General features: G+C 40.7%; 4 protein-coding genes across 4 annotated transcripts in view; 1 reads left to right on the top strand and 3 right to left on the bottom strand.

The window, feature by feature from the left end:
- LOC117497939 overlaps positions 1–5,818 on the bottom strand; it is an 8,515-nt gene extending 2,697 nt beyond the window's left edge. Inside the window, exons 1-2 of the mRNA XM_034149973.1 lie at positions 5,656–5,818; positions 685–4,134 (exon numbers count right to left, since the gene is read on the bottom strand). Coding sequence (XP_034005864.1) covers positions 685–4,134; positions 5,656–5,818 — 3,613 coding nt within the window. The remainder of the gene's footprint in view (positions 1–684; positions 4,135–5,655) is intronic.
- A 31,885-nt stretch (positions 5,819–37,703) lies between these two features.
- Positions 37,704–43,382, bottom strand: LOC117498129 (carbonic anhydrase 1). Its single transcript, XM_034150218.1, has 7 exons — positions 43,151–43,382; positions 42,724–42,921; positions 40,836–40,954; positions 40,457–40,549; positions 40,284–40,346; positions 40,040–40,195; positions 37,704–39,126 (listed from the first exon to the last, which is right to left on the bottom strand). Exons 1-7 carry the CDS (start codon positions 43,182–43,184, stop codon positions 39,007–39,009), a joined length of 783 nt encoding a protein of 260 aa, XP_034006109.1. The 5' UTR covers positions 43,185–43,382; the 3' UTR covers positions 37,704–39,006.
- Positions 43,383–44,711: 1,329 nt separating this feature from the next.
- rad51b (RAD51 paralog B) lies at positions 44,712–46,433 on the bottom strand. The gene has a single exon (XM_034150205.1). It carries the CDS (start codon positions 46,222–46,224, stop codon positions 45,160–45,162), a length of 1,065 nt encoding a protein of 354 aa, XP_034006096.1. The 5' UTR covers positions 46,225–46,433; the 3' UTR covers positions 44,712–45,159.
- Positions 46,434–46,738: 305 nt separating this feature from the next.
- Positions 46,739–49,137, top strand: rbis (ribosomal biogenesis factor). Its single transcript, XM_034149962.1, has 4 exons — positions 46,739–46,744; positions 48,487–48,603; positions 48,700–48,816; positions 48,907–49,137. Exons 1-4 carry the CDS (start codon positions 46,739–46,741, stop codon positions 48,973–48,975), a joined length of 309 nt encoding a protein of 102 aa, XP_034005853.1. The 3' UTR covers positions 48,976–49,137.
- The last annotated feature ends 22,952 nt before the right edge of the window (positions 49,138–72,089 follow it).

Genomic DNA, 72,089 nt, shown 5'->3' with positions numbered 1-72,089 from the left:
CCTTTTGCAAACTTTATGTTCTTTCTTGCTCTAGCCTTGCCAGTTACATTGTACATAACACATATATTATCATTATGCTAACTGGTTGTTCGTGTTAGACGATGTAGCTTTTTCATTTCTGAGTTATTGCTATATGTAAATAAGCCTGTTTGTAAATAATCCTCAGAGAAACAAAGAAAAAACACAATTTATGACATTTTGTGCTGTGGTTATTTTTTTTAAATTGCATTTATTCACAGTTCAGTTTGAAATGCTGTAGTGACTTGTATTGAACCACTTAAATATTTATAATTAATGCTACTGAAAAGATGCTATTAATTTTATATCTCACATGCAGTTCACTGTAAAGCTACTTGGTGAAGGTGTTGGTTCATAAAACATGAACAGTTTTAAGAAAGAAAAAAACAGACCAGTTCTGAGAACACAAATTCCTGGTAAAGTAGTAGATGTTCAGGTTGATAAATAATATTTTCCACACTGAAGATTATGGAGGTATTGATCAGTCTTCTCATATTTTTAAGCCTCGATTTCTCCTTTCCCCCCCCCCTCTAACATCACCAGAAGTCATCATTTAAGGGGTCATTTCTTGAAAAAAAATTTCGGGGGGGAAACCCCCCGGACCCCCCGGGTAGGTCACTTACGGTACGTCAAGAGCCCCACCAAAAAAAAAACACCGGCCGCCACTGTCTGTATCATAAGAGATGGGAACCAGAGGCCTGGCGTTCATGATGGCCATAACTTCAGCCATCAAAGTGGCCAGGACTTCATGGGTCAGTTTATCCTTATTCTTCAACAGCAGTGCATCAAGGACCCGTCGAGCCACACCAATCATCCTCTCCCAAGCTCCACCCATATGTGAGGAATGAGGTGCGTTAAATATCCATGTACAACCATGGTCTTGCAGATAGTCCTTGATCTCAGGATCGTCCGTGTTTATCTGAAGCTCTCTGCATGCTCCAATAAAGTTTGTGCCTCTGTCTGACCTGAGGTGTTTGACAGGTCCACGAATCGACAGGAAGCGCCTCAAGGCATTAATGAAACTTGAGGTGGACATGGTTTCAATAACCTCCAAGTGAACAGCTCTCATACTGAGACATGTGAAAATGACTGCCCATCTTTTACTCTCAGCAGCACCACCTCTTGTGCGACGAGTTATCACACTCCATGGACCAAAGACATCAAGCCCTACATGTGTAAAAGGTGGATCCATGGACAGTCTGTCAGCAGGCAGATCGGACATTTTCTGAACCTCAAACTTGCCTCTCAACTTCCTGCAGATGACACATTTGAATATTATACTCGAAATGAGCCTCTTCCCTCCTACTATCCAGACACCGGCAGTGCGCAGTGCGCCCTCTGTTAAATGGCGACCTTGGTGAGCTGCTTGATCATGATAGTGTCGGACTAAGAGAGTGGCAACATGATGACTGGCTGGCAGGATGAGTGGATGTTTCTCTTGGTCTTCCAATTGGGCTTTATGGATGCGACCCCCAACTCTCAGCAATCCATCCTTGTCAAGAAATGGGTCCAGTTTCACAAGAGAGCTGTGGCTATGAACATTAATGCCCTGAGTTGCGCAGTCCACCTCGTTCTTGTAAACATCCTGCTGCACTGCCTTCAAGATGATTGTTTTGGCCTGAGAGAGCTCTGAGGTGTGTGACTGTTTGCAGTGATGCCATCCATTGCACTCTACAGTGTGAGACTTGCTGGAATAGGACTTGGCTACATGAATGAGTGTTGCCATACCTCTTACTAGAGCCTTCCAAGTAGAGAAATGTTTGAACCGTTGTGATTCGAGACTCTGCTCTGTGACCTTGGTTGCAAGAGAGATAACTTGAGGATACATTTCTTTATCAGTCTCTGGTTGCACAAGTTCAAATGATTCAGTCTTATTTTCTTGCTCTGTATCTGTCTGACGGAGAAATTGAGGGCCAAAGAACCAACTGGATGACATCAGACAAGCTGCTGGTATTGGCCTTGTTCCGTGGTCAGCAGGGTTCACTTCAGTTTTCACATAGAGCCACTGTTCTGGGTTAGTACTGTTCCTTATGCGAGCTACTCTGTTAGCTACGTAGGTGTAGAACCGCCTTGAATTGTTGTAGATGTAGCCAAGAACAACGCGACTGTCCGTGAAGAACCTGACTGCCTTCAACTCCAAGTCAATCTCAGACTTGATTAGTTCTGCCAGTTCAACCGCCAACACTGCCCCACACAGCTCCAGGCGAGGTATGGTGTGCAATGGGTAAGGTGCTAGCTTTGATTTGCTCATCACAAAGCCTACATGCCATTTCCCATCAGAGTCAAGAACACGTAGGTATGCTACGGCAGCAATTGCCCTTGTAGAAGCGTCTGAGAAAACACAAAGTTCTGTTCGTTTGCAAGATGACATTGAGACCGGGGTATATGGTCTTGGTACTTGAATCTGTTCCAGCTCAGTTAAGGAGTCAGTCCAAGCTTTCCACTGAGCTTCCTTCTCTGGTGGGAGTGGGACGTCCCACTCGTACTGCTCTGAAGAAAGTTCTCTTACCAAAGCCTTGCCCAGGGGATCAAAGAGACTGTTCACAGTGGACAGTATGCCTCGACGAGTGAACGGTTTAATGTCCTGTGAAACTTTAAAGGTGAAACTGTCATTATTGAGTTCCCAGCTTATGCCCAGACTCCGTTGGAGAGGCAAAGGGTCGGCTCCCAAATCCAGATCTTTAAAGTCGCTTGTTCGTTCTTCAAGAGGAAAGGCCTCCATGACCCTGGCACTGTTTGAAGCTATTTTGCGAAGCCTCAAATTGGACTCAGCCAGTAGGCTCTTGGTTCGCTGTAGCAGATCAATGGCTTCATCTTCTTTTGACACTGAAATTAGTCCATCATCGACATAAAAGTTCCTGAATACAAACTCCTTTGAGTCTGTGCCATGTTCAGTTTCCCCTTGCTCTGCAGCCTTTCTCAGCCCGTATGTTGCTACTGCTGGTGATGGACTGTTCCCAAACACGTGCACTGTCATCCAGTAGTCAACAATCTCGTTATCTGGGTCGTTGTCTCTGTGCCACACAAACCGCAGGAAGTTGCGATGGTCCTGTGTGACCTTGAAACAATAGAACATCTGTTCTACGTCAGCTGTGACAGCTATTTGCTCCCTTCTGAATCTCAGTAGGACCCCAATTAGAGTGTTGTTGAGGTTGGGTCCACTGAGGAGAACGTCGTTCAATGACACTCCTTTGTACTGAGAGCTGGAATCAAAAACCACTCTTATTTTCCCTGGTTTTTGCGGGTGGTAAATACCGAATGTAGGCAAATACCAGCACTCTTGTCCATGCTGCAGTTGTGGAGCTGGCTCGGCTTGGTGGTTGTCAATGACCTTCTGCATGAAGTCAAATAAATGCTCTTTCATGTCTGGTCTCCTTCTGAATGAGCGCTGGAGAGAGGAAAGACGCTGCAAGGCATGTTCCCTGTTATTAGGAAGGGGCTTGCGGGGGAAGCGAAAGGGCAGTGGTGCCACCCAGTGGTTTTCATCATCCATATACACCTCGTTTTCCATGATTCGGAGAAAGACCTTGTCATCCACAGACAGGGCTGGTTTGTCGTCATCAGGTGTTTTTCGAAACACACTTTCTCCTATACAATCTAAACTTCCATTAAGGACGTTTTCCAGGCTGTGAGATGGGGCTGGAAGATGATGCTTGGCTGGACCATTTAACCTTTCCTTCACCTGAATGCTGTTCGTGCACGGCTTAAGAAAGGATGGGCGTCCATTTTGAAGGACATGGGTCTTGTAGACGTTGACATTGTTTGAATTGTGAGTCCCATCCAGGCATATTTCTCCAACTATGACCCAGCCAAGGTCAAGGCGCTGGGCGTAGGGGGAGTTGTGAGGCCCGTTACACTGTTCACGCACCTTATGTAGACGCAGAATGTCTCTTCCGAGCAGAAGGAGAATAGGAGCATTGGTGTCGAGGGGAGGAATCTTGTCAGTCACTTGCCTGAGGTGTGGAAAATACTGTGTGATCTCCGGAGTGGGAATCTCTGACCTGTCGTCAGGCAAGTTGTTACATTCCAACAGAGGAGGGAGTGCTGCTTTAGTTTTCCCATCAAGTGACTCCACTATAATGTTGCATGCTTTTCTTCCTGCTGTCTCCACTTTGCCTGAGCATGTTGTTAGAGTATAGGGAGATGCATTGCCATTCAAGCCAAACAGATCGAAGAATTGTGATTTTGCTAACGACCGATTACTTTGATCATCCAGCACTGCATACACTCTGTGTGACTTGTTGGGATAATCAGCCTGGTATACATTCACCAAGCAGATTTTCGAGCATGATCTGGGCTTGGGAGCACCACAGCAGATTTCTGTACACATGGAAGTTACTTCAGGTGGCCTTTGTCCTCCAGACTCACCGCTTTGCTCATTCTCAGGTCTGAACATACCAAACGACCAAGGAGCTGGACCAGGATGCATGGCTGAGGTATGTTTGTCACTTTCGCACTCCTTGCATTTAAGTGTTGCCTCGCAATCTTTGGCAATATGCTTTGTGGATTCACAACATCAAAAGCAGATGGATTTCTCCTTTAAATAGGTTATTCTCTCATCAAGGTGTCTTCCTCGAAACCAACGGCATTTTGACAGTGGATGAGGCTTGTTATGCACTGGGCATTGTTTGTCTGGCTCTTCTGTCTTGATAGCTGAGCTAGACTGTGAGGCAGAAGCAGTCACTTCAGTTTTCCTAACTGAAACAGCTGTTCTCGGAGTGTATTTAGGTGTTCTATCCACTCTAATGTCACTTTGGGAAGAGGAGAGACTGAATGTAAAACTTGGATCATTTCTGATCTTTGCCTGGGCACATACACATTTCACAAAGAAGCTGAAAGGTGGGAAAGGCACAAGATAATCTTCCTTATACCTGGAGCCTTGCGTTACCCAGCGCTCTCGTAGGCTGTAAGGAAGCTTTTCCACTATTGGATTAACACCTCTTGCAGTGTCCAAATATGCTAGGCCAGGCAGTAATCCACCAGGTTTAGCGGCATCTATCTCCAGTAGCAAGTCACCTAGCTCTCTGAGCTGGTGGATGTCTTTGTTTGAGGTGGTTGGAAATGTCTCTATTCGTTTTAGAAGGGCATTTTCGATCACCTCTGGGCATCCATAACATTCCTCTAAGCGCTGCCATATCATATTGACACCTGCTGTGGGGTTATGAACGTGCACTGACCTTATCCGCTTTGCATGTGCTGCTGACTCCGGTCTGACAAGGAGGTTGAGCTCTTCGTGGTCAGACAGATACAGCTCCCTTGTAACTGCTTGGAATTATGATTTCCATGCCCAGTAATTTTCTGGACGATCATCAAAGGCAAGGAGCCCAGAACTCACCATCTCTTTTCTCACGAGATACTGAGCAAGATCAGGAGTATGAGGAGTTGGAGCTGAGTAGTTATTTGGAACGAATGCTGGAGAGACAGGAAGCGATGCATAGTGTAGGTCCTCAGTGGGGTTTTGCTCATCTGCACCCTTGTGTGGCCAATTAATGCCCTGCTGTCCGTTGTTGTGAGAAGTGAGTTTCTGTGTTTCCACGTCTTGAAACTGTTGGTGAGTGTTTTGTAAAAATGAATGTTTATCAATGTATTCTGTTGTGCGTCTTGCTGGATCCTCCTGAGCTAAATCCTGTAACTCACCAAGATGTCCTTCTTCCAAATCTGCTGCAGCTGCTTCAAATATGGCTGCCTCTTTAGATGCGGCCACAGCTTTACTTTCCAGCTTCAAAACATAAAGGTTTGCCTCCACCTCTGCTTTCTGCCTCATCATGGCTGCCTCCACCTCTGCTTTCTGCCTCATCATGGCTGCCTCCCTTTCTGCGAAGGATACCTTTATCCTTTATACTATATATACTATACTATATATTTTGCTTTAATAAAAAATGTTGATCACAAAAAAAAGGGTTATTTTGCGATTTGGCAAATCTGAGTCTGCTGTTGACTCGTGCATGAGGACGAGTCTGCTGGATCTCTGGATCTGCTGCTATATACGGCTCCGAGTCCGCACGAGTCTGCTCTGCTGTGTGTTGCACAGTGAGTCAGGATTTGCGAATGTGAGTCTGCTGTTGACTCGTGCATGACGACGAGTCTGCTGGATCTCTGGATCTGCTGCTATATGGTTACGGCTCCGAGTCCGCACGAGTCTGCTCTGCTGTGTGTTGCACAGTGAGTCAGGATTTGCGAATGTGAGTCTGCTGTTGACTCGTGCATGACGACGAGTCTGCTGGATCTCTGGATCTGCTGCTATATGGTTACGGCTCCGAGTCCGCACGAGTCTGATCCGCTGTGTGTTGCAGCGAGTCAGGATTTGCGAATCTGCGAATCTGCGAGTCTGCTGTTGACTCGTGCATAATATAGCGCGGGTGCTGGAGGAGGGGCTATGCTCGTGCACATGACGAGTATGGATCGCTGGATCTGCTATGCTATTACGGTTAGGAGCCGTCGGCTCCTCTGAGTCCCCACGAGTCTACAGGAAGTTTCACTGATCCGCGTCCCCTCCCCTGAGCCAAACGATAACTTCTGGCAGGCAGCTATCCTGTATACTTGCTAAAGGGTAGGTAGATGGACTGGGGTACGTTGTAATGTGATTTTACATGTTATAAAGAGAGTAGCGAGTGACGCAATTTATAGTTTTAATTTGTACGTCACACCAAGTGTGGGACTCAAGGACTCGGGTTAATGGAGAGGGGAGACTCGTCACGACCAGCTCATTTCTAGGATCCGGGTTAATGATCCGGATGAATCAGGACTCGCCCATCTCTAGTGTTAAGGAGTCGTGGTGGAGTCACGCATTCTGGTGAGACCAGGTTGCAACCAGCACATAGAGCGAAATGAGGCATGGCTAAAATGCATGATCTGTTTGGTATTTTGAAAACAGAAACGTATAAATATACCTTATATAGGTATGGCCCTATATATCATTTAAATATAGCATGATAGGTCCACTTTAATGTATATTGGTTTTCTAAAAATGTTTATGGAAATCACAAGTGATTTGGTGGGAGTGTAACTGTCTTCACTCTCTGTTGTTTATTTTGTTCAACGTTGTATTTTTGGTTCCTACCTTTTATGTGCAACATTAATAGAGGCGGAACTAATCTGCGGTGTTTTGTGTTACACCTGTTTGTTTAATCGTCGCACTTGATAGAACTGCAGAGCAACGCAGAATGTAAAGAAAATGTAAGGAAACTAAGGGAAAAATGCAGTTAAAGATATCAGCCCCTCTAGATGACAAGCAGCCTACGAGGTACGTTTTTGTGCTGGTTGTTTGTCTAAATGTGTGTGGTTGAGCTGCAGGTTATATGTATGTATGTATGCTATGCGCTAGCTTTTGCTACATGCTATTGTTAGCTTGTGCTACATGCTGTGTGGGATATGTGTGCCGTTTATTGTTTTATTTAGCGGCATTAACAGTGATGACATGCATTTATTCCATATTTATTTATTGTTGACCTTTCATATATTTTTTGTCTTACAACCCAGTTCTCACGGGTTGGAATAGGTCCCACAAAATAAACCCCGTATTTAAATCAAGACCTCAGCCTCGTGTCATTACTGGAGGGAGCTACAACCTTATAACAATATCTTTCCAAGGTCACGTCCCTCACCCCTCCCCTAACACACACACACACACACACACACACACACACACACACACACACACACACACACACACACACACACACACACACACACACACACACACACACACACACACACACACACACACACACACACACACACACACACACACACACACACACACACACACACACAGTGGGACTCGATAAACATCTCCCAGAGTCCTCAGCTCCTGTCTCACCTTTTCTGTACATACCTACTGATTCGTCCATCTCTCACATTCTGTTTAGTCTGGTTCTTTCTACACCCCCCGTCATGCTGCTGTATTTAGTTTCCTCACCCTCGTAGCCTCCCTCACCTCTTTGAGTGGTTACATAACACATAATCAGGGCCATTCATTGGCTCAAACCATTCCTCTTTACTTCTCCAGGTGTTCCTGCCTGTGTACATGACATAAGCTGCTGCTCATAACCAATTGCCCCTTGCGGGATTAATAAAGATGTTGGTTGATTGATTGATTGATTGATCCAATCTCACACTTGTCATAGCTTTTCAACTGCTGCACCATTTCTCTTGAGATACCAATCTCTACCTTCAAAATGTGAAACTGTGTCTTGTTACAGCAGATGACAGACTCCTTCATCTCACCATTGACGGAAACACGTTGTAGCATTTAGCTCTGCCAAACCAGTTTCCTTCAAACAAGCGAGAGGTTTTTCTCACCGATTTTCTTTTTTCTCTTGAGAAATCTGAACAGATGCTAAATCTGGAAGGTCATGTAGAGTTTGTCCTGTTTGATGTTATCCAGAGATGATTTATCGTTCTTTTTCTCCCTTGTGTATCCAAACTATGCAATGTTTCTTTGAAAAATACAAAGTTTATGTAACATCAACAATAACTCATATAATTGTTGCATAAAACCAACAAATGTAATTTGCTTCTTCATGAGTCTGTAGGTTTAGTTTGATCAGATTTGATTGGCAGCAATACTCATCATCATGATTTAAATGTTGCTAAATCCTGATTGGTGCACAGAAATATATGACATCACTCAGTACAACCCATTTTAATGTAGAGTGTAGAACAAAAGAAAATACAGAAAATCTCTTCTGAAATCAATGAAAACAGTTTGAAACGTGCTATTTTTGGATAGGATCCTGATAACGTGCTCACATAAGAAATAATGTGATTATAGTAAACAGCTGATGTGTTCTGAGGCCTGTACTACGAAGCTGGTTCAACCTAACCTGGATATGTTTGAGTTAGCCGGTTGGCCCAATCCAAAACATACGCGCTCTGGCTAAACTGTACTACGACGCTGGTTATCAAGTGGATCGCTCAAGCCAGCCGTGTCCTATCTAGTTAGGTGCGCGTTCACATGAAAGGGGTGGTATTTGGAGCATTCGACCAATCTCAAACACGGACAAGCGTACTGACAGCGCAGCGTCATACTTCCTGAATGAAAAGTGAACTTTAATATTAGTCAAATATGAAGAAGTTAAACTTTAAACATCCATGACTTAAACACTTTATCCAGGATAAAAGCCACATAGCTGCACCTGCAAGGTGAATACAGCTGGTAAAAGAAAAAGTGTTTGAATGCGTACATTAACAGGTTTATGAAATCACTGCCCCGTCCAAGACACGAGTGGATCTGACTTTAATTAGGAGAATTTGACTCGAGTGTTTCATCAACTTAATGTGTTGCTTAAAATAATACTTCTGCATACAGTATGTGACACTGTGAGTGTTGCACGGCCAGATACGGCTCAGCTGACTCAGATAAGGAAATATATGATACATTATGATGTGATATGATATGAATGATAATGGGACACATCGACGTCTGCACTCACAGTGCCGCGGACTGAACTTAATGTTACTCTGATCCGGTTACTTATGTCGTGGCAGATATTTAAGTAAGCTTTCTTAACGCTAATATTATAATAGTCAGATTGCTCTGAAGATGGGAGGGGATATTCTATTAATTTTCCCGTTCACACAGTCAGTTGATTTTGGCCGGCCGTCTTTCCTGCAACGGCAGTTTTTCTGTATTTCCTCTATCCTGTAATATGAATTGATCGCTTTAAACTCCGCACACGGAGCTCTGATTGGTCAGCAGGCAGTGCTTTCACTGAGTTGATCTCTTAGCCTGCCACCTAACCTGCTCCGGAGCAGGTTTGCCGCTCAGCATAAGTTACCATGGAAATCTAGCCTGCTAAAAAGAGAACCAGCGTCGTAGGACCGGAAAGCCAGAGATTTCCCTGAAGTTAGCCGGCTAAGCGAAAATCCAGCTTCGTAGTACAGGCCTCTGGTGTTTCATTTTTGAAAAACACCAGAAGTACTAACAGAATCAGTAAGCTCTCTGCAGACACCCACCTTTCACGTCCGTCCTTTTATATCTACCTTTTCATCTTGGCCGTTTCATCTCGGTGGCAGCATGAATCATCACAGCTACACCTCTGTGTCACTTTGTCCCAGAAAAGTGGGTGCCAAAGAACTTCATCAGTGTCAAGGGTGTGTTTCAACACCAACCTGATTCCATTAATGACTTCTGGCTCTGTTCATTAAAGAGATCATTTGAGATTGTCGCAAGATGGCAGTATGGCGAACATGTTGCCCTTTGAGGGTGAACAGACTGTCATTAAGGCCTCGCCATGAGCCCCAGGAAACAGGCATGCAGAGCTATTTATAGAGCTGTCTCAAGGAGTCAATAGTGTAGTGTAAATGTGCCCCTCGGGGGGGAAAGGGATGGCCTGTTTTAATGGCTGCTTTACATTTATAGCAGCACGACATCCAGTATCACATTTCATTTTAAAAGTCTGCGAGTATAATAATAAACTAATGTAATAGGTATGAACATGAGAAATTGTATTTATTGAGTGGAGAAAAAAAGAGAAAAATATGTGTTTTTTTTTTAGAATCTTGAAATTGGGTTCGCTTAAAATATGTAATTAAGACTTCTACTGGTGATTTAGGAATTGCTAAAATTGGAATGTCCACTTAAGAGGCCCCTGTGCTTATTTAACAGTGTCATTTTTACAATTATACAACCGCTTCCATCTATTCCCTTGTTTAGGCTTCATAACAAACTGGCTTGCCCCTGCCATTGCCCTCCATCTTTGATCTGCTCAAACGGCAAGTAGGTCAGGGAGCACTGGGAGCGTTTGAAATGCCAATAGGTTTGCACTATTTCGTTTCCTAACAGGGCACACAAACACCAATCTCAGCATTTCAGTAAATGCATTTCTTATGTTGTGTTTCTCCACTTTTTGGTTACCTTGTCTCGTCTCAATATGTGTATTATTACAATGGCTATGCAGCTGATAAGGGACAATAAATTGTAGAGACTGACCTCCTGATTCATAAAATAAACTCTCAGACAGGATATTTTTATTAAATAAGTATTTATGTACCTATAGTAACTGCCCTGAATATAATGCAGGCTCTAGGATGTCCTTTTACAATGTCCTTTACATGCATTACAGTAATTTCAGCAGAAAACATTTTATTTTTGTACCATCAGTGACTTCTGTTGGGCTCTTTACTTGTCGTTTGATGTTTCTACAGTGGGAAAACAACAGTATGCACATGAGCTGAGCCTGTACTATCTTTACATGTCCTCTACCCTTGACACATTTATTTCCCCTGTCATCCTAAATGTCACCTTTGCCAAATACTCTTAACAGGAGCGGCCACCTCATTATGCCTTCAGAGTGTAATGCATTATTTTACACAAGCAAACATAATATATCAACCAGTAAAGATGTACTTTAACAATATTCTTTATTTGTATTGCTAGAGAATGTCTCGTATAACCTTTGGAGCTGGATCTAGTGTCAGATTTTCTCTCTCACTCGAGACATATCAGGTGCAGCTCCCTGTATGAACTGAATCCAGTACTGAGTGCAAAGAGATCAACAGAAGTCTGTCACATTTCAGCAGTCGAGCAACTGGTGTCGGCCGCAGCAAAATGTTCTGAATGACTCCTCTGATCTCTGTGATGCAACCATGAGCGTGCCGGGATTCCCCGTACAGTGTAGGCCACAGATCCCTGTAAACTTTGCACTATGTATATAAACAATAAATATATCAATGAATGAAGGGTGAAATAGTTTTTATCACAGGGCTGTCAGAAACATAAAAATACGCTACTTAACACAACTTGTACACAAACCAAATAATGTATTTAACTGAAAAAGGGTTTATATTGTATGAGTAATTTGTATACTTTTTCTGTGTGTTTTGCCTGGTTTGGTTCTGCATTGCGTATAGAAACAATAAGACATGCAACTCATACAACCTCAAATTATTATGATAGTTATTGTGGGTTTTTTCAGCAATGTAAAATGTTTGCATTATTTTTAACAAAAGCAAATGATAATGGTGTATCCTCTAAAATGTGCACATGATCCTTGAAGACCAATGTTAATGTTAACAAAAGGTAGTAAATGACACTAATGTAACTTATTTTTAAATTATATGTTTTTTATGTTGCTCTCTATTATTTTATTTCTTTGAATAATCAATCAATCAATCAATCAATCAATGTTTATTTATATAGCCCAATATCACAAATGTTACATTTGTCTCAGTGGACTTCACAGTTTGTACAGAATATCAGTATGACAATACGACACCCTCTGTCCTTAGACCCTCACATCGTACAAGGAAAAACTTCCAGAGAAAAAACCCACAGTTTAAAGGGGAAAATGGGAGAAACCTCAGGGAGAGCAACAGAGGAGGGATCCCTCTCCCAGGACGGACAGACGTGCAATAGATGCCTGTGTAAATCGAAGAGATAATACATTTTACAGCATAGGTAGACCAAATGTTTGGAAATGCATGTGTCTATAATAAGAAGATGAATCCACGAGGATGTCAACAATCCTGTGGGAGCCATCAGGGAAGTAGTATGATGAGAATCAGGCAGGACCACAGTGATAGGTTCAGCCACGACTCGAAGTCCAGGACTCAAATCCAGAACTCAGGATAGAGGATCCAGGACATAGGATCCAGGACTCAGGACTAAGGATCCAGGACTCCGGATCCAGGACACATGATTCAGGATCCAGGACACAGGACCCCGGCGTAGATAGACACCAAGAATAATGAGAAATGAGTGTAGTCTATAATTCAGACATTTGGAAACAGGTTAAACTTTTTTTATATAGCGCAATAAATGGAAATCTGTATTCAATCCAGATGATAAGAAGAGTCTTGGTTGATTGTGGCAATATATTAAAAACAATGGCTGGCGTCAAAGAAACTTCTAGGTGACACTAGAGATGAATGTGTTAGTTGTGAGGAAAATGGTTAAAGAAGTCAACTCTGACTGTCTGTGCACAGAGGCCCACAATTGAATTGCTCGACTTCTCTTTATAATACTGTTTTAATGCTTTCTATATTTTTTGGTGATTGGCATGGTTCATATGTAATATTCAGAATTAAGGACAGACAACAACCTTCATCTTTTTCAGGAAGTATTGGAAGTCATGTTAACGAGAAAAGAGGCACAAGCTACTGGCTTCCTGGTTATTTTGCAAACCTCCAGTCAGTTGCGAATGATCAAATGAAGACATAATACAAATACAAATTGGACAGAATACTCTTTAAACCAGCAAATATGGCATGGTGAAAACTGTATAAGAACAAATTCCCAACTTCACTTCCTCCTTGGAGCAGCTTAACTATCTTTGAGATAATTATGCTTTTATCAGCCTTAATGTAATAAACATTTTAATAAGACATTTATGCCCTAGTTGATTGTTTGGTCCATTGTTCCCACACATCATGCTCTGGTGATTTGACATTTATAGCTCATAACTCATTAAAGACATGTAGAACAGTTTACTATATTGTGAGGGCTAATATATCGTCAGCATCTAATGATTTACCTTTCTTATCGCCCTGAAATTAACAATCATTAATTCAGCTCCAATGTGTTTCTGAGTCTTATCTCATACTAATCCGGCTCCACAGGGAAGTAACAGCTGCAAGTTTTGACTCTGTGAAGACTGACAAATGCACTAATGTACGCCTATACTCATGTCTAATCAAAAGGCACTTTGATGCTGACCAGAACATCCTAATAAACAAATGTATTATCTGTTGGTTTGGATGATTTTGCATAGGCTGGAAGTACTGAGGCTATATGGTATGCTAATGAATAAAACCAAGATTCATCCTTGATCCATCTGTGCCCTCAGTCTGTCTATTTCTGTGTCTTTGGTTTGCTTTGATATCACACCTTATCTAACAATGTCTCCTATGCATTTGATCAATATGGGATTGAACAATTTAACACAACAACAAAGATCATTTACTCGTCTTGTTGTATAACACTGCATTCGACTCAACTTTTTTCATAGATGTACCATACAAAGACAGAAAACACAATGTGATCACTCCAATTTATACTGCTTGCACACGTTTTGTAATATGGAGGAAACAAATGCTTTACCAAAGCTTTTATCTCCTTGCAAAGTTAATATGGCTAACGTGTTAGCAAAAAGTTGCCTATTCACACATACAGCAGTCATGGAGCAACATTACAATTAATTGGCAGTCTTGTTTCTGGCCACCTGGCAAATGCAAGATCAATATTAATTCTCATGAAGCACTGTTTCGATGCACTAAAATAGCCCACGTAGGGGAGAGTGGGGTAAGATGAGCCAGTGGGTAAGTTTACCCACCCCCTTTATCTAGGCAACTGTGCACATTTGTTGTCATGTGACCGTAAATTCAGATGAACCCCATCAACCCGCCAAGAAAGTACAAGAGAAAAACTGAGGAGATGGAGAGAGCAGCCACTAACCCTAACCCTAACCCAAGGGAGACAAATCCATCAGAGCAGTGGCAAAAGACAGGAAAATGTACAGGTCAACCCTGCGTAGATACATACAAAGCGAGGAGGAAAAGGAAGTGAAAACAGTAAGGTACAGTGGAACAGCAGAAGCAAAGAGGGTCTTCACACAGGAAATAGAAGGAGCTTGCACACCATATAAAAAAAACTGGCCGACCAGTTCCATGGCCTTACTGCAAAGAAAGGAGTGAACTGGCTTTTGAATTAGCAGACAGAAACAACATTCCTGTACCAAACAACTCAGATTTAAACTTAGAAAAGTCAATTGGTCTATTGACCCCTAGATGGCTCAATTTACACCTTGACGAGGATCAACTTACCCCTTAGATGGAGCAAGTTAAGCCACTAGAAAAACATTTTTCATGGCCCTTTGATTGACAGAAAACATCCCAACGGAAAAGTTGTTGTTGTCATTTGACTTCTATTTAATTTTTCTTTGCTTAGAGAACAACATAAAAAGACCACTGTTCGTGTCTGGTGTGAAACCAGAGGTCAACTTTGATTTATTTGTAACAACTTATTTTCTTTTTTCCCCCAAACCATCATCTTTTCCTTGCAGGCACACTGATCCCTCGTGTTGCTGGACATTGGTAAGAAAATGACAATAATGAACAACCTTTTTTTTCGTCGCATATCATAAGAACTATTGTAAAAGAATAGATACATTACATTAAAACGTTCATACAGTTAATCATACATTACTGAAGCTGCTTGGTACAACATTGTACAGTACAGATAGCGTCAGTACATTTTGTACGGCTCAGTTGTTTTATGTGCAGATTTCTTCATGTACTGTACACTTAGTTTGCTTATTCACCTGCTACATTTTAGACTGTCCAAAGTAATTACTAGTTTAAACAAAATTACACAGAAACAAGTACATCCTGTGCCAGGAAGAGGTAATTTTGCAGTCGCCTACACACAAACAGAGAGACATGCAGGCCCCAAAACACCCAAGATACCAATCTGACGGCAGGGATTGGATGGAAGAGTGGCTTGAAAAACATTGGACATGGGGAATTATAATGTTCAGCGCCCTCCCACAACAGCAAATGGCTCTGACCCCGCTGTCCTCCCGCTGAGCCCGTAGGCTTCCCTGACAGACACACTCCAAAAATACTCAAACTGAGAACAGATGATTTGGAGCAACTGGATTGGGGACACTGTTTTATGTAATCAGAGACGGTTACGTTACGGATATAAATCTGGTATAAAGTACAAATCTGTGTAACTCTGTGTGGACTGCATTTTCCCTTTTCAAACCAAAGCAATGACAGATATTTATTAGTCTTGGATATTAAGCTTAAAAACTCATAGTGTGTGGTGAAACTGTGCACCGTATTGGCTACGCATTTCTTCCACGAGGCACTGGAATGATGAGAATGGTCTGGTAAATGTTTAAGTTGAGAGTTTTGCTTTCTTTAGGGTTCTCATGTGTATAGTTGAGGTGAAATGTCAGGATTTGCAGAGGAAACACAGGAAGGTAATGCCTTTACACATCTGGTCCGTGTATGTTCACTGACAGCCAGTTAACTTGATTAATAATGATGGTGGTCTGCACAAAACCTTTCCATAGGGGAGGTCAATTTTCAAAATGAAATTCCAATGAACTCCTGGACACAGATAGGATTTCTTCAGTTTTTACTGAGAGGGATTACATTATGTAAGACTTCACATAATCACAATTTGTATTTAAATAGATTTCAGCACTCATCAAGTGGATTAACAAAGGTTCACAGGCTCAACAGAGCCATACAACATGAGTTACAGTAACAACAAACTATATTTGCATCAAAACATCACATCAGTGTTACTAACAATACTGTATGTTATATTGATTATAATCAGTCTTAAAATTTAAAAAAAGCATCGTTGTCAAAAGAGATTTCATTTGATGTTTATTTCAGCAGGAACACACATAACAACCAAGAGACACTAAAAACACAACACAGTCTCCATCACACTAACAATAATAATGCGTATATTTATTTGTATAATTTTACTAGATATACGCAAGGACATTGAAACACTGTCTGAATGCAGCACTGTCTGTTGCCTGCAAAAACCTGGACATTTGTGTCACGGCCCAAACTGTGTCCCTGTGTGTCCCTGTTTGTTCCCCTGTGTGTGTGGAGGGGGTGTGGTTTCCCTTGCAGGCAGCAGCCTGATTGCACTCACCTGGCCGACCGGCTCAGCTGTCCCTCATCAATCCAATCAAGACACAGCATATCTACTCCAGTCTCCCAGCAACTCACTGCCAGATTGTTTTCTACACCAGTGGTATTGCATCCTCCTGGCTGCTCAATTCAGTTATCCTGTCTGCGTGTTATTCTGTACTTTTTTGTAATTAGTTTCTCCTTGTGCTTCCAGTGCGATCCCTCAGCCATCGGCCACCAGAGCTTCCAGCCAACCTGCCTGCTTCTTCCTTCACCATACCTGCCTGCCCTGTTCTCAGTCCAGCCTGAACTGCCTACCTCCACTCCGGACCTCCATAGTCTCCAAACCTGCCTGAGTCTCCGAACAATAAACCATTTAAACATCTTCAGTCATTGCCTGCGCCTGGGTTCTGTTTAAAACATAATCCTAACAATTTGCCAATATTTCTGCACTGCACTGACTTCACTACTACGCGTTATGTTAAACATTGCAGCATGTATGCCACAAAAGTATGTACAACTGCTGCCACCTGTACAGAGTAGATAAATCATCACACACACGCTATACTGTACACACCACATGTAAGTACTGTATACATATAATGTCTTCCCACAGCTGCTCTGTAGTCTTCAAATATTAGACACCCTGCGTGCAAAAGACAAGGGATGACTACCATGAATAGTCTCAAATATCCCTCAGTTTTACCATGCAAAGCACGTCTCCTGTGCACAATTTGTCATTGTCAAAAGAGAGAAGTGGTCCAAGGAGCTCTTTGCTATTCACCGGACACATTCACAAAAAAATGAGCCGCAGAGCCGGGGGGGGGAGAGAAAACTGGGCTTTCAAAGGAAAACTGAACCAGAGCACATGGCTGAGGGAGGAACTCGAAGGGTTCATATGCATCTGAATGAGCGAGAGACTAGCCGGGTTTAGGCTGTGAGCCTTGACGCCTCTTTTCAGACCGGCAGAAAAGAACGGTCCAGCCATGGACTATTGATATTCCATTCATGTCCCTGGGTGCTTGTCCCTGAGGGGATTTTCAGCTCTCAGCAGATGCTTCACACACAGCATCACCAAGGAAGCTATTGTATAAACACATGGAGGTTCATCGGTCATCCCCAGCAAAAAAGCAGGCCCCATTCAAGGAGATTTCCCCAACACAAATAATATTTCTACATTTTCTCATCATTGGTGGGCAAACCCTAACCCTAACCCTAACCCTAACCCATGCACAATGCTTAACTGTGATGGAAAACATATCTAGGATAATGGCTTTTTTTCATTTAATTTCACTATTCATGGAGGATAAAAGGAGCTAGGAATACGTTTAATTTGACTTGTGAGACTTACGTTTCTCTTGCTCCCTGAAATGAACTTGGAAAATGACTTTGGTCGTCTTTTGATTGAAAATGTAACAACAGCCAAAGTTAGTTTTAACAAGCTTGAGTAAATAAGCCAAATAAACGTCATAAAGTAAAACAATGGCTACATTTTTACAGTCAAAAAATCCTTATTTGCAGAGATTATCTTGTAAAAAATCAAATATAACACTGCTCCAGTTAAACTGCTTGTTTTTTTACAAGAAATAACCATTACTCATGAAGAAATGCATATTATTTATGTTTCTTTGAACTACAATAGGGTGAGCTTTGAGGGTTTTAGCAAACAATGGACGCTAGTAAGTATGCAAATATGCAAATGGTTTATTCATGTAGCTCATTATTTAAATATTACACATCTCAAGGCAAAATGAGTGAATCCCACCTAATTCTGTTGAATTCAGTCTGTTGAAGATGTGGGTAGAATCCTAAAATCCATTTGCTGGTTCAGCCCACTCACACCCCCCAATAGGAGATGAGCAGGTGGCAGGTGGTGGAGATGTAAAGCTTTAATCATTATGCCGTACAGCATGCAAAGAAAAAGGCTATAGATCTATACTAGCCTAATCTTATTACTTTAAACTGCAAATTGAGGGGAAATTGGGGGGATTGTGTGTCACTGCAGGACGCCTCTGTGCTTTCAGGAAGCACACAATAGAGAGCTGGCCTTGTTTCTGGGCCTCCGATTTATAGGGGGCACAACTATGTTATTTGAGGGGAGACTTGGCACACGCGGTGTCTATACTGAATCCCCCACACCTGTTATTTCTGGCTTCCAGCTACCCATCTCCTCCTGGTTTACTGGCAAGAAGTTCTATAAGAGCCAAACAAAACTGTGTCTGTGTGCTTGTGCTGGTTCTTTGGGGACTAAATGAAGGAGGAATAGCAACATAGTGCGGTCTTGTTCATTGCAGAGCCTTATTTATTTTAAGTGGACATAAGGTACACTGTTTCATATAAATGCTCTTCCTGAGGTGAGGTGGGATGCATCTGTCAGGAAGACCATCTGTTAAATATATTAAGTGTCCATGCCTTTTCAACAAAAGGCTGTTTTCAATTAAATCTACTTGTTCCACTTGTGTGTATTTACTTTTTCTGATTCCATTTGTGTTATTATCCTACACATTGTTTTTTATGTAAGATTTAAAAGAGTCTTCAGTATGATGGTTGAACATACATTGGTCACCATATGGTGCATGCATTTTTAAAAGACTACTGATGAGTTATGGCTTGGAGAAATGAACAAAAGGGGAGAACACTGATGACTGCAGGGCATCAGATGGATGTTCATCCTAGAAAATGGTGGATGATCTCATTTGGTTTGAATTCAATCCCTATATTAAAATGCAGCATTAACATGCATGTATCATCAGCCATGTTATGATACTGGTACAATGATCTTATGAATATAAAGCATGTTAATCATAGAAATGTGCGAACTGCAGAACGTCTCTTTAAAAAAATCTATACTGTAAGTAATAAAATAAACGTTATTTAATAATGACATTGTCAAAAGTGTATCAATGTCCCATGTTTCCTTCCCTTTTTTTCCATAACTCCCAAACATGATATAGCCTTTGTTCCCTTTTTGAATTCCTATTTCATGCTCTTTGTCTCCTCACTGCTGATTTCTAAACCAAACTGCTCACATCAGTCAGTTACTCTTTTAGGTTTAGTGCTAGCAGTTTTGGGTTAATTGACATTAGCATGATGTGGCAAAATAATTTTTTGGAAAGGACACAATTAATGCTTCAAACTCAGTTGTGATCGAAGGCAGTAAAACCTAAACCCGTTTCACCTTATCTGTTATAGATGCAAACAGTAAAAAGAGATTGTTTCTTTTGCCGAGACTTCCCTGGAATACTTCAAAAATGATATTATTTTATTCATATTTGGACCTCCCCACAATGGTTTGCTGCCAGTTGATAGCATCAGTAGGCAGATTTGACTCACAATAAAGATACAAAATAGCAGGCAAGTTCATGAGTTACACAGTCAAAAAGAGCTTCCTTATTTTTGGTCCATTTGTAGTCTATTTTTGGTATTTCTGCGTTTATTTTTAGTTGTATTGCATGTCTATGCGTTTGTTTTGCTATATTTGTCATTTCTCATATTTTTAAAGATGTTTGAGGTTTCTATGTAGTCATTGTGTTTGTCTTTGTGTGTTTAGAAAAAGATCAGCATCATTGGACAAATACAAATACAAATATGAACCTGAAAATAAGATGTTCTTCAATATAATAATCCATGCTTCATTGTCAACATCTGCTGGTTACATAAACAACAATGCACTTTGTGTTATGTAAGTCACCCCAAGCTATTAGCCTACAAAAGATCTGGTAAACTCACTGCTCTTTAATTCCACAACTCCAGTGACATAACTTGAGGAAATATTCTGCAAATAATAGCTACTACAGAAATCGTAACTCTACAAACCGATTCATACCATTTCAACATGTTTTCCCATCTGATCAGTGAATAATGTTTCTAATCTAATTTGCTTGCTGAAAGGATTGAGGCGCTTCATCTCTAAAGTCAGAGGTGAAAATGTAAATCTTATTAAAACTGTCTGCAGCAGATATTTAATGGTCAGTGAACACGCACACTCACGGAAATACAGGCAGTGAGTGTGACCAATCACAGTGAGACTTTGGATTAAAGCTGTTGAGTGCTATATTGAGATAATGAGGTCTAATTCTAAGGAAGGATCTAAAGAGCGACCTTGACACATAACAGAGTGAGACGGCAGTGAAGGAGTGCTGTGATAGATCAGGTCAGATTCCCAAGAAGCATAACTGAGCCTCAGGTGCAAACCACCCCTGAATTAACACCATTAAATCTGCCATAAATGCAGACCTTTGTTCATTCATAATCATCTTAAGGTTTGAGCAGAAGCAGGAATTCTGGTGTAATCCCTTTTACCCTGAAAACAGAGTATTGTTGTGACTCAAAATATTAACCTCTGAAACAATGATTTAGCTCGTAGGGGTAAGCAAGTTCACCCTTATTTATTGGATATTCATTATTTATTTGTTGTGCACCTTTATTTGCACGCTGTAGGAAACTATATTTTAACTAATTTGGATTTGAAACGAAAAAAAAGATTTGAGTTACTTGTGGATATAAAGCATTGTACCGTAAACAGACATGACCGCCAAAAATGACATAACACATAACAGAAAAAGAAATGCTAAAGGTCAAACCGAAATAACTGACCTTTTACTCTTTGTGGCAAATAAACGTTGAATCACAATCTGCTTGGTCTCACAAACACAGACAATTCCATCAGATATTTCAGATGAACACCATCTTTTATTTGGTCCACGCCCTATACAAACATGTGTCTCTGCATCCTGTGTGAACCCATAAACTCAAATGGCCACTCCATGCACTGTGTGATGTACAAACAGATACCTGAGTTATCATTACCCATGACATACCTGTTCCCTCGTCTCTGTCTGTATTTGTACATCAGCTTCATGTGGGTTTCAAACAGAGCGTGTCTGGTTGCATAAGGATGCTGGTCGATGCCCCCGCCATGCTCCCTCCCCGGCGCTCACTGGGGAGGAAGTGTGATGGCAATCAGTCTGTTTTTACTTCAAGGCATTTCTGTTTGCTATACCAACATGGAGTCAGTATCTCGAGCAGGGCAGATAAGATGGCGTCCTCAAAGATTTAGATCATAGAAATGTCCTGCAAAGTAAGTCCAATATTAACATCCTATATGAAAGCTCATAAAAGGACAATTTTAAGCTGAATTATTAGCTGAGGACCCCGGAGCGGTGTGTGTCAAAGCATTTCATAACGCACATTCAAACACTGAATTCAGGTCAGCAGACTTGTGCAGCGGATTTGGGGAATGGCATCTCACATGAGGCACAGCGATAGAAAACAGCACCCAACCCAACCGGTTTCCTGATGCCTATGTGTTTGACAGTCTGATAATAAACTGCAATCCACATTATCTGCAAAGATATCAGAACAAGAGCAGCAGAGAGGAATCTCTGCTACAACATTTGAGATAAAGGCGTTTTCAAGCAATCCCTTTTTTTATCAAATGTGTTTTTTATGGAACATAAGGAGTAGTAGCCTCATAAAATCATAGCTTGATAATTGAGAAAGTTTGTTATTCAGCACACTATAATAAAACAAAAGAAACGTAGAAATAGAACAGAAAGTTCTCGCAACCTAATTGCAAGATCTTAAAAAGATACGGTACCCTTTGAGGTTTGACATGACTAATCAGGGGTTGGGGTTTCTCATGTATCCTGACATTTCCTTCCTCATACAACATATGAAAGGAAGTTTGTTGTGAAGCTTTTGATTACATTGTTACATGTGTGCATTGCTACAGTAACTGGCTCATTACTACACCTCCTTTACATTGGACATAGCCCGTTCTGGGGTCAATTCCATTGCATAAAGTTATATTTGCATGTGATCAGATGTTTTCAGGGTTAGATCAGCTGAGTATAGAATGATAAGCTAAAATTGATATGACCAAGCATGGTTTATTGTTTTCAGTTTCCTGTTTTCAGTTTCCTATTTTCTAGCTAGCATTGCTCTATAGCACCACTAGTGGTCATACGTTCCACAAATCCTGTTCAAACCTGTAGTTTAACCTTTTCTTGCATGAATGAAACATGTCCGTTTGATGTTATCGTCACGTGTTGCTAGTATGGTTGAAATATTAGCATTGGAAGCAAACTGTTAATGATCTTTTATAAAAAACAAAAAAATAAACTTTTACACATGAATTATGGATGATTGAATATAATCCCCCAAAAACATTTGTGGAGAAATATACTGGATGGGGAGGAGAGATTCTGTCCATAAACAGCTTTATCTTCCTCTCTCTTCCCGCCTCCTGTTACGCCTCCCATCCACTCACACATACACACAAACATATTCGCTTCAACATCCCACAGATTTACAGCTTTGAGGTCTTCATCGTGTCCAGCGATTTGTCAGATAAACACAGTAGCTGTCATTTCATATTCTGTTGTACAGCCGCTGCCTGCGGGCGAGGGACTGTGCGAGCTGACACTTCAGTTGTGTTCAGATTTTGCTACACTGCACAGGCACGCTGTAGTATCTCTTTTAGAGCATACCCTCAGCCACTGTTATTGTCACAATGCAAGCTTTAAATCAGGAAGGGTTTACATATGTTCATCCGTTATTCATAGTGTGCATACTGACACTGAAGTACATTTGTGCTCAAAATAACATTTTGGCTGCCCTGTGTTTTTCACATAAGCCGTTCATTTGATTAACCTTGCACTTGCCACACTGGAAGATACACAGGATTGTTTTGTGCGTTATGAACACTGTGTAGACTGTAGAGTATTGAGAGGGAAACCATATTAACTGTTACACCACCGAAAGGCCTGCTAGCAACTTTACATTTAATAATAAATGCAGAAAGAGAGACGGGAGAGGTTAAACATCTACTGAATCGAAGCTAGTTCACACAATCTGTTTATTTTCTGTTTTATTTTGAAGTGTTCACCCCCTGACTAATTTATGTATCTGCTTCCTGTCTCTGTGTTTTCTCTCCTGTCTGATTATCTGATTCTGTTCACCTGGTGCCTTTGTGTTTTCCCTCCCCTCCCCAGCTGTGTCTTGTCTTCTTGATTGGCCTTGTATGTATTTAAGTTCTGTTTTTCTGTTGGTGTTTGTGCGGTCTTTGTGTTTCATATGGAGATAGAGGCCTTGTGTGTATGGCTTATATCCAGTCACCTTGAATAAAGGTCATTTTTCGGTTGACACCTTTGTCTGTCTGCACTTGGGTCCAACCTTTGCTGCTAAACCCTCAAAGAAAATAAACAGATCGTGACACATGTGTGTATTGCTACAGATTAAGTGTGTTGGAGCTTTTATTCGTATAATGCAATTTTCTTCAGAAAAGGAAGTTTGGCTTGTCATGAAGTGTAGATCTCCATTTTTGAAGGTATAAAGTTCAGATTGAAAGTTGAAAATATTTGACAAGTTTTAAATTCCTTCTGCTTTGGAAGATGTGTTTAAAACTTGATTACAGATAACAAATTGAGTTTTTTCTTTCTTAGATGTGTGTTATCTTGCAAAACAACACTGCAGAAATGTTGGGAAATCAGACATACATTTAAAAAAATATCATTTACATCTCGTCAAAAAGAACGTACAATATGTTATCAGAGTAACTGTATGTTATCAGAGAGACAACACATGGTGCCAGAAGTCTGGAGCAGACAAAATACAGCCACGCCCAGATACGCATCAGATGCAATGTTTTTGATAAATGAAAACAGTTTTGAAAACAAAGTGACAGTTGCTCAACTAAAGAAGATAATATCCAAACATATGACCAGAGCTCTCTCTGTCTCTAATGTTACATATTAACTCTGTCAGCAGTATCTACAAGGGTAAACTCGTAAATCATTAACCATTACATACCTACACAGAAGCAGTGAGATGTCAGTGATATACAGTATGAACATAAAAGTAATAACTATCAAATTTGACACAATAGACAAAGTATAGTTGATGAGCACATTTTTGGAGCTAATTTTGTTGTTTGGATAACGAAATATCTGCAAATGCAACATCAGCTCAAGTTAATTTAAAGATATTTCTCAAGTATAGTATTCAGATAGCTACTTCCCTTCTTGTCCATAACCTAATGTTTGATTATGACAGTTTAACAACTTTTCATTTCAGCTTCCTAAGCAAAACCCATACAATAAACTGATGGATTTTCAAGTTCTCTAAGCAGGACAGTATATCGTTCAACATTTAGTAGTTAGTCCCTCCTCATGAAGCGTGGGAAAGACACTCAAAGTCGGTTTCGGTGCATTACAGGAACTGTATCTCTCTTTGCCACTGTGCCCACATCCCTAAGAACAAGTACCCAGCTTCCTCAGAGGTTTCAGTTTGTGTGATGCTGATGACCACAATGGATCTGCAGCTGTCTGATGATTCTGAGAAGAGGTAGCAGATGAAGAAGGGCATGGTTCACGGTACTAAAGTGGACCAACCCTTTTTACCTAAACTAATTGTCTTTAAAGTAATACAAAAATACATTTGCCTGATACTTTAACAGTGTTGGTATATCTGAAAAGAGTCAGTATCTTTATATTATCTTATGAAACATGATGGAAATATTGTGGTTTTGCTTGAATGCTAATAAAATCACACTGACTTGGAGCAGGAGACCAGACACATTGACTTTTTTTTTATATTCAACCCAAACCACAACCTTTGCCTAACCTTTACCAAGGGCTCCAGTAGCTTCAAACCTACAACACATGAGATGCCGCTCTTTGATGTCAAAGTCCTGTGCTTTGTACACCCGACAATCCACCCACAACCTTATCTCTAGGACTTCTGTACGTTAAAAGGATGTCCCATATACGCAATAATAAAACAAAACGTTGATAGTTAACATAATCCATGCTTAACAGGTTATTAAGCACAAAATGATTTTAAGACAGTGTTGAAATTCTGCAATCACTGTTAATTGGGTATACATCATAATCCAGATTGTTAATTAAAACTCTCTTAAAAGGAAGCAAATGGTCATATATTGTCCAACTGTTTGTCTTTGGAGTATCATATTTTCCAAAAACAAACAGTTCCTTTTGGTGTAGAGCCAGAATGCTGCCATACAGTAGCTCCTCGACAAGTCATTACTCATGGCTACATTTGGGGATGCATTGAGGATTTGAACATGTTAGACACTATGAAATGTGCTTCATGTGTGTGATGTAAATCAGCTGGGACATTCAGAATCTCTGCAATCTTAAACCTGTTTGAAAGCATGAGGAGCCACGGCTGTTGCACTTTATCACTTCATCACCACATGGTGCAGAGGCTCTCAGTGATGCTATTTAGGCTATCTTTATCTTTCAAAGGCGTTATCTTTCTATAGGCTTCTGTTCTCTTAAAGGTATTTCCTTCCCTGGCGCCAGGCAAGTGTTCTTTTGAAATGAAAAGAACTCTTTTGAAATACCAACAGTTGTTGTGGTGTTTTGTTGATAGGGGGGATTGGTCACAGAGTTGTGTGATACGGGCTGAAGTGCTTACAGTTTTATTGCGCTATCTTTGTGTATTTCCAAGGAGAACAATGTGCAATGTTTCAGCACAAAATGAAATGTTTTATAGAAATCTGATACCTTTTTAGTGAGCAAAGAACTCCCGGATATAAAACTAAAAAGGGAAATTCTGTCTTCTTTGCATTTTCCAGTCCTTTTATTTACATTTATAAAAAATGTTGTACGGTAACAAACTGAATGCAATATCCATTTAATAAAAATTTGGTTCGATTTGGGTTACACAATTGACGTATACTGTCCATAGTAGAACATTTAGTATTTAAAAATAAAGCATGTTTCTTTTATTTTAAGAAAACTGGGAGAAAATATTTGTATTGAAACAAACACTAAACAAATAGGTCATTATATTTAATCCTGCTGGCAGTCACATACTCTTTAAATCAAATGCTGCCAAATAATTTACAAAGAGGAAAGATGAATACAAAAAAGATTACGTTAATCTCTTGATAGCCCGTGCAATTCAACAGAGTTAGACCAACATTAGATCTTTAATACATAATCTAAAACAAACACAAATACCTACGTCGGTCATTGTCTGGCCACTTAAATGTAATGACTATCATGCAAAGAAAGATCAGGCCACTCATTCTTAAAATAAAAATCAAACATTATCAAAGCTGTGACATCATCAAGGACCTATTACAGAGATTAAACTATGTACACTGAGCATATTTCTTAAATGAACAGCTGAAAAGTAAATCTCGTGACCACGTTGCTTCACAGGCACTACATTAAGGTGGTAACGTGAGAGACTTGACCTCCTGCAGCTTTTCAGGAAACCCTACTCCCATGGGTAATGCTAGCCAGCATACCACTGAGAGAGCACAGACCATGAACTTAAATCCGGCCCATGAGTGGATTAATTTGACTGTGGCTAGGAGCTATGAAAGGGGCAAATCATTGGATAGCAGCGGTGACATGAAGAAGAAGAAGACAAGATTTGTCTTTGTTCGGGTGAATGAAAAAAGGGAACAAAGGAAGGAGTGAGAAAGTGACTGTTGCTATCTATTCAGGCGAAACATGTCTCCACCTCGAAAAGTTTGTGTGTGAGAAAAAGTGGGGGAAAAAGAGAGAGAGAGAGTTAGAGAGAGTCAAACCAACAATTAAACGGACAAAGAAGTGGCTGGAACTGGTACAGGTTTGGCTCACTCTCACTGAGCAAAGAGCCAGGCTGATAGGCACATTGAATAGCCTCATTCTTCTTATCAGTGTGGCCAGCAGGAGGAGGAGGAGGAGGAGGAGGTGAGGTTCTCTGTAGGTGACCTAGATAAGGTTCTCCTCGATCTGTACAGGGCAAGAGGGGCGGCCTCCAAAGGCTTCCCACCCCTCCTCTATCATCAGCCGCTTGTTTTGTTATCAGTAGAAAATGTATGCAAATCAGGAGATATCAGCGTGAGGGACCCCACTCCAAACAGCACATGGTCGATACTGTGTTATGTCATACAGTATGGCTTTGGCATGGACTGTGTTGGCTCAAACTCAACTACTATGCACTCTGATTAAGGGGTTATAGTAAGGACATTCATGCCAACAATGACATTGTTATCCTAACATGAACCCTACTGTATATACAAACACACAACTCAACCTTGCTCTCGTCCAGAGATGGCAAAAGTACACATATCCTTTACTCAAGTAGATGTACAGATACTCATGTTTAAAAATACTCTGGTAGAAGTACTGACTAAACTTCTTTAGTCAAGTAAAAGTAAAGAAGTATGGGCTTTGAAATGTACCCATAACTACCAGCTGTTTTAAAGAGTAACTGACCTCCCTTTATATTAATAGAACAATAATGTAATTGTTAGCCTAATGAATGTTTCGATGCTGAACAACGGCTAAATGACAACGTTTTCATTGGTCGCTCTTCTTTAGAGAAGACCAGGAAATTATGGATATACGGATCGTGTTCAAATCAATAGGCAGGCACTGACTCTAAATAATAATGATCACGCCACCAAACACAGATTAAAACTAAAGTAACAAACCTGTTATGAAAATGGAAGAAGTAGAAAGTACAGGTATTTGTGTTAAAAATGTAAGAAGTCAAAGTAAAAACTCGTCAGAAAAATAAGTAGTGGAGTAAAGTACTGATACCAGAAAAATGTACTTAAGTACAGTAATGAAGTATTTGTACTCCACTACTTCCCACCTCTGCTCTCGTCTCATGACAATATTTTGAGTTTTTTGTCCTTTTTGTCTTTGATCTTAGAATAAATACTTGTAAACATAAAACACAATGACAACTTGAAATCCAGAAATTAGGCCACACGACAAGGAAAGTGTTTCATGCTAAGGGTTGTCGATAATAAACTGGACCCTACTTGGAATGCTGAAGTCTTCAAATCCTCATATGTCTAATGTGTATACTAGGCACACAACTGTATATGTCTAGAAACAAACATCCTGGAATGTAATCAAACATTAAGCAGAACTCTGGTCAACAATAGCGAGGTATACACCACTGCAATTGATTGATAGTGTCCAATGCCACAAGTTCAACATGTTAGCACGTTGTTTACAGGAATCGAGTTCAAGCACAATTTGCATTTTTTTCCCCCAGAGACTATGTTCCTCATTGGCCTATAGGGTAGAACCATGCGTGTCGAAAGAGACACAGATGCTGAGATGCAGGGTGTAAATAGCAGAAAAGTTCCCACTAGTTCCCCCAGTTCTAAGTGACCCAAGAGACCAGACCGATTTTCAGTGCCTTTACAAAGATGTGATCCCTCACTGGTTTCCCGTTCTGCCAACTGTGTTCAGCGGAAAGTGCAACAAAGCCACAGTGCATGGGATGTGTGGCGGTTCTTAGTTTACTCGCACTCCCACAGAGGCATTTCTGAGCCATAGACTTAACGATTGAAACATTGTTATATGGAAAAGTGGGCGTACTTCAATGCAACTGGACTAATCTGATGAAATCCTTTTTATTATGTTGTGGATTATGTTATGCGTGCGGATTATAGGTTTAAAACTGACATACAAAATGCACAGTCATGATTTTCCACCATGACCACACAAGGAGTGATTTGTAGGTTTGACCCACATTGTAATTGTAAGTTTGGTTCAGAAATGGCATGAACCTGCATGCTCTCATTAAAGTGAGAGCTACAGTATAATGTGTGGTCATCTGTAATCTGTAACAGAGCTTTCGGAGAACAGACTTGTCAATTTTGTTTATTGCTGTGTTTGCAAGATATAGCTTCACATTTGCTAGTTTGTTTCTAGGAATCAATTGAAGATACCATTTTTTTTAACAAAGCAGTAGACCAATTGCACATTTGAATGTCTCCTGACAAGGAGTTTGTCGTCCTTTAAAAAATGGTTTCACCTGTTGCTTGGAATGCTGAAGTCTTGAGATCCTAAAATGTGTACACTAACTGAATAACTGTATAGAAGATCAATCAAATTACCATTAACCAAACGCGGTTAAAAGTAGCTAGAAATAAACCACTGTAATATAGTTATACTGTCCAGTGTCACAAGTGTTAGCAAGACGGTAAATGGAAATCAATTTCAAGCACAATTAGCATTGATGTCATCCGTAACCCCCAAACAATTCCCCAAGGTGCCCCAACAGACCAGAACTAAAGGCAAAGCATATATATATATTGAAAGTTTAACAATTAATAATGGTAACACTCAGAGGATATATTTCAGAACATATCTTCAGTTCATGAGGTTTATGACCTTGCTGGTACTCCATGATTTAATTCAGACCTTCTTCTAAGTCATATGTCCTGTCAATCAATTCTGAAAGTTTTGCACACACCCTACTTTAACATTGGTTACTTTGAAGCAACTGCAAACACATGTTATATTCTTCAGAGAAATTGCTTTCCTTGGCAAATGTTGGAGTACAGTGGCTTGACCATGCTCACCATGAGCAGCAATAGCCCACGTAGTTGAAACTAAAACAGATTCACTGCTCAGAGGAAGCATGTTCTGCATAGTAAGGGGGTCTCCCTGAGCAATAACTATACTTAGCATTGGAAATACTATCATATGGAGAAGTGGGCCAACTTGCATTGCTAATAGACTCAGCTAACAAAATCCTGTTGATTATCCTTGCCGGTTTAAAACAGACACACAAAATGTACAGTCATCCTTATCCATCTTGTCAACACCAGAACTGATTAATCAATTAATCATCAACAGATGTAGGATATATTGTCAGTAAATGCAACACATACAGTCTGTAATCATCACCCACATTATCGTTGTCAGTTTGGTTCAGCACTAGCATGACAACTGCAGTTAACAGGGATTATCCCATGATCTCATTATAGATAGTGATACAGCACAATGTGTGGATGTGTCAAATGTAATTTAGAATCCAACGGATGGTCTCATAACAGAGCTGCAGGAGAACAGACTTGTCAGTTTTGTTTTGTGCTTCTATTTTTACTTTCTAAAAGGCTATGTGTGATAAAGATGGTCAAATGTGATTTGCATTTGGAATTCATAGGTTTCAAGCGGGCTATTTTGTGTGTAGGTATCAATTGAAGATACTATTTTTAACGCAGAAAATCTACTTGCCATTTGTACATTGTGGGATAAGAGAGAATAAAAGAGGCAGCAATAGGAAATACACAAAATGGAGGGTTTCGTTTAATGGAGAGGATTACAAAAATAAATTGTCTTTATTTGCCCTTCCTCATGGGAAACTAAATATTAAAGCTCTATTTCATTAATATTTGCATTTTTACTTTGTTTGTTGACATGTTTTCTGGTCACCATCATCCCCATGGATTAACAAAGTAAAACAATGTTGTTGATGTTTGAAGCAAATATCCTGTTGTCCCAATGTGTCATGGCTGCATTAAAAGCAATATAACTGTGTATTAATGTAATGCATTTGTAATGAATGTATACAACCAAACAATATATTTCTCAAAATATGTTCTTTTAAGCTTGGGTTTATTGTTTGAACTACAAATTGACTTTGCCCGCAGTGATTACAGAGTCACACAGGGTCAGTGTTTGTTAATACTTGCATGTCTGGGAAATAGAGTACACACTAACATGTGCTTTATACAAAGGATTAAGCATTTACGTAATACATATGTTTACATTTCAGATATCTCATGTGTCATGTGATATTCCCAAACTTAAGGCCTAAATGTGTGGCAACATTTTGTTTCCTAATCAAGAAATAAATGAGAATATAATGAATCATACCTTTTGTCACAGTGGATTTCACATATTTCAGTAAAACACCCTTCTTGTGAAGTGGATGGTTACATAAAATGGCCATGGGCAGGAAATTACTGAGGAAATTTGCGGTAGAAATGTTTATGTAAGACCATTCTAGCTCACAGTTTGAAAAATGCTTAGTACTAAGTGAAGGGCTTCCTGAACACTCTCTTTGAACTGATGACTGTAGATTCTGTATATATGTGCCTGAGGAGTTTGTCTACAGAAGCCGATATGAAAATGCCATATCTGCTTGATGAATATGTTTGACTCCACTGATTATTTAGGTATAGTATCATCACTGAGCGATCCGAACTTGCGACAGGGGAAGCAAACACAGACATCACAACACGTACCTTTACGGAGCTTTTACGGCAGATCGTCTCACCGTAGCTGTCAATTAGGTCAAAAGACGTGTTCAATGGCATTAAAACGAAAAAAAAAAATGTCTACAACTGTTGATCCATAGGTTGATAATGAAGAAATTGCCTTTGAAGAAATTATTTATAATCCATAATTCCATTTTTTATGTAAAAATCGGAGCGGAAAAGTTAGCTGCTAATGGTAGCCACCAGAGTGTATGCAGCTTCCGGTTTTGGTAACGCGTCACTCTCACTCCTTATTTGTTAACGTTTTGGTGTGTATATAACTTTCCCTCGATTCCATTGGCTCTAGCGGTTATAAAGAGATTTCATTCATCAAAATCGAGCAAGGGGGGCCAGAGATAGGTCAAATCCACCCAAATGACCCCAGAAGTGGGGTTTTTTTGGCTAAATCTCTCTAAAAAGGTCAAATTTCACTTGTTTTGCATCAATCTTGATACAGGGTACTTATTATATGTTGTACTTTGGATTCCTAAAGCTTTTAGTCTACTAACCCATCATCCAAGGGTAGTTTTCACTATAAGTAAAAAAGAATTTTTGGACGAACACTATAATTTACAGTTTTTTACTATGTAAAATCTAAATTTTCTTTAAAATAAAAAACATCTATATTGATTCTGACTTTTCTACATCCAACTCACAGGTTTATCATTACTTTGAGAACAGAGATTATTAATTTAACCCTTTTAGAAGGGAAGATATGGTCATTTGTTCTGGAAATGTCATTTTCGAGCCTGAGACCTGAAAAACAGGCTCAGGGCTTAACAGGTTAAGGCCTAAATGTGTGGCAACATTTTGTTTCCTAATCAAGAAATAAATGAGAATATAATGAATCATACCTTTTGTCACAGTGGATTTCACATATTTCAGTAAAACACCCTTCTTGTGAAGTGGATGTTTACATAAAATGGCCATGGGCAGGAAATTACTGAGGAAATTTGCGGTAGAAATGTTTATGTAAGACCATTCTAGCTCACAGTTTGAAAAATGCTTAGTACTAAGTGAAGGGCTTCCTGAACACTCTCTTTGAACTGATGACTGTAGATTCTGTATATATGTGCCTGAGGAGTTTGTCTACAGAAGCCGATATGAAAATGCCATATCTGCTTGATGAATATGTTTGACTATAAGTAAGTGAAGTGTTTAACGTCTAACCATCTAACCCTACTGCATTTTTTCTGTCCTTCTTGCCAGGATTTAAGGACTCATGGGATACAAGACATACATTTGAAAATCTTCCGAGTCCAATTACAGCCCTTCGTGTCATGACATTTCAAACATGTTGTTGTTCATCAGGCCTGTTAAAAACATGGTAACCTCCTTAAGCAGACTCAGATGTTCTTTCACATGATTGAACAACAACATGTGATCTAATGAGTACACTTAAAACTCAGAAAAACACACAGCCCTAGTATACATGAATTTAGAGAATAACATACCATGATACTGATTACATTGGTCAAACCAACAGAGGGTGACCTTCAAAATGTTTAGAGAAAGGGTTATTGTGATCGAAACGTCAAATATTTTTCCAGAATTGACTAAATGGTGCGGGAATTTTTTTATAAGTTATTCATTGGATTACATTGGATTACATTGGATTACACTTCTGATGTATTCAATGGAGGGGAATCATTTAAGTGCAAGGAAAAATGAAAAATGTAACACTTACAATTAAATGACGACTGGGCAAACTCTATTTGCTGTCAATGAGATACGATTAAAAACTCCAGTACCGCCAATAAATGGAAACTGACATTTCTTTGTCAAATGGTAATACACACAAATGGCTAATTATTATTCAAGTATTCAACATCCTGAATTAATGAGTTACACAGCATCTCTACTGCAGGTTGATACATCCCCTCCTCTGTTGAATTGGAAATGACTGTCCTTGACATTTTAACCTTACTTGTCAATCACACAGAAGTGCAACGTCAGATCTATTGTCTGCATTCTGCTGAGGTGTGCATTGAGATGGCCTCCTACTCTGGCTCACCCCCTCTCTCTGCTCTCAGAAAATGTGTGACATGCTGACCATGACTTACTGTACTATGCACTGACCATAACGAATTAGCCCTGATTTGTTTACCCTAGCGTTATACTGTATGTTCAATGAAATCCATTTAAACCACAATATACCATCATCTTCTCATGTTTATCACGTGGGGATCAAACCAGTGTAACTAACATAAATCTGATATGACATTGAAGTGTCTGACCTTGCCGCAGACTACAGCCAGGCCTTGGGTTTTATTCTCGTCAGTTAGTGAAAGCATGCTTCAGGGAGACACAACATGCAAGTGTGGACACATCTGTGTAACATGATGGCACCCAGCAGGGTCTTTCCTCTCACCCAGCTGTCACAATAGTCAGTAAGATGAAAGATGCAACACAAAGGCAGGCAATGCTGGTGGGATGATAGGACTGTGGAAATAGGAAGCTGTGCTGTGATTAAACACAGGTGATCAAAGTCTGTCAAACAGTCCGGCATGGAGGATGTTTAAAAAACAACTTTGGTATAATTCAAACCTTGAGGATATATGTTTGTGCAGAGAACGTCAATCAAATAACTGTTTATTAAACCCTTTCCCTAAACTCTACAACTAGTGGCCGATCAATTTCAGACAGAACCAGTTGGTGGTCTTTGTGTTTTTCATTTTATTTCCTGATGTCAGTATTAAGTGTATGGTAAGAATGTGGCATGGAGAAATTAGATTTGTCTGTCAACTGTCAACATGTTGTTTTCCCGCTTCAAAGCCCTTTCAATTTCAAATTCAGGCCTACAATTCCCTGTTAGCAAGCTTGTCGAATAGCAGTGATACATAATAAAAATGGTCCCCCCTTATTTGACACACAAGGCCCATTCGCACACACAAGAGGGTCAGTGGCATTCTCAAATGGACACATTTTAAAATGTTCATTTTATAATGTATTTACTGCACGACAAAACTCAATCCGGACAACAAAAGAATATAAAATGGTTTCTTAAACAGTTAGTCTGGGGTTGAGACTATAGGGTGAATGGTAAAGAAAGAAAATATTAAAAAAGAAAACAAATTATATATTTTAACTGTAATAAAAAATAAAGTAATATAATAATAACAATTATAATGTACACTGATGCTTATACTAATGGGAGAAGCCTGTCATGGTCCCTCCTCCCTTTCTCCTTCCCTGTGACACCAGCCTGTGTTTGAGTGTTGTTTTATTATTTCCAGCCTTTTGTTTGAGCGAGGTGTGCTTGGTGTGTTTTGGTTTTGTCTGATTGTTTCTCTACCCTCTGCTCTCTCTGTCTCTCCCGCTGCACCCTTGCCCATCCTTTACAATTCATCTTCTCTCCCTGCACTAAGCACCAACAGCCAGTCTTCTTCTGATCCCCCCCATATTCTGTCAAGGTTTCATGCTTCCATCTCCTAAAATAAGATTGCTCACAATCCTGTCTACAAGAATTGTAGCCATAGAAATAGCCAGGAAAACTGGCTAGGTTAACCTGTTTGTCCATCTGCCAGCTGCCCCATCACCTCTGTAAATAAAGATGTGTTCTGTCATATGATTTATGCCTCAGTTACATGACAGTACGAGCCGGCCAGAATGAACCTAGCTAACTTTGATTCAGCCTACCAGGGAGCAGCTGCTCTTAGGTCAACGTTGAATACAACTGATTTTGGATTTTGATCAAATCAGCCTATCAATTTTTATTTAGATTGCCCAAAATCATTCATTACAAATTTGTGTCAGGGGGCTTTACAGACTGTACGGCGTATGATAAAAAAATCTGTTTACGGAAAGTGTCACCACTACTGATAACATGTGAAGCCAAACAAACGTTTCCATTCAGATCTTTATCAAAGGTTTTTTTTTGTTATTGATTCTGACCGGGCTGGCCAGACAGACATAGTAGTCAGTAGTCGATAGCTCTTACTTTTATTGACATTTTCTAGGGCATGTTCCACATCAGCATGACTAAGGGTACAAAGGGACGGGGGATGACAAGGACACATTTAGATCTGTATGGGCAAGCCAACTTTTACATCAGGGACGCACATAGACCAGCTGGACATACTAATAACACCAACCCTCAAGCAGAAGAGCTCTGTTGATTAAAATCTGTCTCAACTTCCTGTTAAAGGTTTACAGAGGAGGTGGGAAGTCAAGTGTCGCTCAATTCAATTCAATTCAATTCATTACATTTATTATAGCGCTTTTCCAGAGCTCAAAGCGCTTTACAGATACACATTACACACATATCAGACATGTAACAGTCATGTACTGTGGACAATACCCACAGGAGCAAATTCAGGTGAAGTGTCTTGCCCAAGGACACAACGGCCTGACGCAGTGGCGGCGGGGGCGGGATTCGAACTGGTGTTCCCCAACGCCCCCTTGATCTGATGATCAACGCACAGCCCACTGCGACACTCCGCCCATCTTCACACCTCGAAGTTATCAAAGCGCTTTACAAGTACACATTACACACATATCAGACATGTAACGGTCATGTACTGTGGACAATACCCAGAGGACCAAATTCGGGTGAAGTGTCTTGGCTCACATTTCCCACAGGGTGATAATTAAGGTCTTGAGAAGACTGAGGTGTTAGCAGCTATGGGCGATGATCACCATGTGATTGCAGTCATATTTCTTTTTCAGTATAGAAGTAAAACCAGCATGATAAATATTGTATATATGCAATAATATATTGTTATATATATGTTTTTCCTTAATGACCATGTTCTGTTTGCTGTTAAAGATTATTGATTACCTAAAATAATTACACACAGTTTGGTATTGGGTCAGCTCTACTCCAATGCGGAAATACAGCTTCCCCTATGAGACAGTGCAGTACTTTGGACTATATGCAGCCTAATCTTGCCAGGCATTTCCCCCAAGTACTTACAAAATCCAAGAACTTGAGCTACTGTTTCCGAATGTGCTACTCATAAGGCCAATAGTGACAAATAATAAGCACACCCATTAAAATGCTGTAGATTTACAACAGCCAAGTATTTACATCTAATATTTTAGAATGCTGAAATCTTTTATATTTTGCATGCAAACATGTTCATCTTATCAAATATGATGCATTGTGAGAGAAGGACTTTTTTTTAAATTGCAGATTTAACCGTAAAATGTCAATAAGACTTGTGGGCTGATTTTGATTCATTTTGGGGCGATTTGGAAGATTTAGGGGACTCCTAGTACTAGGATGGGTTAAATGCAGAGGCCACATTTCACTGTGTGACCAGGGTTTCATCCCTCCGATTCTATTTTATTTGGATTGGACAGATTGCCTATTTATTTGAAGAAAAAGTTTCCACAGTAAAGATAATACTATTCATCTTGTGCTCTCTATATCTGATGGTCGCTACACTGCTCATGGTAGTAAGAATCAGCCCACCGAGAGTACAAATATGGCCACTTTCTGCTTAAAACTGCCATTTTTTTTTATCCTGATGGATGGATTCAGCATCCTTAATAAGCCCCCAAACCACTCGAACATTTTTGAATCGGTCAAGTCCTTTTAAAACTATGTTTACATTGGCTATAATGCCATTCATTTCAATGAACACAATGTAGGCTAATTGTAAACATGTGTGGGTTTCCTATGATGGCAACTAGACTATATCCCTATGGTTCTAATGTAAACAGCAAATACCTGGCTCAAGACTTCTTCTTCTGAGAAGGAAGTTGGAGTTTTCCATTTAGAAATTATTCATCTGAAAACTGGTGCAGATTAGTTGAAAATATGTAAATATTGGATACATAAAAGAATCTTACACACTACATTTTGACAGCATGAATTATGGGATTGTGTAATTCTAATACTGTTAGGTTTAAGGTGTTGACAGTTAAAAATTGAGTCACTAAGAGGAATTTTCACAAACAGCTGACAGTTTGGCATCCCAAAGAAGACTAAGTCTGATAATCATAACTGATTTCAAGAAAGAAAACACTTGATTCTTAGTCATAAAAATACTTTATTGAACTAGTAAAACGTCCACTTCCAAAATAGAATGACAACAGCACATACTCATGGGATGGCCCTAACATTGATTTGGCATAAGGCGCATTTATTTTTTATGTTAATTACAATCTTTATTTCACATCATTTTCATCAAACTTCTTTATAGTTTCAGAAATGCATACCGGGGTATAGGACCAGACGTCTTCAGGACCTGTCATGGTCTTTTGTTAATTATTCTCCAATACAGGGCCTGACACCAGGCTGACACTATAATCTGATCTGTTGGCAGGTTCTTTTCTTCCTTGTCTTCCTTGGCAGGGTAATTTATTCCTTGGCTTTGTGCATTGGCCACTATGGCTTCGCCCACAAGGGCAACTGTGCGTTTTAAGCATTAGCACTTGACACATTGGGGTTTAAAAAAAACACATGAAAAGAATTCACACATTACATTTAATTTTGTAAAACAGAAACAATCCTCTGTATTGCTATACTATCTGGGCATCAACAACACAGATGGGCTTTTGGTTACAAAAACACAATTTAGGACTAAGTTAAGACTTATTTTGCATAAGCTGTTAGGCTTAATGAAAAATACATAATCCACAATAATAATAACAGCACAACACGGGATGGCAAACACAAGACAGATTTGTAGATTAGGCTGTAAAACCTGAACAATTGCTATGATGTTCTGTAACTAGCACTTAGCAACAGACTGTCCTCGTGTCCTTTGTTGCTTTACACTATGTTCAAATCAATAAGCAGGTCAGTGCCTATAGGCATCATGTCTGGATGAGACCGTGCGTGCCACGTTGTGTGTTTGTGTGTGCCAGGGGGGGATTTTCTGATTCAATCGGTTGTGATGGAGGCGGCTGCAGCTTTTCATTAAGCTGCAGGGATGCAGAGGCTGGCAGTCGGTCAGAGATTACTGACAGACTGGCAGCAGGAGTGTATGTGTCTGCGTCTTTGATCTGCACCTTACCCTCCTCACAGATGGTGATGTAGATGTATCCCTCCCCCCTATCATGTGCTGTCTACTCCATGCTGGCTCGAAAGCACTATTTAGATTATTAAACTCAAATTCATATTTATCCTTGCTTTGTTTGTTTTTAAATTATGACCGGGAATCTGTGCTGGCTCATTACATACATTAAAAAACAGAGATCCAAATTTGGCAAGTGCTTCATCTCACAGCTAGAGCGCCCAACGTGAAAAAGCAATGGGCCACAGGAATTTCATTTCTTTTAAAAAATTGGACGCAGAGAGACATGTGTGCTTTGTGGCGCACTGCAAAAGAGGCAACTCTGACTAAAGGGAGGGGGAAGGGAGAGAGCAACAGGGCAGAAAGGGTAAAAAGGGGGGGGAAGGGGTATTACTGGAAGGAAGCGCGGACAGGGCGACCCTTGAGCGGCTGGGGAGGGCGGTAGTTGTCCACCATGCAGCACTCGGGCTCACCCTCAGCAGAGAAGAGCAGGCTGCGGAATTTGGCCATCTGTGAAAAAGGGGAAGACTTACGTTAGTCATTGCTGATGACCGCCTGTGTCACTAGGCAAACTAGTCTCACTGCCGAGTCACCGACTTCTATTCAGAGTCATGTCCTAGCAGCTGTACTGTTGAAGCATTATGGGAAATAGTCGCTTTCTTACTGTAAGGTACAGTATATGAGAAGATTGATACAATTTATGTCTGTACAGTAGTATAAAGCTACAGCTAGCAGTCTGTTAGCTTACCATAAAGAGTTAGACACATTTTGTCAAACTGTTTCTTTAAGTCAGACTGGAAACAAGAGTCAACCGTTACAGCACAGTGTCAAATTATTTATCATGAACTCTTCAGCCACATGAATATAATGTACACATTGGATAACTATTCTCTACTGGGACAAAATAGTTAAGCTAATTGTGTATTACCTGAAACCATTTACTAATTTTATATGTGTTACTTTATATCATCAACTTATGTTGTCATTATCAGCTTGACTGACTTAAATAGCACCAAGTCTAAAGGTTATGTCAACACGTCTCACATTTTTACCCTTGAGACACCTACTCGCCTCCATGAAATAAACATTTGAGCAAGCAGTGTTTGTTCAGAGGCCTAAAGACTCCAATCTTTAGGCCAAACGGACAAACCTTCCTGGAGGGGCTGTTAGTTTGGATGAATGATTGGTTGCAAGGAAAATCTCTCGTTTGCAACTTGTTATACATTTGAAAGGTGAAATAGCTGCCTGTATTGCCTTTCCTCCCTTAACAGAGGTTCTTCTTTTCGTTTAAGCCACGTAGCTAATCTGAACAATTAGGTCCTTGATTTCAATCTTAATGGAAGAGAGGATTTGCTATTCTAGACCGTGGGCACACAGCCAATGCTTGTGCTACCGCTGAATGGCCTCTGTGAGCTAGCCATACCTGCTCACAGCTGACACTGATTGGCTCTTTGCAGACAATCCAGGTAACGCTCTCCAGCAGGGGTGGTGTGGTCAGGGAGCCGTCATATGTCCAGTAGTCAAGGCAACCAGGCAGCAAGGTAGAAGGGTCGAAGCCAGCGAAAGAGGTCTGCTTGCCCTGAAATCAATAAAGAAAAAAAACAGGTTAGTGGAAAACCTCATTATAAATCATGAAATGCTAATGCATAATCTTTATGGAAACATACTTTGGCCCTGATGTCATTGAAGGCGTCGAGAACCTTCTGGAGACTGGCATTTGCATCACCGATCTGAAAAAACAACAATATCATGTTATTATAGTGATCATTAGTGACCAGTAGTAGTACAGGAAAAGTTGCTGACTACAGTAATACTGACATGCTTAAGCGTTATTACTGACCTTCAGGAATACTCCAACAACAGCGAGCCCATCAGGCTTGCTTGCAGCCTCACCAAAGCTTGGGTATTTGGTATTCCAGTGCACCAAATGGAGCTAAAAATAAAATAAATAGATCAAAATAATGTAATTTCCTCACAGATTGAATTCCAATACAAACATCCCTGGGATTAAATAGCTTTAATGGTTGAGTTAAGGCAAAAACGACGGATAACAAGCAAAAAGAAAATGCTAACTAAGTTGTTTACTGGCAAACATAAAGGGACAGAAAATGGTTTAGTCTATTTAGGCCTATCTTTAATCTTGAATGTCAACCCCAATTTGTCAGATACTACAGCTTTCTGAGTATAATGGTCACCATAATGGCTCAGAGCAACCGTACCTCAGCAGGATACTTGGTCCCAGCCACGGTATGTTCAGAGCCTTTGTCATCAGACGCTCCCCAGTGGAAATGAAACTGCTTGAGCCTGTACACCCCTGAGATGGGTCCTTCTTTCAGAGCTGCAGAATAAACAAACATCACCCTCAGTTAATCCCATACTTAACGTGGATAGGGCTGTAATTAGCCAAAATGAGACGGTCTTATAAAACAATACAGTGATACATCCAAGTTGTAAACGTTGAAGGAAAAAAAAACAACAGCAGGTTAACAAGATCAATTACTTTTGGGCACACACACACACACACACACACACACACACACACACACACACACACACACACACACACACACACACACACACACACACACACACACACACACACACACACACACACACACACACACACACACACACACACACACACACTTCCTCTATCTTGGAGGCAGACTGACTTCCTGTTGCATAAGATCACATTGAAGGGTTACATTCTGTCCTAAATGATGTCCAGGTATTGTTAACATCAAACATCCTTCCAATGTTATACATAATCCATCTTTTTACAATGTAGCGACACTGTAGCAGATACAGAGAAAACGTGTGCTATTTCTGGTGCATTGTTACCAAATACTGAGTCACTAACAGAAAACTGGCCTCTCTAAACAGGATATTTGTGTCTCAGTTGTCAGCCTCAAATGATAAGAAAACACATTACTGATCTCAAGAAGTAATGGTGTGCAGGACTGAAAGGTATTTCCACAAAAATAAAAATAAAGACTGATATTCATGTTTTCCACTGTGCACACACATGATCTATCTATGACATGATGTATGATGATGTGCTTTATTTAGAAGGGCATGATGGAAAATAAGTGCAGTAAAATTTAAGAAAGAATAAAGAAGCTCTAACATAGCTCATGATTTTAGCAGTACTGTATGCTTTTTTGTTTTTGATAAGTGTCCACACGAAATAATCCGTTGTGTTGGTTATGCAAACATGCTCTTCTTTGTTCTCTATCTCAGGTCACCCAAAGAACAACCAATCCAAATCCTAAATCCTTTTATTTGTCTCTTTCTGAAATAAAATGTTATATAAATGGAAATGCAATGAAATAAAAATAGAGGAACATGCAATCTCCATTTTACATTATAGTTTCGGGAAAAAATCAAGCGTCATTTATGTGGTTACTCAATCCCATGCACATTTGGTGCACTAAAATTGAACCAAAACGGCGTTTGTTTGGAGAGTAACTTCGATTTTTGCGCTTTTGACCTCACTAGCAGCTGAAATAATTTGGCGTGCATGGGAAAGGTTTACTGCGGTGTTACATTACCAATTAAATTAGTATGCATTCTTTGTGCTCGGCTGAATGGAACACCCTTCAATTAATTCAATCCAATTAAAACGGTTAAAAAAACACAATCTAATAAAACTAAATACAAATCTATGTCCGTTTGTTTCATCCCTATATTACAAAAAAAACCTGTAGGCGCTAATGGAAACTGGGGCGCATTACTCATGCATCAAAAATACATGTTAACATTCTATTAACATGCAGTTACATTGTGCACACTGTGAGAGCTTCTGTTAACGGACAGGATGCATAAAGCCTGAATGCCGCATTTGCAGGTTGCTGCATCCCGTATGGCGTATATCATCATGAGGACATTTTGATTGATTGCCTTTGTTTGCAAACCAATATTAGTATAGCTCCTCTATTTCATTTTCAAACATTGCAATATGTTAGTCGAAATATAGGGACATTTTGTCTTTCTCCAGGGCAGGCTAAGAGGATATATTGTAATGCCATTTTTAAATGAGATTCTTGAGCGGTGATATCACGGCTCCAACGAGCGTCTGTATTCATCAAATATTAATGTCACACTAACTTGAGCTATCGCTGTCATCTGCGAAGGTCACTTGGAAGGAATGTCCGTTGTTGAGGATTTCAAGGCAGTTGGAGGGGTCGTACTTCAGGCGGAGGGGCTTCAGCCCGGAGTCGTATGATGCTCCACCAGGTAGGATGTCAATGGGAGACTGACGGGGTCCATCGGCAATAGGGAAGTTTGAAACCCATTTGTCGGGTCCTGAAAATAAAATAATAACAAAAGTGTGATTATAGAGATATTTCAATGGGATTTTAATGAAATAAAATGCGCGTCTGGGGATGCGCAATGATGAAAAGAACGTAAACACTGTGCAGATTAAAAAATATCTGCAGTGATCACATTCTCCAATTAATTCACAGACTTGCAGGTTTTATCATTTCTCTCAATAATGTCACCCCATCATTATAGCTTGCAATTAGTGCCTCACCGTTGTTCGCAGCGTATCCCCATGCATGAGCCATTGTTAGAGTTTGGATGAGCTGTGTTATTCCCTAAAGCAAGTTGTCCCTGAGCACAGAGCAGCCAGTGTCCTCCACCTGACAGCTGCACGGCTTATATAGGGTCCCCTGTGAGCGGTGAGTGTCGGGCTGGTGTTAGCCACATGATGCCCGCGCAATGACCGGGAGGAGTTTAGATGCGCCGCAACGCCGCAACACTGTGGATCAATGTCTCTCTCTCTTTCTCTCTCTCTCTCTCTTTCTCTCTCTGTCTCAGAGTGGTGGTAAAGTCTTCATTTACAAGCGACAGTCTAATGGGTTGGATAGTATTCCTCGAGCAACGTGCTGACCGCATTCTAACCTCTCATCTAACGGGGTTTAATTTACAGGAAGTAATGGAATTACGCAGCAGCATGCAACCTACAGTATGTGTCACCTTGAAACAGAAAGTGCATGCTATGGAAAACCTGCAATGCAAAAACTGACAAGTGAAAGACCAAGGGCTTCAAATAGTGATATACACAGTTACTACAAAGTTAAACACGCACCATCGTTACTTGTTGGAGTGCCAAGGGAATACGAAATCAATATAAAACTATTAATAGCACTTTTATTATATGTTTTTACAACAACTTTAATAGTGACTTATAAAATGTAACATTGGCTTCAACACATTTGTATCCGAAAAAAAGGTTTTGCGTAAGGGTATGTAGTAATTCGGTTGGATCTCCAAACTAATAAAAACAATGACTTGAATTATTATTCTCTATTGGCAATTCATACACACGTTTAATGAAAAACACAAAACTAATTTGAAAAATAACCTTCAGTTAGAACACGAGAGATATCTGTCTGCTTCTTGCAAGACAAGATAAGAGAAATAGGCGCCTCCTGTCGATGATTTGTTTATCAGTGACGGTGTTGCATCAGTTAGAATACACAAGTAGGCCAACTCAGTGTTTAGTGATAAAGAATTGACTGACACATTATAAACACAAATTAGTTACATATAGTCTATACTGAAATCACGACACAATTTGCATGAAAAGTTTATGAAAATAAATACTTAAGAAATAATCTATTGTCACCCTTTTAGACATTTAGGCCTCAAACTTCAGGTCTTTCCCCAGAATCTCCAGTTACAGCATCCTGGTGGCCAGTGCAGCTCACTGATGATAGCTCAGTTTTTCAGAAAATCATACAGGCTGTTGTGAAAAGCTCATATGGTATTACGGTGCCACCTGCTGTTGGTAAATGAGAATGCAATGTTGTTTTGTTGAGTTATTTTCTTTTTCATTTAAATCATAATTAAATCTTTATTCAATTAAGTCAATATTGCAAAATAAATAGTATTTAATAGTGTTAAAAATGTCACGTTGTTGTAATTTCTCTAGAGATGACTTTTAAACTGTTAGATCAAGTTCATCGTATTCTGTTTTATCCAATGAATTATTCCGGTAATAATTTAAGGTTTGGCAACTATCAATACAAAATAAATAAAATGTTAAGCTTGTATTTTTAATAAAATAGAAAACAGCTGGAAAAATGAAAACAGACCAATATTTTGTAAATGGCTAAAATAACTATGCATGTCGTTTTTTTTAGAAATAAATACATTTATTATTTTCTATGAGAAGGATGGAAGCCTTGCAAACCTATAGCGGGGAAATTGGACATTGGTGATTACTTGCTGTGGGAGAAACATAAAGAAATACAAAGAAATACATATTTAAAAAAAAACATGTGTGATTTTTCATTGTTTATGTTGGTATACAAATATAGTGCATGTTCTATTGTTCGTGAAAATCATATGAAGATTTATTTCCAGTAGGCAGTTTCCTGCATAAAGAATGATGTTTTATGTAAATAACTTTCTGCACTCTGTGAAATCTTGTTTTGGGTTTATTCAAATAAAAATGTTTTTCTATTAGCCTCTCCATAAAACAATAACAAACCATTTGCAGACACATACACAGACACATGACATGACAGTGTTTGGTCACATAGGCTGGGTAAGGTTATAAGTGAATCCAGTCTGCACCCTGATTGGCTGTAGTCCAGGATCTGTGCCCTCATACAAGGTCTCCTGACTGTCGTCTCCATCCAAACAGATTCCCTGCTTCTCAATGGTGTAGTTCAGCACCGCAAATGGAGCCACAGGTGACTTGGCTATCAGAATCTGTCTCTGGTGTGAGTCCACATACTGGAGAATTAGACGTGTGTTGACACTGTGGCTCCAGGTGTTACCCAGAGCCGCTGTCACATACCCAGCATCCTCAGATCCATGACCCCCTAAATGAGTTGTGATCTGGTTGGTGAGAACCACCGGTAAGTTGAACTGGTGTGCCAGGTATTTCAGAGTGGAGGCCTTGTGACCCAGCAGGTCGCTGCGATGCATCAGGTTACCTGGCAACGTCGTGTCAAACTCCTTTCTCACCACTGAGGCCACAGAGTCCAGGATGATGAGACCTGCTCCTGATGAGATGATGTCCTCTTCTAGCGTATCTAGTCTGTTGAGGACATCTTGACAGGTGAGATCCCTGCAGAGAAGCACTCGCCCAGCCATGTTTAGGATTCTCTCCCTGCAGTTGAAGTAGTCTGGGAACCGGCTCTGTGCGATCTCCACCAGCCTCACAGCAGAGAAAGCGGATTCTGTGTCGATGTAGATCACACCGCTGTCCAGGCCACCCTCACTCTTTGGCATGGTGGCCAGAACACTCAGCATTAAACATATCTGAGTTTTCCCACAGCCTGAGGGCCCTGTCACCTCAGTGATGGTCCCACAGGGAAGGCCCCCTCTCAGAAGTTTATCCAAAGCAGGCAAGGAAGTGGAGAAACAGGCCTGTTTTTTGCACAGCTCCAGAGCCGTGGTTACTGGCGGTGCAACAGCTTTGCTCACTGACTGCAGCAGCTCAATAGCTTTTTGGTAGCTCAGGCATGCAACGTGCATCACTTCTAAAGGAGTCAGAGACAACAGGTCCTTACAACTTTCTATGTGATGCCGTTTAAGTTGCTCACATACATCGTTTGAAAGGCAGGTTCGCTTCAGCATTCTAGTCGCCATGTTGTCTTCTTTTCACATTTTCACTTGTAGACTTTTTAAAGACGGTAACACATTACAAAACATTAAAACAGTGCCTGTAATCTTCTTCTTCTTCGACTAAAGTGATTGTCAACAGTCGTCGCACGCTGATGACGTAGCAGAGAAGGCACGTTTGTTTTAGTCGCGAGCACGGCACATGAGGATATCAACATTAACCAACATCGACTGAAACACGGTCTGTTTGCAAGTATTTCATTGTTAATGTTATATCGTTTAGCTGTGTACGCACAGTTTTCGAATACTTTTGTTAAAAAAGATGCCGTTTAGTAAAATTACTCAACTTCGATAACAATTGACATAGCATTCCTGATATATTTAACAAGACAGCAAGCTGGTATTGTTAACACCATTGGAACCGTATTCTAGTTGACGTAATGTTTATACAGAAGGACAGATACAGTTTAAAATGGATTTAAATGTTTCTCCAACACGTATGCTACGTATGTGATATTTCAGTGCACAACTATAGACCAAAATGACCGTAGTAGATAAATAGGAGGCAGGGATACACAGTTCAGTATTTGTTGAATTACTGTCGGGTTGTCTAGTAGCATTTACCAGTGAACAGTTGTTAAAGAAGTGAGACATCCTGCATTTAAGGTGCAAAAGTATTAGCATACTGAGTTCCAAAAGTAAATAACTTCCTGTACAGAATTGATCTTTTCAGAGTAATACAATTATGTAACCCGGATTATATTTAGTGATGCATGCATTCATGTGTAAGCTTCACTATTGTTGCAGCTAGTGGAGCTTTAACTAGTTTATATACTGCAGGATGCTTAATCCATAACAACACATCGTCATTTATTAGTTAATTTGTTTTACTAATCTGAATCTTTAAAGTTACCACAATAATATTAACTCTTGTTGTCAAATATATGTGAGTAAAAAGTGCAATATAGCCTTCCAAAATTAAGAAGAATAGAGTAACATCAAATGTTTAAAGTACAAGTACAATTTAAAGTACAAGTAACACTAAATTGTACTTAAGTATAAGATTTTAGAAGAGCACATTTTTAGATGTAAAAATTGCTTTATTAAGTTTATTATCAAATTAACAACTCCTATTCGCATTGCCATAATACACTGCCAGTCAGACAACTGGGAAGAGGGTTTGTTTTGTTTATGGTGCAACCTCTTGGAGAAAGTAGATGATTTGTGCATGAAATTGCAAGGAAGTCTGCTTTAATCAGAATAATTGAATAAGGGTTATTATACATTACTTCAACCTCTTGATCCTTTTCAAGTGTAATGACTCACCGGTCTTTTGAAATGTGTTGATTTCAGTGCCTCTTCGCTCCTCTATCCTCCAACTTGTCTCACCGTTCCTTTAGCGCCTCAAGGCTCTGTTCTAACCGCGTTGCTTTCATGTAATTTCACCTTGATATTACTTTTGTTTTTATTGTTGAATGTAGGCTACACCTAATTCTAAAGCTAATTGTGACAAGATGTTAACAAGTGCAGCTGCTTACGTCAACTCATTATACAAAGCAGAACATCCACCACATTCAACACTCATGTGCTGTTGTATTTTGGTATAATAGAAAGACTGCAGTAGAAAGCTAGGTAGACATGATGAGTGTGTTTTTGTATCCCTCTCACTCAACCTTGTACACTGAAAAAACTGATACGTGGACTTTAATTAAATGTATTATTTCAACAGTTTCACATAACTGTATTAGGTTAGTTAAAAGCAACAACAAAAAATAGGTTCAACTTTATGTTGTTGCATGTGAAATTTGTTGATAATGCATTAAGTTGAATTCAACGCTTCAGTGTATACAGTATATGCCCTGCTTTATTTTGTATAGTATTTTTCATGTAAACATTTGTACTGGTTCTCACTATACACAACATTGTGAGTCCTTAGGCTAATTTGATAAAGTTAATCAAATACAGCAGTTCAACAAAACTGTGGACCGATGATGAAGCTGTGCCACACCTCATATTAATTGACATTGCTTACAAAGGATGTCTCTTTTATTGAAAAAGTTATCTAATTTGGTTAAATGCCAGTCGCCCCAACCCTTCTCTCCTATTGACGTTATACCAACTGGAAAACAGAAAAGGCCTATCGCTTGTTTAGAAATGTAGAAACTACCACTTAAGAGCACACAGACCAGAAAATAATAATAAAAGAAAACAGGATAAAACAGATGCCCTGGTTTATAAATGAAATGTCTGCCTAGAGCCTATCCATGCTGACTGGTGTTCTCTCCTCAGGCAACATGGGGAAGAATAAACCAAAGGGGAAAAAAACAGAAGAACGTCTTTCAAGTGGCAAACAAGCACACGAAGCACAAGAACAAAACAAAGCCTGTCACCACAACGCTAAAACACGTAAGATATATTTTCTTTTCTTTTCTCTCTTGCATATATTTAGTACTCTCTTTTGTACATGGTGTCACCTGCATACTTTGATTTGTGGCTTCACAGATCACTTCATTGAAAAAGGAGAAGGTAGAGAGCCTCAATAAGATCTTCACAGAAGTCCAGAGGGATGTCACGAGCATTTCAAAGTCTGTTGCTCCCGAAAAAAAGAAACTAACACAGGTAGGGGTGGATATTTAAAAAATGTATTTTGATCCTCCAGCATTTTAGTCCTAATGATATAAATAATGCAACTTTTTATTGGTCCTTTAGGTCGTCAAAGAGCCACCGAAGGAGTCTGTAAACATCGATAGTGCCGCTCAACTCTTCTCTCAGCTATAATGGAACATGAAAGATGGACTGTCATAAGCCTCAGGCAAACACATGTCATGTTGTATGAAATGCCAAAATCAGGACTGTAAATGTGTTACAAATTAAAAACAGCTACGGTTTATTGCATGTGTGTATTTTAAACATTCTATATTAAATGCAAAGAAACTGAAAGACTTGTCTTCTGCGTTCAATGTTATTCAAGTAAAAGTACAAAAGTATTGGCATCAAAATATACTTAAAGTACCAAAAGTAAAAGTAATCATTTTGCAGATTTAGAATTTATTCCAGGTGTAACTAAAGTCTGATTAAAGTGTTGTTTATATTTCACATAATTTAATCCAAATCTGCAAAGTAATTAATAGTATTACATAAATGTAGTGGAGTAAAAGTACACAATTTACCTCTTGAATTGTAGTGGAGTAGAATACAAAGTATCAAAACATTGAAATACTCAAGTAAAGTACAAGTATCTAAAAATTGTACTTGAGTAAATGTACTTGGTTACTTTACACCTCTGATTATAACCGACAGTCCAAAACAAAATAGTATTCTGCAAAATATAATTTATAACTAGGAGCAAATGTTTGCTTGAACAATTGCTAAAATGATTATGGGATTAATCAAAGTAATTGCTTTTCTGTTGAATGACAGTAAATTAATTGTCCAATTGTCTAGCGCTACTTGCTTAACTAAACTGTTGATATGGGTGCATTGTTCCTCTTCATCTTGTTTCTGCCTGCTTTCAAAAACTACTTATTAGGGTTTTTAAAACAGAACATTTTCTATAGGATAGCACACCCTCTTTTCATTTTGGTTTCGCAACACATTTGAAGGTTTTCACACTTTATTATCATGCTTTTCATGCCTTGAATTAAGTGTAAATTAATTCACAAAGGAGTTCATTGTGACTCCTGCTTATAATGATGAAAATGTTTGCCTCAAGGATTTCTTCCCTCATGGAAATAATACAAAATTGTATGTTGAAGTTCACAAAAGACTTTCAACAAGCATCTCATACATCTAGCACCATTTAAAAGGTTAATGTTCATTTCCAGAGATGATTGTGAGGTCTAAATCATATTGAATGTAGTCCACTCCGGTATTTACAAGCTCCATTCCAGGCCTTCACACTGTCATTTCTATTAGGTCTGCACCTGAAGATGAAATATAGATTTTTTGGCTCCACTTAGGAGCAGCGGGCCGTTATCAGTATGCTGCTGCTGCTGCTGCACCTTGTTGTAGAAACTTGACATCAGAGGTCGGGTGTGTACCAGTGCCCAGCTGATTGCTTGTCTCCACACCAACCTCTGGCTGAGTTAGTTGGACAATAAATCTGGAGCAAGGTGAAAGCAGGGGTGAGGCTGCTAAATAAAAAAAAACTGACATAAATAAGCTAAGAAGGAGATTTTCAAGGTGGCAATGACTTGAATGGGGAACTATTATATTCTCTAGTGGATGTAGTTTTACTGAAAGAAGCTTAAACTTGCATTTTTTCGTTTTGACCACATGGGGGAAACATAAACAAGCTTTAAACAGTAACATTATTGTCACGTTTTAAAGTCAATATGATAATCTTGTTAGCAAACAGTTGCCTACAGTATAAGCAGTCAGGGAGCAACTCTATCTCATTTTGAGTTGGGTTTGTGTCCACCTGAGTAATATATGTCCAATATTTACTTATTTTTGCTCTGTTTTTGGTCTCTACAGCCTATTGGGGAATATATCTATCTTTTTACGCGGTAAAAGCTCCAATATGTTTACCAAATCTAGTCGCTAACTTGTGTACGGCTACCATCTAATGTTAAAAACACTGATGACAGCGGTAAGGGTGAATACCAAATACTAAACTGCAAGCAACCCATAAAACCAAAACAATAAGCTGACAGATGCTAAAACGCTGCATGAAGCTGGAGGGGATGTTCACAGGGTTTTTCCCACTATGATTTACCGCTTTAACAATAAAGCTAGTAAAAAGAGCAGCTAAAATTATATAAATGTGTAACTACAGTATGCTGCTGAAAAAGGGGCAGCAACCCGCTTCCAGCTTCAAAGTGTTCCAAAAAACCCATCATACAAAATCAACAAATACGAAGAGATTTGGTCTGAAATGCATTAGATCAACGCCTTTAGGGCAGAACCATTTATTTCCCATAGAGATGAAAAGGGTTTCAGTTAGAAATGATTGGCGAGGAGTGTGTAGCAGATGCAGTGTTAAGGTGTCAGGTGCTCCCCACTGTGATCCAGATGGCTGCACCACAGCACAGGCAGTGGAGTTGCACAGCTCCACACCCTGGGGAGACAGATATCCTGCCAGCGCACGCACACATTGAATTCTGAATGTAATCTAGCCTACAAGATCCGGTAGGGGGTAGCTGGATCTGTAGCAGAGGGTGAGGGTGTGTTTGTTTGTTCATCAGCCAAAGAGTTGTTAGTCATTTTTGTCGCTTTTAGTCATTCAAAAATTCAAAAATACTGCTTCAAACTTATAGAATTGGCTTGGCTCAGGATATCTCACTGAGCCAAGGAAAGACAGACACAAACAAAGATTTTTTTAATGACAGATTTTATGAAATAGATTCATAATTATAATTGCACTTTGAGAGAGAATCAAAGAATCCCAGGCACTTTTGATTGAACTTTATTAGACTGTTGCATAATTGGATGTAATCAAAAGTGACATTTTAGACAACCACCAGAGTGGGAAATGTCCACAAGATGGTGCTCGGGAAGGGCTTATCAATATGCATGGTGACAAGCGAGGAAGTGGATGGGAGTGTGTGTGTGAAAGTGAAGGGTTAGGCTACCGGAATGCCAATAAGAAGCTGAAGGCCTATTTGCAGTATGTCATTCCCACCGCACAGCTGGGGTTTTCACTGACAGGACTAGCAGCAAAAGGTTACAGCACCTGCACTTCTCCCTGTGACAGAAATAAGAATAGCTGAGTTTGTCTGTGCAAAAAGGAGATAGAAAAGCGTGTGTGTGCAGATCTGCTTTCCATAGCCATTTGAGATCACAGCAGTTGTCACTGACATCTTTTTGTTTTTGAAGCCTTAGCGCTGATTACACTCGGAACTTTTTTGAATAAACATGAACGCAGTGTTGGCAAGGAAACACATGATCAGCTCCAATATGATAATTACATATACTTTCAAGGGGTTAATGTTTTTTCTGAAGGCTTGGTCTTGTCAAAAGAGAACACGGCGAGTTATTCAAGCAAAGCAACCCTTGACTTTGATTTAAAGCCCTGTGCAATTATGATATTCAAAAGGTCAAAATACCATTCAAATGAAATTATTTGTCATGTTGAAATGTGAAAAGTGATCATGACAAGGCTATTAAAAACTCTGAAAGGCCACTCTGAAAAATGCAATAAATCAGCTTGAAAATAATTATGTTAATGTGTATTTCAAATAATTTCCACTGAAACATTTTGTCATTGATTTGTCATTGGTAAAAAAACAGATCCCCTTTTTAAAATGAAGGCATTTTGCCAACAAGTGAGACAGCCAAGACTCAAATTATGATTAAAGTTTGCTCCTCGGAAGAGAGTCCAGTTGAGTAATGTCCAAAAATTCTCCTCACGCTCTCACCCTCGCAGACTTACCTCATGTGAATCGGTATATTTTGCTTCAAAATATCTGTGTTGAAGGCAAGGATTTTTGGCTGCTACTGTGCCCTCAGTGTGATCTCATGTTTGATCGAGAGTCTGTCCCTTTCGAAGGTCAGAATACAACCCCCACAGGAACACCAACAACATCGCTGACTAATGGGACGACACTATCATGGCACTAGCATTGTAATATGTGAAATATCTGAGATTCTCACTTGTCTGTGAAACAAGTAAGGATGGGAGTGCTTCAAGGATCCTATCCTGATCCCTTTAACATTTGAAATTGACTTGGTAGTGGAATGGCTTTGATTGAGCCTGTGATCATTTCATTAAAGATTCCACATGTGTTGTTCATAACAAAGCGAGAAGGATGAAATGTGTTGATTAAGAGGGCTCTGTACTGTGTTATAGTATTTGAGTGCCAGCTAAATTAAAATACTCAACATTCTCTTCATGCCAGCAGGGAAAGTTGATTTAGCTCTCTCCTTGAAAATACAAACACAAGAAGTTTGCTGCGGAAATAAATAGTCTTTGCATGAAGGTCGGGGAAAAAAACAGATTTGTAGTGCCTGCTAGATCTTTGCAGTGGGATATAAACCATCACTGTATTTCATTTGTTGATACTTTTTTATTTTTTATTATATATTGTATTAGTTTATTCAACACTAGAACCGCCAGAGGTCGCTGTATACCTAAAACCGCCAACGGGTCAAATTTACCCGCTATTGATTTTCAAGGTACAATTTTATTTTCTTTATCATGTAGAACAGTGAGTTTTGATCGCACAGGGATGAAACTTATACCAATAGAATCTATGGACTCTCAGCTTTTCATATGATATAGTTTGTGCAGATAGCATGAAGTACAAAATATCGCTACCAGTGCTGATTTAAACGCTTGGTGTTAGACTTGTGTTTTGTTTAGGTACAAATCTCTCTATCTATCTATCGATCTATCTATAACTATCTATCTGTCTATCTATCTATCTATCTCTCAATCTATCTCTCTATCTATAAGGAACCGCAGTAGACAAAAGGCGTTGCTATAGCAACACGTCATGTTTACGCTGCATTTTCTATGAGGTAAATATTACCCGCTGGCGGAAATAGGTATAAATCTGACTTCATATTGACCATTTTTCACAACAGAGGGTGCTACATAACACCCTTTCAGGAAAAGTCACGGACTGGGAGACTTTAATATTTTATTGAAAAAAAGTTACATACAATAAAAAAACAGCTGCGGGTAAAATTGACCTGTTGGCGGTTCTAGTGTTAAAGGGGCCCAATTATGCTATTGGGGTTTTCCCTTTCCTGTGTGTTATATAGATCGTTGTACATGCAAATGGTCTGGAAAAGCTATCATCCTAAAGTTTCCTTCCGTCATCACACTCCCCCCTGCCTCAAAACTCATCAACTGGAGTCCTAGCTTACTTCTGTGACATAATGACCTCATGATGTAACACTCAGGCTTTTATTGGCTAAAGCTCCAACAGATTGTATGTGATAGGCTAAGGGGCGGGACATTTCTAAACAGCCGACCAATACTATTAGAGCCAGCCAGCAAACCACTCAGAGCAGATTGGGCTCTGGTTTCAGACAGAGGGTGAAAAGAGGTGCTGCAGCACAGACAGTATAAGAAAAATAAATACCTTTTTGAACATTAAAGCATGTAAACATTTCACAGAAGAGAAACAAAATACAAATATGAACATGGAATTGAGCATAATACGGCCCATGTATCGGGGCAAGGGACAGGGCACATTAATGCTGAAATTAATGGCTCAGTCATCGGTGTTAAAATGGACACTTTGATGCTGTGGCGGAGAGGAGGACACTTATGGATAACCACGACAACCCTCTCCACCACCAGCTGCAGCAGAGCTCCTTCTCCAACAGACTGCTCCAGCTCCACTGTCACAAGGACAGATACAGGAAAACATTCCTGCCAACAGCCATAAATCAACTCACCTCTGGTTGGCCGAGAACTCACTGCTCTTAGTTTTGGTTCCTCCTCATCTGTATTCCCAGGACAGATGTTGTAACGTCACCCTAAAAACTATGCAAACTTGGATTTTGTTTTGCAGGTTAGAATACATCAAGGTGTTCAATAGTTTTACTTGGTTAAAGAGGTAGACGTTTTCAGATATTAAGTTGCATTGTTTTAACAGTTAAAACATGTATCCGCTATGTAATTAGGTAACAATTTTCACACCAAACTAGGAACAGAACCACGCTCTTCAATCAAATTTCATTAGGCTTAACCTAAATGCCTACTTACCAGCCTATCATTAAAACCCTGGCTTACTTTCAATATCTCCCATAAACTCACAAGTTATTGAATCTTTACTTTAATTGAAGCCTTTTGAAGATAAATCAGTGTGTTCTTGGTGATTTGCCAGTATACCTTATCCGAAGTCCTCATATCCAAACTTCAGAATGCCATTCATATACAAATTGCAGATCTGCAACTTAAACCAGTAATTTCTCAGACAAAAATGAAATATTTTCTGGTAGCTGCTTCTTCAAAACAAGTAATTGTCACTTTTTTTGTGAGGGAGAATTTGACATTTCATAGATTCAATTAATTGATTTTTAAAAACAGAGGCAATTTCACAGTTGATAATTAAAATAAAAGCCTGTTTTTTCCCTACAAATGACAGATACTGTTGTTTTTCTGTAGAGCATACACATCTGTACTGTATGTTGCAACCATTTTAAAAGCCTTTCCATGCAATTCTAAATGTATACAAAATTGGATTTTGAAGTGCAGTAAAGCAATAACAGGGAAGTCAATCCCAAATTATCATGATTTGTATTTGTTTGTTATTTTTCAAAAAGTATTTTCAAGTCATATCCACTTATTGGATGGGTTAAAACTTGGGACTGTACACTAGGAGCTTAGAGGCACGATTCTCAGCCGAGTCAAGAATTCCACCCTACAAACTGTATCTGGATCCCAACCAAATGCCAAAAAACAAACAAACCGAAGCTTCTGCTCTTTTCCATCTGCAACAAACCACCCGTGCGTCAAGCTACTGCAAGCTGTTTGGCTTGTATGGAATGAAATAGGCTTTCCACTTGAGAGAACACAGCACACAGAGCTGCTTTTTTAATGGGATCCAGGGCACGTTGCTCGAGTCGCCGGTGAGGTCCCACCTGCGGGTACTGTGGGTACGGTTTGTGGCTAAGGGACAGGAGAGGGAAGAGAGATATGTCTCTTGAGGGGGAGCACATGTTTGGTTGTCAGTGGAGGGTAGAGGGGAGAGGGTTCTCTGGTACACCTGTCAGACACATGAACAAAGTACATCTGTTCCTGTCCTCCTCCTCTGTCAGATGTCCCCGTCTAAAACACAGCACACTCCTTTCTGCATGCTTTTGTGTCACTGTCGTTTTGTTTTTCACAGGCATATGAACACAAAGAAATGCACTCATACTGTACATACAAAGACAAAGTGGTACTGGATTTCATTCATTATAGAATTCTAGTTTTCAGAACGCCTTACGGTGCTGTTTCTGTGTTTACAAAATATGCTATGCCTTGAGCAAGAGTTTAAGCATGCAACTTGCGTCATTTCCAAGAGTGTAACAAGAGGTTATTAATCCTTAAATACTGTGTTCTGTTCTGGCTTGAAAAAAAAAAGAGAAAATATTTCGCAGAGTGGGAGATGCATTGCAGAACAGCTCATCCTCAGAAATTGCATGTGAATTAAAGCTCACCTATTATGCTATATTTGAACAATAAATTATAGGGCCATATCTATTGTGAGGGCTACAAGCCTCACAAACGAACACACATCCTAAAGGTTATGCTTTTGTTTACATCAGACATACACAGACACATTGATTTGAAACAGTTTTATTTTGCTAGATTGAGTGCACTAGTGATGGCAGTTTGACACTGAAGCTTCGAACGGAGCTTCAACCCTGGACTTCCTATTCCATAGAAGCAGTGATTCGAAGCTTGCTTCTAATCACGTGACATATGACGTCCGAACCAGCAACTGCTTCAAATCACGTGACATATGACGTCCGAAGCACCAACTGCTTCATTTCCTGAATGAATCAACTCACTGGTTCGCCGTCCAATCAGGTGATTCAATGCACTGCCTCGTCTTGATTCTGACTGGTTGAAACTGTTTGAATTTGAGCGTCACTTAGTAAGTGACACTTTATAACCGCTCAAAAAAATGCACAATTTGGCAATCTGTGGGTTTGTCGTCGTAGTTTGCCTTGTTGCTGTAGAGTTGTGAGTATTGCGTTTGGATCATTATGGAGCCAGCCAGGAAGAGAGGTCGTTCTGAGATGTGGGATCACTTCAATCTGATTGCGCATGATAAGGTAGGTCAACTACAGTATTATAGCTACGGTTTATCTCAAATCTATATTAAGTAGCATTAAAGTAAAATTATGTACCGTAATTTTCGGACTATAAGGCGCACCTGAATATAAGCCGCAGCAGCTAAATTGAATGATGTGTACATATATAAGCCGCACTGGACTATAAGCCGCAGGTGTTTTAATGTTTAATTACTATATGTAAGGGTTCGTGCACAGAGGGGATTGTCGGGAAAGAGATGGCTGTTTGAGGAAGCTCCCATTTATTAACATTTTAACAAACAAGTTGCATATTTGCATAACGTATTCAAGTGTTACCATTTAGTGCAATATTAGCTACAGAACATGTACTGTGCTGTGTAAACTGTACTGTATCACATAGCGTTTCAGACACACAAACTTTTCAACTTTCAAACTTAAACGGTGCGCTCCCAACGCACAAACTGTCTCGCTCTCGTAATGTCTGTCTGCCTTGCTCTCGTTCTGTCTCTCGTACCACTCTTGGTTCCACTTTTACTTTTGCGCGCTACCTGTCTCACTCTTTTCCGGCCTCCAGCTTTTCCTGCTGAAGCCCGCCGCTTAAAGGTGGGGGGCACGGACCGGCCATAGAGCCCATAGAGTTAAAGGTGGTGGACTGTAACCTGTAAAATCCATAGATTTAGGAGGTCCCCTAGTGGCCGTTAGCTGTAAAAATCCATAGATTAGCCGCACCGTTATATAAACCGCAGGGTCGAAAAATGGGAAAAAAGTCGCGGCTTATAGGCCAAAAATTACGGTATATGATCAATGTAGCCTTTAGGCTGCTATAGCTTTATAGACTGAAATTGCATTTTTATTTACAAATGCCTTTCTCTACAGGTCCAGTGCTTGGTGTGTTCAACTGAACTGAAGTATCATGGGAATACTTCCTCCATGATTAGGCACTTCACTGCCAAACATGGAGCTACTGTGAACCAGGGGAACACAAATGGTATGTATTATATTATTATTAACTAGTAACACTAATATGCTATGACTGTATTCCATGACTCACAAGTCTGCTTCCTTTGAGTGCAATTTCACATAAATCCTTATTTGGTTTTGTTTTTATTCTTTATGTCTTTATTTCTTTGTCTTAGTGGACCGGAAGCGAGAGCTGGATGGGGCTCTTGTGAATATGGTGGTGAAAGACTCGCAGCCTTTTTCCATCGTGGATGACTGTGGCTTCAAGGAGCTTGTGGCCTTGCTTGATCCTAAATACACTCTTCCATCCAGACGGGCTTTAAAGGAGATGGTGATCAAGCGCTATGAGGAGGAGAAGACGAAGGCCAAGGCTGTCATGCAGAGGGTAGAGGCTGTGAGCCTGACTGCTGATATGTGGACCTCCATTAATATGGACGCATATCTAGCAGTGACCTGCCATTATGTGGATGACTCTGCGAAGCTGGCCACAGTGCTTCTGGGAGTGCTGCCTTTCCCTGAAACTCATACAGCTATTAACATCACTCCTGCAATGAGGTCTCTCATGGAGGAATGGGGCACTGAAGGCAAAGTGACCTCAATTGTGACGGATGCAGGAGCAAATATGGTTGCCTCTGTCAGAAGTTTAAATCTAAGACATGCACTTTGCTTTGCTCATTCACTAAATTTAGTGGTGAAGAAATCTCTGGATGCAACTCCTGGCCTGCAAGACCTACGCACAAGGGCTAGAAAAGTAGTCGCGTTCTTTAAAACCAGCACAACAGCAAAAGAGAAGGTCAGAGAAGTGCAGGAGCAGATGAATCGCCCTATGCTGAAGCTTATTCAGGAAGTGGACACCCGCTGGAACAGCACCTACCTAATGCTACAACGCCTTTTCAAAGAGAGGCAGTCAGTGGGGGCAGCTCTTGCGACGCTGAAAACAGATGTGAGACCTCTGTCCTCTGAGGACTATGAAACGGCAGATGCATGCCTGCAATTGCTCTCCCCCTTTTTCCAGGCAACAGTGGAACTCTCCGAGGAGAAGAGAGTCTCAGGGTCCAAGATCATCCCAATGACGAAAATGTTAATGCTATACTTGTATGACACAATTGGAAAAACAAGCCACGACACAGCAACACTACTGGGACAGAACGGGGGGTTACGTATTGTAACCCTAGTTATATAAACACAGGCGGAGCCCTCTACTGGACTCTCCCTTACGCAAAGAAAATATATTTCCCCATATATTAACTGTCAATATATTGCATTATTTTGTTTTCTGATTTACTGGTTAATTGAAAAGATTTAATAAAGGAAATCTTGCTGTTGGCTACACCAAGTGATACTGATTAATAATCAACATGAAAAACATATTTATTCATATCTACAAAATATATTGAAAATATATTGAAGATATATAGAATAATATATTGTGTCAATATATTGATATATTGAATAATATATTGTGATAATATATTTTAATATATGTGATAATACATCAGTAATTGCCGCTTTCCATATATTGAGTAATATATGTAAATATATATAATATATTGGTTGTGTATATATGTGAACATACATTTACTATATATTAACATTTATATGGGGATATGTACTATATATATTCACAAATATATGGGGACATGTATGTACTATATATTCAGTTTTATATGGGGACATGTATGTAGAATATATTCACAATTATATGGGGACATGTACTATATATATTCACAAATATATGGGGACATGTATGTACTATATATTCAGATTTATATGGGGACATGTACTATATATATTCACAAATATATGGGGACATGTATGCGCTATATATTCAGATTTATATGGGGACATGTATGTAGAATATATTCACAATTATATGGGGACATGTACTATATATATATTCACAATTATATGGGGACATGTATGCGCTATATATTCACAATTATATGGGGACATGTATGCACTATATATATTCAGATTTATAAAAGACCATGTACGTACCATATATTCTGAACATGAGTGCAATATATGTTCACAATGAGGAGAAATGCATGTTCTGATAAAAAAAATCTTTCATTTCATTTCAAACCTTTATTTATGCAGGTGAATCCCATTGAGATCATTGATCTCTTTTTCAAGGGTGACCTGCTGCAAGTAGGTTCCACATGAATACATATAAACATAACAGAAAAACAAAAAAGGACATCATACAGCATATTTACAGTGACTACAGTTTACATAGCTAGTAACATTTACAGGTTCCAACAGTTTCCGATTGGATAATATCTATCCTTGCTTTAAAAACATTTAGTGGAACCAAATTGCTCAGACTGTTCCAAGTTAGCGGAGCTGCGCATCTAAATGCTATCTCCCCTAAGACAGTCCTAGCAGTTGGCACATTTAATAAAATCACAACATTCGATCTCAGGCAGTAGCCACTTACAATTCGCCGTGAGATCAGGGAGCAGATGTAGGAAGGAAGTTTCCCTAACATGGCTTTGTATATAAAAATGTACCAGTGACTGAGCCTCCGTACAGTTAGTGAAGGCAAACCTGCCCTTGCATACAGGGTACAGTGATGGGTTAATACTTTACAGTTTGTCACAAATCTCAGTGCACTGTGATACGCAGCATCTAACTTGACCAGGCAATTGGCAGGTGCATTCATATAAATCAGATCACCATAGTCCAGTACAGGTAAAAAGGTCACAGTGACTAGCCTTTTTCTGGCCTCAAGTGAGAAACAGGACTTGTTCCTGGAAAAGAAACCTAGCCTAACCCTCAGCTTTTTAAGCAGGTTATTGACATGAAGTTTAAAAGTGAGACAATCATCAAGCCAGATACCAAGGTATTTGTAACAGGTAACCACTTCAAGTTTTATTCCTTGTGTAATTACAATATCTAAAACAGGCTCTGGTGTCTTTTTTAGTTTTTGAAAAGAGCATTACCTTGGTTTTATCAACATTTAAAAGAAGCTTAAGCGCTGAGAGCCGAGTCTGAATAATGAGAAGCTTAATTTGTTTTTTTCTATCAATGTGTAACAGTTATCAAAATACTCATTAAAAGAAGGACAAGGAAAGAATAAAAGAAAAGGCCTATAAACAACACATTATGTAATGACTCAAGAACATTTTTATGTAATTATGTAATAAAACCCACATTTTGTAATAATCTGCTGCATTCTGTAACAGCCTGAACGCAATATAAAATACATTTCCCTGCATTTTGTAATAAATTACATTTTGCAATGATTATTACAAAATGCGTGAGTTGCCCTTTTAAAAAACTGTAATATTCATTATGTAACCATAACCAAACTGTAAATATATCCCAAAATTGATGTTGATATACATGTTGGCTAATGAATATGGTAACACTTGATCTAGTTTTGGCCAATGAAAGATATTCTACTGAAATATTTTAAAATTATGAGTAAGGATGATTCATGGTTGAATAAATAAATAAACAGTTGTAATGTTATTGTTTGCAACTCATTTTGTAATAACCACAGCAATATGTAATAATATATTTCAAAATGTGGCGACATGTATTACATATTTGCATTGAACTTGTTTACTACATAATGGGCAAATTATTACAAAAGGAGGTGTTATTACATAATGAAGGGAAAATGTATTACATTTTGTATAGGTATAGTTAATAAATGATGCATTGTTATTTCATACAGGGCCAAAAAGAGCAGTCTGTTATCCTATTTAACAATCTTGTTTTTTGTTTCACCTGGTGACAACTTTAAACATGAGCTGATCACTCATTAAAACAAGGTCCGGAACAGGGCCAAAAAAACAGTCTTGTACCCTATTTGATCGTCAATCTTGTTTTTTTCGTGCCTTTACTCACAAATTCTTGTGTTAATGGATGTTCTTATATCTGATGTCTTGGTCCCTGGATGGTGGTTTACTACAGCATCTGTGGAACAGAACAATTACAAATAATTAGAAGTTCACAAAAGACAGCAGGAATTATAACAATATCCATAATATCTATATTAAAGCATGGGCTGGCTTGGTGAATAATGTGGGAATACAAATAGTGGAAGAATAGGCTTTGTACATTTTCGTCTGAGTGTGGCGCTACTGGTTGGTATATTTTATGGAATTTGGACCAAGCATCTGCATCTGTAACAGTTCTGTTTAAAACTTTTTTAAATGTAATTGCATTCATCTTTAAAGGTGGGGTAGGTAAGTTTGAGAAACCGGCTCGAGATACACTTTTTGTTATATTCCATGGAATGCTCTTAACATCCCGATAGCAATGAATATCTGAAGTGCTTTGACAAAAAATCCATAAAAAAATATCATCTGTGGAAGCCGTGGTACTGTAAAAAGCACGACCAATCATTTGAGCCGGCCCGGCTGAAATGACTGGATGGCCTACCTGCCTGTCAGCCTTCCATCTGTGCACAAACTTATCTCATGCCCTCATTGGTCATGTGCGCGTTCGTGTGTGTTGGAGGAGGGGCTCTGTAAGGAAGTGGCACATTTTTTCCGGCTGTGTATTTTCAAATTCTAGCGCACTCGAGCTGGTTTCTCCAAAATTACCTACCCCACCTTTAAAAGACTACTTTTATTGAATGAGAGTTTTACCTAGCACAATGAGCCTGGGGTGGTGGGAAGGGAGAACTGGGCCTCGGCATCGGCAGGAGTGGTAGTCGCCTATGAGTATTAGAATTTAGATTAACAAAGGCATAGAAAAACCCTGAAATATGTACTGACACAAAGCTACAACCCTCAATTTTGTAAGTAGTAGTAGTAAATACATACGTATATACAATATACAACAATACGCATAATGCAATTAGCAGTACCAGTAATAAAATAACTGAATAAATAGTAGTAGAACCTTTATTTAGCCAGGAAAATCAATTAAGAACAAATTCTTATTACAATGATGACCTGACAGGAGGCAAAAGGCGTCCTGAGGGGATGGGGTTTGGGAGGAAAAAAATAAAAAGACAGACTCCGGGCACTACAGAACCCAGGAGACAACACAATGACAAAGAGCAGAGATGACAGGCATAGCAGTTAAACATATAAAATCTCTAAAACAATATTGCTGTGGTTCAATCTGTCATTAAAATAATATAGAACATTCATCCATTCAATCATTCATTCCTTCATGGCAAGGATAACTAAGCTGAATAATGAATAAAGTGATATGTGAAAAGTAAAATTACAGTGAAATTAAATGACAGTGCGTTCCTTACCACTGCGATCTGGCTCCTCTGTCCTCGTGTCTTTTGGGTCTGATTCCTTACTACTGATGTCTGCCTCTCTGCATGGGCCCTCTCTCCTTATTTATTCTGTCTCAGTCACCACTGCTATCTGGCTCCTCTGTCCTCTTGACTTGTGGTTCTGCAGGCTTAGTTCGACCTATGAATTTCAACAATGCTCCTGTAAAATATATAGATATATAGTATTATGGGTCAACATTAAAATAACATACACTGGAGAGCAAAATGTGAAATGCCATTGACTGTAGGCTACATATTATCCACACAATTGTCAGCAGGGGCAATAACAACTAAAATGTGAACTAACTTGAATGCATTAGTCCACAACACATAGCCTAACTAATGTTAACCTACATAGTTACTAACATCAGAACACATAGTATTGGGGAATCTTATGTGTTTTGTGATGTTTGTGCTGGAGCAGTTTTATCCAAAACAGCACTCCGGTTAGAGAGTTGACACGGAGACAGGAAGTACAGTCTTTGGACTTTATATTAGCTTGGTTCTGATCATCAACACAGAATACATCATGCTTGATGTGGAATCACATACAGGATGTTGAATGGGTTGATGAGTATGATGATAATGATAACGTAGAGTAGAGAATGAATGAATGGTTTCTGCAAAATACACAGAAATAGAAATAAGGTTCAAATTACAATAACTAACCAGACTATGGTTATTAATAATAAGCAACAGCAATACTAATTGTTGCTAAAACACATTAGACACGTTGCAAACACACGGCTAATAAAAGCTAAGTTAGCATCTCATCCACACACTATCACTGAATAGCTTAACTTAGCTAACTAGCTAGCATTAGCTCAATTCCTGAACAACATAGCAACTAAAAACGGGACATCAAGACTCATTAACACACTGACTCAGCAGGACACTATGCATACAATCTTATAACATTACCAACACTAAAGATCTGCATATATGCTCACATTCTTCACAAACGCATTCTCTCTGTGACGATGGTAATTATGCATGTGACGATGCGCAATAATGTCCTGTCATGAACGCACATGTGTAACCCATGGATGTATAATAAGAACGTGTAACCAGCTCGAGGACCCGTAGCTGAACTACTTTAGCTGTCCCTAAATGTGCCTGACTAAAACACGAACGATATAATGCAGATCAAGGAGAACAAGGGGAATTTACAACACATAGACTAACTGTGGTTACATTACTTAACTAGCTCATCATCGTCACCAGTCAGAAAATGTCCGTTAGCCGTGGGGCTAGTTTTCGCTATGTTAAACTCCATTGACTTATGCTAAAATGTTAGCGATCTAAAGGTCCGCTATTTTTGGCTGTTTTGGGTCGACTTCAGTTGACTGTAACATCGAAAATCTTCGAAATTGAATGTTCACAAAGCTGCGGACCGGTTATACACTCATACACGAGGGAACTAACATAGCTAATTTAACTAACGTTAGCTAATGTAGCTGGTGTAGTGCCGAGAGACGGGACATACGGATTAAGCAACTAGACTACTTGTAGTGTACATGCAGAATTATTTCAATTTAAAATAGTTTTAAATGCTCACACACATACCTGACTCTGGTGCTGTATTTTCCTCTCGTTTCTTTTTAATTTTCCGTTTCGAAGCACCTGATGAATGCTTTCTCTTTGACACTCAGCGACAGAAACAACAGACAGAGGCAGCAACGCAGATTTGAATCTGCCAATCAGATCAATCTATTGCTGGAGAGGGGGGGGGGCTCCCCGAAATCAGCCGGAAGTGGCGCATTCGAATACTGTTTGGGCTGTCTGCCGTGGGTGCGTTCCACTCCAAATAGCCGGTCGGCCGTAATATATGCATAGATATATATGCGTGCATATATGCATATATATATGCGTGCATATATGCATATATATATGCGTGCATATATGCATATATATATATTTATAAATATATATATGTGAATATATATATGCATATTTATATATATGCATATATATATATATATATATGCGTGCATATATGCATATATATATGCGTGCATATATGTGTGTGTCTATATATATTTATAAACTGTATATTATTTTCCATCATTCAATGAACAATTTGTACTTTTTTTATATGTAGGCTACCATCAAACATATGTTCATATATAAAGTGGGTAACTATACAAAACGAAGTGAGATAACTGTTTATGAATATCTGTTCAATTTTATGTAAACTTGTGTAACTCATGAAAGATAAATGAGTGTTTCAATAAAACTATTACATATAAATGTATAGTGCAGTTTTTGTTTTCATTGCAATATATTTTTTTTATATGTATCAATATATAGCCATACATGGTCCATGCATATATTGCAATATATTTAAAAATATAAGGACTACTTTCCCATATATGGAAATGTATGATCCAATATATTGTATTATATTTACCAATATATTACAATATATTTTTGTTTCATAAGGGTATGGGTACTACTCTCTATCATGCTGTGCGTGCTTTCACCTACTGAATTTACGTAAACGTAGCCGGCCAATCGGGGCGAGCCTACCTGAATGCGCGCGCAGGCCCACAGTATATAAGGCGGCTCCAGCCGCCGCCCCACTATCGTATACACTCTTCAGCGAGCGGACTAGGAAAGACAGGGCCTCCAGGTAGAGGGCTCCGCCTGTGTTTATATAACTAGGGTTACAATACGTAACCCCCCGTTATATCTCTCACAGGCTCCGCCCTCTACTGGACTCTATGGGTACAGTGGGCGGAGCCCCGATGTATAAACGCCCTGTCGTCCAACAACATCGACCCACCACACCGTCCCTGACCGGCTTTTGGCTAATATCCACTGCATCCCCACTTCCTCCCATCCGGTTGTAACCGTGGAGAAGTCGGGGCCGCAACTTGGATAAGGCACACTCACACACGCTTACCTCGTGTAGAGTGTGCATGGAAAAAAAAAAAAAAAAAAAATTGTGCGGAGACTCCGTCTGGAGCCTACCGCGCACCATGTTCCCCAGGTCCCTCAGGAGCATGGGAAAACATAAGTGCACCACATCCCCCACACTCACACACGCTCCGTGTAGAGTGGGCATGGACAATAGTGAGGAAGGCTCTCCCAGCCTGCCCATGGGCAGGCGGGGAGAGTCCTCCAGCCCTGTATGGGGCTGATTGTACACCATGTCTCCCGAGTCCCTCAGGAGCATGGGAAAACACAAGTGTTTTATGTCCAGGGGGGGGGGGGTCAGATACCTGCTGACCCACAGCCACCCCCCTCTCACCAGTCATGCGTTGCCTCGGCAAGCACCGACGACGAGAAGGAGCCAGACATGTCCAGGGGATAACATTTTATGAAGGGGCCTGGCGTAGACCAAGACGCCGCCGTGCATATATCTTCTACACTCACGCCGCTGAATAAGGCTGTTGACACAGCCACAGCCCGTGTAGAATGTGCACGGACCCCAGTGGGGAGGGCTCTCCCCGCCCATCCATAGGCATGTGTAATGCACCTGCATAGCCATCCTGTTAGGCGCTTCTTTGAGAGGGCTTTTCCAGCCACACCATCCCCAAAGCACACAAACAGTTGTTCAGTGCGCCTAATGGCAGCCGGGTGCTCTACATAGCATGCTAGCGCACGCACTGGGCAGAGGAGGTGCAATTTAGCCTCCCTGGCCCCAATATGGGGTGGAAGATTAAAGCCACCTAACTGAATAGCCCTTGCTCTGAATGAACTTCTGATACTCTTAGGAGTAAAGGAGTGGTTCGGCCTGAGTGTCGCCCCGCTACGGTCACCCCGGATCAAAAGACAACTTAGGTGTACCGACAGAGCGGTCAGCTCGGACACTCTTTTAGCCGAAGTCAAGGCAAGTAGCAATGCTGTCTTCCATGACAGTGCTACTAGGGAGGAAAGCTCCAGAGGCTCAAATGGTTCTGTGACCAGAGCCTCGAGCACCAACGGCAGGTCCCACTGCGGGGCGGAGGCGTGCACTACCGGGCGCTGCCTCCTGACCCCCTGCAAAAACCGCGTCATAAGCGGCTGACTGAAGGCTGACCTGCCTCCAAATCCCTCATGGCAGGACGAAATGGCTGCTGCATACACCTTAATTGTGGAATGAGCCAGCCCCCTGTCCACCAGTATCTTTAAGTAGGTAAGAATAGAGCCCAGCGTGCACGACAGAGGCTCTAGACTCCTTCCTTCACACCATCGCCGGAATCCCGCCCACTTTGGCCTGTAACAAGCTGTGGCAGATTCTGCTCTTGCTGCTTGGATAGTCTGAATAACGTTATCAGACAGCCCCACCTGTCTCCGCCTGTCCCTCTCAGGAGCCAAGCCTGGAGAGGTTGGCCCAGAGTGGGTAACGCCCCTATTGCACGTGCTTCCTGAGACAGCGCTCCCCAGACCTGAGGAATCGCTCAAGGCTGGCCCACCATCATCTGTGTTACCCCCGCGTTACCACGGCGCCAGGCGGCGATCTGGGGCCACCAGGATGATTGACAGCTGTTCCCGCCTCACCCTCTCCAGGAGGGGGGGGATAAGGTGCAGCGGTGGAAAGGCGTAAAGCAGCTTTCTTGGCCATGGCTCGTGTGCAAACGTGTCGACCCCCAAGGGCGGGTTGTCCCACCGAGCCAGGGAGAACCACAGGGCACAGTGGCTGTTGCGCCGATTGGCGAACAGGTCCACCTCTGCTCTACCGAACTGAGTCCAGACCTGCTTCACCACCTCCGGGTGAAGCCTCCACTCGTCTGGCAGGGGTCCGCCTCTTGACATGAGGTCGGCCCCCCTGTTCTCCCGTCCCGGGATGTGAAGAGCCCTTAGAGACAACACAATCTGTGAAACCCACAGCCACAGGTTCTCTGCTGCGGTCAACCAGGCTATTGAGCGGACTCCGCCCTGCCTGTTGATGTACGCCACTGTGGTGCGGTTGTCGCTCCTTACTAGCACCTGTTTGCCCTGTATTAAGGGTTTGCAGTGCTGTAGGACCAACCTTGCAGCTCCAGGAGGTTGCTGTTCCGCCAGAGGCCAGCAACCACCCACAGCCCTTTCTAGACACGCCCCCCCCCCATCCTGTCACTTTCTTTTTCTTTGAAGCGTCTGTGAAGACTGTGATATAGGAGGTTACCTGCCCCAGTGGAGCTCCCCTCTGCAGATTCTCTGGGGACCCCCAGAATCGGAGGTTGCTCTCTAATGAGGGGGGGGATGGCCACCAGACGTCGTTTGTGTCTTAAGATCTAAACGAAGGCCGGTAAACCACATCTGCATGCGACGTGCATGCAGCAGTCTGAGTGGCACTACAGAGTGAGCAGCCGTCATGAGACCCAAAGTCTGCATGATAATCAAAGCTGTCACCGTCGCCCCCTGACGCAGCCTGCAGACTGCCCGCAGCAGGGATGCCTGTCTGCTTTCTGTCAGGGTGACACGTAGTCTGCCTGCATCGAGCATCACCCCCAGATATTCTACCTGCTGGTGAGGTATGGGGGAGCTCTTCTTCCAATTGACCGCAACTTATTTTTCAACCCAACTTGGTTAGGTGTAGGATCAATTGGGCTGTGTGCAGTATTGCCCATTCCCTGGACCTGGCCATAACTATGAGGTCGTCCCTCATGCCATGGTCCCGCAGCGGTTGCAGCGTCATGGCTGAACGTGCGTGGGGATAGGGAGTAGCCGAACGGCAGTCTGTTGTACTCGTAGGCTACCCCCTGGAAGGCAAAACGCGAATACTTTCTGTGCTCTTGGAGCAATTTCGCCATGAAAGTAAGCGTTCTTCAGGTCGATGGTTGTGAACCAATCGCCTGGCTGCACCAGTCTCAGTAACTGTTTCATAGTTAACATATGGAACTTCTTGCATGCAATGTGCTGGTTCAGGCATTGAAGATCCAGAATGGGCCTGAATTCTCCTGTCTTCTTGGGAACCAGGAAGTACAGGGAATAATGCCCCTTCTCTCTGACTTGAGAGTGCACATGCTGAGAGGAAACCTCCTCCTGGGATGACAGATGTGCTTCTCTCCTGCCTCTGAACGGAGGAGGGATGCTGCAAAACTGGAGTGAATAACCCAGTCTCAGTGTCCTGTCCATGCGCTCTGTTAATACACCACTGATTTTCCATTCCCCATAACATTGTGTTAGGGGATGTGCAATCAGCTGCGGCGCCGCAGCTATGAAGCTGTGGTACTCTCTGGTGGCCCACTCCGCCGTCAAACCCTCCATAAAAGGAAGTTTGACCCATGGGGGGCTGACACAGAAAGGGCCGTTTTTCTATAATGTAGTTTCCACTCAGAGAAAAAAACAGCCGATTTTTAACTGAGGTCCCTGAACGCACCACGGCATGCTCCCGTGAGAGCGCGCGCTCCACCATAATGCTGTTTTCTCTTAGAGAGAAATAAGCATTAATCGGAGCTTCTTCTGTCCATGAACGCGCCGTGGCCCGCTCTCGGGGGGGGGGGCCGCGGGTCGTCATAATGCCGTCTCTTGAAACGGACATTATGGGGAAATGTGGAAAATGTGGAATGTGGAGAGAGATGACTCTTACTCTGGGATAAATGCAATCGTTTTTACTGAATGCATTTTACACACACATATCACTTTAGAACTAGAGTTACACTACGTAACGCACTGTTCTTCTGCGGAGGTCCCTAAACGCACTGCGGCCACTCTCACGGGGGGGGGCGCGCGTCGTCATAATGCCGTCTCCTTGAAACGGACATTATGGGGAAATGTGGAATGTGGAGAGAGATGACTCTTACTCTGGGATAAATGCAATCGTTTTTACCGAATGCATTTTACACACACATATCACTTTAGAACTAGAGTTTACACTACGTAACGCACTGTTCTTCTGCGGAGGTCCCTGAACGCACCGCGGCCACTCTCACGGGGGCTGCGCCTCATAATGGGTGTCCAATTAACATCGTATGAAAGCGGCCTTGCCGATCTCAACGAGACATTATGGGAAAATGTGGAATTGTGGAGAGATATGACTCTTACTCTGGGATAAATGCAATTGGTTTTACTAAATGCATTTTTCACACACAAATCACTCGACTTTGGAGCCACAGCTAAGAAGCTGTAGTATTCTCTGGTGGCCTACTCCGCTGCCAAAACCTTCCATAAAAGGGAGTTTTGGCATGGGGCCTGACACAGAAAAAGGGGCCGATTTTCTAATGAGGTTCTTGAACGCACCGCGGCAGCTCCCGTGGGGCCGCGGCTCTGTCAACTGCCATCTCTTTGAAACGGACATTATGGTGAAAAATGGAAATGTGGAGAGAGATGACTCTTACTCTGGGATAAATGCAATCGTTTTCACTGAATGCATTTCTCACACACACATCACTCTCTTGAACCCGCACAGTGCTTTGACAGCACTACGGTTTATTCCACTCACGTGCACGCGCCCACCTGCTGGCTCCTATACTGGAGTTTACAGAGGGGGCGGGGAGTGTGGGACAGTGTTCTTTCCGATCCAAAGAGCCCTTCCGTAAACACGGGGGCTCCCAGGAGATCAACACGGTCCTTTTTGAAAAGTGTCATGCGGCGTGATCCCTTACCGGGATACCACACGGCGGCCACGATCAAGCTACAAATAATCGCGCTGATCTGGCGAGGTGGGGGCATCTCCAGCAATGAGCGAGATGCCCAACACACCCGTGTTTATCTGCAGTCGCCCTGTCACGCGGTAGCGTAGCAGAGCTCTTTTCAGCTCCCTGCCCAGCCTGCTGCCCGCTGGGAGCAGCTGCGCTCCGCCGCCATGGTCATCACCTAGGGCGGTGGACCTCCATGGACCGAACCCGGAAGTGCCTGACAACGGCAAACGGAGCCATCCGCCCCGCTGGAATGGCGAACGTGAATGGCACCGCCTCGGCCATATCCTGGTCCCCCAAACACTCTACAAAGGTGGTGGAGATCGGTGCCCACGATCAAACCAAGGCAGGTGGGGCATGGCCGAGATTCCAGTAATGGTGAGTCCATTTTTCGTTTCTTCTAATCTTCGTACGTTTATTTAACTCTTCGGTTGTCAGCTCGTCTGAAGAGAAAAATGATAGTGGGGTGGCGGCTGGAGCCGCCTTATATACTGTGGGCCTGCGCGCGCATTCAGGTAGGCTCGCCCCGATTGGCCGGCTACGTTTACGTAAATTCAGTAGGTGAAAGCACGCACAGCATGATAGAGAGTAGTACCCATAGAGTCCAGTAGAGGGCGGAGCCTGTGAGAGATATAACATGGTGTCAAATATGCAAAACAAGTTTGACACCACGGAGAGCCAAACTGCATTGACCCTGTCAACACTGCTGGATCCTAGATTCAAGACTATTGGATTCTACAATCAAGTACAGGCAGCGGCATCAGTTAAACGACTGACAGCATTTTGCACACAACTGAGGAAAAACGCACAACCTGACACACCTACAGAAGAACAGCCCTCCACATCAGCTCAACCGGCACCAGCAAATGTTGACAATCCATCATCCACAGGTAATGTTATAAATAGTTAATTGATAAAATGCAGGACAAAATAAGTACAAGTAAAACAGGATACACATTGAAACCTTTCAGTACTGATGATTACAGTCATGTTTGTCTTTCAGGTCTTAACCTTTGGGAAACTCTGGACAGAGATGCTTCTGAAGCGAGGACGGCAAGGAATGCCACAGCAGATGCTACAGTGGAGGTGCAGCGGTACATGACTGATCCACCGCTGGAAAGATCAAAAGACCCACTGTCATACTGGGTGGACCATCAAAATGTGTATCCCAATCTGTTCAAACTGGCGAAACAATTTTTATGCCAGCATCATCCGTTCCATCTGAGCGAGTGTTTTCAAAATGCGGGGAAATTGTAAGCAAGAAAAGAAATCGGCTCAATCCAAAAACCGTTGAAAAAATAATGTTCCTGAATAAAAATCTTTGAGTGTTCCTCATCCCACATGAACACCCCCTGCCAAAGTTACACAAGCACACCATAACCTATGCCATATTTTCCCTGAACCCTGTCCTCAATAACACAATACATGCATTCATC

Source organism: Trematomus bernacchii, unplaced genomic scaffold (genome assembly GCF_902827165.1).
Source record: "Trematomus bernacchii unplaced genomic scaffold, fTreBer1.1, whole genome shotgun sequence".
In the NCBI taxonomy this organism is placed as follows: domain Eukaryota; kingdom Metazoa; phylum Chordata; class Actinopteri; order Perciformes; family Nototheniidae; genus Trematomus; species Trematomus bernacchii.
This window is presented reverse-complemented; position numbering and strand designations above follow the sequence as displayed.

What these genes read in the sequence shown, in the direction of transcription:
- rad51b (XM_034150205.1), bottom strand. Translation starts at nt 46,224, where the DNA reads ATGGCGACTAGAATGCTGAAGCGAACCTGCCTTTCAAACGATGTATGT.
- rbis (XM_034149962.1), top strand. An exon ending in TCACCACAACGCTAAAACAC is followed by an intron (nt 48,604 to 48,699) that starts GTAAGATATATT and finishes GTGGCTTCACAG; the next exon opens with ATCACTTCATTGAAAAAGGA. An exon ending in AAAAAAAGAAACTAACACAG is followed by an intron (nt 48,817 to 48,906) that starts GTAGGGGTGGAT and finishes TTGGTCCTTTAG; the next exon opens with GTCGTCAAAGAGCCACCGAA.
- LOC117498129 (XM_034150218.1), bottom strand. Translation starts at nt 43,184, where the DNA reads ATGGCTCATGCATGGGGATACGCTGCGAACAACG. An exon ending in GGACCAAGTATCCTGCTGAG is followed by an intron (nt 40,550 to 40,835) that starts GTACGGTTGCTC and finishes TTTTATTTTTAG; the next exon opens with CTCCATTTGGTGCACTGGAA. An exon ending in TCAGTGTCAGCTGTGAGCAG is followed by an intron (nt 39,127 to 40,039) that starts GTATGGCTAGCT and finishes CCTTTTTCACAG; the next exon opens with ATGGCCAAATTCCGCAGCCT.